Here is a 61833-nt window from a genome sequence, read left to right as displayed (position 1 = left end):
AAATGACCACTGGCATAGAAATAGGAATGAGGTCACCTTGCCGTGGTAGGTTGGCACAGATGTGTTTAAATCAAAGTGTATTTGCCAAGAACCTCAGAGTTATTTATCACATCAAATGCAGTATTAGTTTATATATAACCTTTGTATTTAGTGCTATGAGAGTGATGTTATATTCCGATTTTTTCCTATCCTTATCTCCCCTGACATCAGCCATTGAGGGAGAGTCGGAAGACCACCACACCCATTAGATGGTTGGCCGAACACATCTAACACATATAACCAGCTTTAGGCTAGGACTATGTGACAAAGGATATGTCCCTCAATAATGTGTCCTGTAAGCATAACCGACAAACCACCAAAGTGGTCGATCGGTTGTCACGTGACTGCATTAAAAAATGATGGCAGGAGGGCGACGCCGACGGTTTGGACACTGGTGAGATATTCAGACATTTGACCCAAGTGTGTAATGTGAAGAAAAAGGGGGTCAGTCAGCACATCCCAAAGCGCAAGGGCACGTTGCTATGGCTGAGAACAACACTGTAAGACAAAACATGCAATGCAACAGTTCTCTGCAAACCAAATAAAGTACAAAATTGCATAATAATTGCAAGTGCTATACTTATAAGTTAGAGATGCTTGGCAAATCATTTTGTACAAAATTATTTGAGCCCGTCTGCCGCACGTCAAGGCGATCTCTGTAAGACGGGTTCCTAACACTAAATTCTACCTGTTATGTGCCATGACGGCTACCATATAATTCAGCGAGTGTAGGTTCCACATGCATGCTGGGCCTGCTTTAATTTCTGTCATTTTTGGTGCCAAAATGGCCTCCATTGTATCCAAGGAATGCAGGTACCAACATGCATGCCGGGCCCACTCCACAACACTCCCCGTGCCAAATGGCCACTAAAGAATGCAATGAGAGTCCACAAACTATCTCTCTCCTGGTGCCAAATGGCTTCCAGTGAGTGAGGGAGAGCAGGCTAAGCTATATACTCACACTAATTAAAATCAGCCTATGGGGCAGACGAGCTGGTCAGGAGTGCACGACTAAGGAGGCAGCCACACCTCCACTGTAAAACAAAACATGCAATGCAATTGGCCTGCTCTCCCTCACTCACTGGAAGCCATTTGGCATCAGGAGAGAGATAGTTTGTGGACTCTCATTGCAGTCTTTGGTGGCCATTTGGCACCGGGAGTGTTGTGGAGTGAGCCCGGCATGCATGTTGGTACCTGCATTCCTTGGATATAATGGAGGCCATTTTGGCACCAAAAATGACAGAAAGTGAGGCAGGCCCAGCATGCATGTGGAATCTACACTCCCTGAATTGTATGGTAGCCGTCATGGCTAGAGTTGAGCGAACACCTGGATGTTCGGGTTCGAGAAGTTCGGCCGAACTTCCCGGAAATGTTCGGGTTCGGGATCCGAACCCGACCCGAACTTCGTCCCGAACCCGAACCCCATTGAAGTCAATGAGGACCCGAACTTTTGGGCACTAAAAAGGCTGTAAAACAGCCCAGGAAAGAGCTAGAAGGCTGCAAAAGGCAGCAAAATGTAGGTAAATCCCCTGCAAACAAATGTGGATAGGGAAATGAATTAAAATAAAAATTAAAAAAATAAAAATTAACCAATATCAATTGGACAGAGGTCCCATAGCAGAGAATCTGGCTTCACGTCAGCAGAGAATCAGTCTCTTCATGCCATAGCAAAGAATCTGGCTTCATGTCAGCAGAGAATCAGTCTCTTCATGCCATAGCAGAGAATCTGGCTTCATGTCACCCACCACTGGAACAGGCCACTGTCACATATTTAGGCCCCGGCACCCAGACAGAGGAGAGAGGTCCCGTAACAGAGAATCTGGCCTTATGTCAGCGCAGAATCAGTCTTCATGTCATAGCAGAGAATCAGGCTTCACGTCACCCACCACTGGAACAGGCCACTGTCACATATTTAGGCCCAGGCACCCAGGCAGAGGAGAGAGGTCCCGTAACAGAGAATCTGGCCTTATGTCAGCACAGAATCTGTCTTCATGTCATAGCAGAGAATCAGGCTTCACGTCACCCACCACTGGAACAGGCCACTGTCACATATTTAGGCCCCGGCACCCAGAGAGAGGAGAGAGGTCCCGTAACAGAGAATCTGGCCTTATGTCAGCACAGAATCTGTCTTCATGTCATAGCAGAGAATCAGGCTTCACGTCACCCACCACTGGAACAGGCCACTGTCACATATTTAGGCCCCGGCACCCAGACAGAGGAGAGAGGTCCCGTAACCGAGAATCTGGCCTTATGTCAGCACAGAATCAGTCTTCATGTCATAGCAGAGAATCAGGCTTTACGTCACCCACCACTGGAACAGGCCACTGTCACATATTTAGGCCCAGGCACCCAGGCAGAGAAGAGAGGTCCCGTAACAGAGAATCTGGCTTCATGTCAGCACAGAATCTGTCTTCATGTCATAGCAGAGAATCAGGCTTCACGTCACCCACCACTGGAACAGGCCACTGTCACATATTTAGGCCCCGGCACCCAGACAGAGGAGAGAGGTCCCGTAACAGAGAATCTGGCCTTATGTCAGCGCAGAATCAGTCTTCATGTCATAGCAGAGAATCAGGCTTCACGTCACCCACCACTGGAACAGGCCACTGTCACATATTTAGGCCCAGGCACCCAGGCAGAGGAGAGAGGTCGCGTAACAGAGAATCTGGCTTCATGTCAGCACAGAATAAGTCTTCATGTCATAGCAGAGAATCAGGCTTCACGTCACCCACCACTGGAACAGGCCACTGTCACACATTTAGGCCCCGGCACCCAGACAGAGGAGAGGTTCATTCAACTTTGGGTTGCCCCGCAATATAATGGTAAAATGAAATAAAAAATAGTATTGAATGAGGAAGTGCCCTGGAGTAGAATAATATATTGTTAAGGGGAGGTAGTTAATATCTAATCTGCACAAGGGATGGACAGGTCCTGTGGGATCCATGCCTGGTTCATTTTTATGAACGTCAGCTTGTCCACATTGGCTGTAGACAGGCGGCTGCGTTTGTCTGTAATGACGCCCCCTGCCGTGCTGAATACACGTTCAGCCAAAACGCTGGCCGCTGGGCAGGCCAGCACCTCCAAGGCATAAAAGGCTAGCTCTGGCCACGTGGACAATTTGGAGACCCAGAAGTTGAATGGGGCCGAACCATCAGTCAGTACGTGGAGGGGTGTGCACAGGTACTGTTCCACCATGTTAGTGAAATGTTGCCTCCTGCTAACACGTTCCGTATCAGGTGGTGGTGCAGTTAGCTGTGGCGTGTTGATAAAACTTTTCCACATCTCTGCCATGCTAACCCTGCCCTCAGAGGAGCTGGCCGTGACACAGCTGCGTTGGCGACCTCTTGCTCCTCCTCTGCCTTCGCCTTGGGCTTCCACTGGTTCCCCTGTGACATTTGGGAATGCTCTCAGTAGCGCGTCTACCAACGTGCGCTTGTACTCGCGCATCTTCCTATCACGCTCCAGTGTAGGAAGTAAGGTGGGCACATTGTCTTTGTACCGGGGATCCAGCAGGGTGGCAACCCAGTAGTCCGCACACGTTAAAATGTGGGCAACTCTGCTGTCGTTGCGCAGGCACTGCAGCATGTAGTCGCTCATGTGTGCCAGGCTGCCCAGAGGTAAGGACAAGCTGTCCTCTGTGGGAGGCGTATCGTCATCGTCCTGTGTTTCCCCCCAGCCACGCACCAGTGATGGGCCCGAGCTGCTTTGGGTGCCACCCCGCTGTGAACATGCTTCATCCTCATCCTCCTCCACCTCCTCCTCATCCTCGTCCTCCAGTAGTGGGCCCTGTCTGGCCACATTTGTACCTGGCCTCTGGTGTTGCAAAAAACCTCCCTCTGAGTCACTTCTAAGAGACTGGCCTGAAAGTGCTAAAAATGACCCCTCTTCCTCCTCTTCCTCCTGGGCCACCTCCTCTTCCATCATCGCCCTAAGTGTTTTCTCAAGGAGACATAGAAGTGGTATTGCAGGTCTCGCATGGAGGCCCAGTCTTGGTGGTGATCAGGAAACATAAGTGGTTGTGCGTTAGTGCATTCTATCTCTTCCACCCCTGGGGAAGGGCTAGGTGGATGCCCTTGGGAAACCCTGGCAGCAGAGTCTTCAAACAGCATAAGAGACTGCTGCATAACTTTAGGCTCAGACAGTTTCCCTGATATGCATGGGGGTGATGTGACAGACTGATGGGCTTGGTTTTCATGCGCCATCTGTGCGCTTTCTGCAGAAGACTGGGTGGGAGATAATGTGAACGTGCTGGATCCACTGTCGGCCACCCAATTGACTAATGCCTGTACCTGCTCAGGCCTTACCATCCTTAGAACGGCATTGGGCCCCACCAAATATCGCTGTAAATTCTGCTGGCTACTGGGACCTGAGGTAGTTGGTTCACTAGGACGTGTGGCTGTGGCAGAACGGCCACGTCCTCTCCCAGCACCAGAGGGTCTACTAACACCACCACGACCACGTCCGCGTCCGCGTACGCGTCCCTTATTAGATGTTTTCCTCATTGTTCCCGTTCACCACAATTTTAAGAATGGCAAATTTGGGAATAGTTTTTCAACCCAGAACAAAAAATGTGCTTTTACGGTCACTACAAATAACTTGACCATCTAAAACAGTACAGATTTGGTTGAATAGAAATGTGAGGCCTGTTTTTTTTTGCGCTGTGTGACAGGTATAGGTATAATCACAGAATTAGACTTGTATCTGCACTGTAGTGTGTGTGTTAAATTTTTCTGAATGACACTATCAGCACCTTCAATGTAAGATATCCTTTTTGGGATAGATTTCAAGTAGGCCTCATATAGCAGAAACTAGTTATTTTGAGAATGGCAAATTTGGGAATAGTTTTTCAACCCAGAACAAAAAATGTGCTTTTACGGTCACTACAAATAACTTGACCAACTAAAACAGTACAGATTTGGTTGAATAGAAATGTCAGGTCTATTTTTTAGGCGCTGGGTGACAGGCTCAACTTGCCCCTGATGTAGTATATGGCCAAAAAATAACCAGACTGTTGATGGTTAAATGCACTTCGGTGACACAGGCTCAGCCTGCAGCTGATGTAGGATATAACACAAAATAACCACACTGTTGATGGTTAAATGCACTTGGTGGTAGCTTGTGCTGGCGCACCACAAGCCACAAAATGGCCGCCGATCACCCCAGAAAAAAGTGATCTAAAAACGCTCTGGGCAGCCTCAAAAAAGTGAGCAAGTCGATATTAGCACTTCAATGATCCACAGCTGCAGATCGATCACAGAATGAAGTCTTTTGGAGGAGTTAATCTGCCTAATCTCGCCCTAACGTCGCAGCTGCAACCTCTCCCTACACTTGTATCAGCAGAGTGACGTGCAGCGCTACGTGACCCAAGCTTATATAGAGGCTGGGTCACATGCTGCACTGGCCAATCACAGCCATGCCAATAGTAGGCAAGGCTGTGATGGCCTCTTGGGGCAAGTAGTATGACGCTTGTTGATTGGCTGCTTTGCAGCCTTTCAAAGAGCGCCAAGAAAGCGCCGAACACCGAACCCGAACCCGGACTTTTACGAAAATGTTTGGGTCCGTGTCACGGACACCCCAAAATTCGGTACGAACCCGAACTATACAGTTCGGGTTCGCTCATCCCTAGTCATGGCACATACCAGGTAGAATTTAGTGTTAGGAACCCGTCTTACAGAGATCGCCTTGATGTGCGGCAGACGGGCTCAAATAATTTTGTACAAAATGATTTGCCAAGCATCTCTAACTTATAAGTATAGCACTTGCAATTATTATGCAATTTTGTACTTTATTTGATTTGCAGTGAGCTGTTGCATTGCATGTTTTGTTTTACAGTGTTGTTCTCAGCCATAGCAGCGTGCCCCTGCGCTTTGGGATGTGCTGACTGACCCCCTTTTTCTTTGCAGCTTGTACTGGAGGTGTGGCTGCCCCCTTAGTCGTGCACTCCTGACCAGCTCGTCTGCCCCATTGGCTGATTTTAATTAGTGTGAGTATATAGCTTGGCCTGCTCCCCCTCACTCACTGGAAGCCATTTAACAAGTGTGTAATGTGTTCACAACGTAGATAGGGGATTTGGCTGCTTTCACACTAGCGTTTTTGCTGGATCCTGCAGGGCTTATCAAAAACGCTTCTGTTACTGATCCGGTTGTATTATCTTTAACATTGCAAAGACGGATCCGTCATGAACTCCATTGAAAGTCAAAGAGGACGGATCCGTTTTCTATTGTGTCCGAGAAAACGGATCCGTCCTCATTGACTTGCATTGTGGGTCATGCTGCTGTTTTCTTTCCGTCCTGGATTGCGGAGCATCAGTTTTGCCCTAATGCATTCTGAATGGAAAAGGATCCGCTCAGAATACATCAGTTTGCCTCCGTTCAGTCTCCATTCCGCTTTGGAGGCGGACACCAAAGCGCTGCTTGCAGCGTTTCGGTGCCGTCTGACGAAACTGAGCCAAACGGATCCGTCATGACCCATAATGCAAGTCAATGGGGACGGATCCGTTTGGCTCAGTTTCGTCAGACGGACACCGAAACGCTGCAAGCAGCGCTTTGGTGTCCGCCTCCAAAGCGGAATGGAGATGGAACCGATGCATTCTGAGCGGATCCTTTTCCATTCAGAATGCATTAGGGCAAAACTGATGCTCCGCAATCCAGGACGGAAAGAAAACAGCAGCATGCCGCGGTTTGCTTTCCGTTATGAGAACGGAATGCATTTTGGAGCACTCCGCCCTGTTCAGTTACGTTTTGTCCTCATTGACAATGAATGGAGACCAAACGGAAGCGTTTTTTTTTCCGGTATTGAGACCCTATGACGGATCACAATACAGGAAAATAGTGTGAAATTAAACTTAAGACGCTGCCCTTGAGAACAAAAAGATTGGGCATGTTGCAGTCCAACATGCTTGATCCTGCTTTCCGAGAGGCCCCCATACACATAAGAGTAGTGTTGAGCAAACTTGTGTTGAGAGTCCAGCGTCCAAGGTTCGGGTTCGGATTATCAGAGAATCCCGTTATGGAATCCAGTCCATAACGGGATTCTCCGATAACCCGAACCTTGGATGCCGAACTTAAAGCACAAGTTCACTCCACACTACATAAGAGCTATCCTGTCCTGCTGAAATCTGCAGGCTTGGCTAGCTTTACCGGCTGGCTGCAGCGCCATTAAATGTAATTGTGTCAATTTCATTCCACTGAATAGGGCTCAGCTGTAATACCAGACACTGCCATAGACAAGAGTGGTGCCATTCGTAAAAGTAAAATAAGGCTGAACTTATTGTCCTAATCCTGAACAATTCCTTTAAAGGGAACCTGTCACCGGGATTTTGTGTATAGAGCTGAGGACATGGGTTCCTAGATGGCCGCTAGCACATCCGCAATATCCAGTCCCCATAGCTCTGTGTGCTTTTATTGTGTCAAAAAACCCGATTTGATACATATGCAAATTAACCTGAGATGAGTCCTGCCCTGACTCATCTCACATACAGGACTCCTCTCAGGTTAATTTGCATATGTATTAAATCGGTTTTTTCCCCCACATTAAAAGCACACAGAGCTATGGGGACTGGGTATTGCGGATGTGCTAGCGGCCATCTAGGAACCCATGTCCTCAGCTCTATACACAAAATCCCGGTGACAGGTTCCCTTTAAGTTATAACTGCTGGTGACCTGATAATTCCTAGGTGACCTTTTGGCCAGATGGAGGAGGCAGAGCTCTCAGTTATGAGGACATTCAGGTGGAGTTCCCCTCTAAATAAAAACCAAGCGTTATGACAGCAGATGTGTTGGTTGCTGTATGAAGGTGTGCGCCGCCACCTGTCCTCAGCGCCCGTCCTTGTGTTTCTAGTGGACGGTGTAGAGGATGACTAATAGTCATGATCTTGTTGATGAAGCTGGTGGAACTGGCTCAGCTGAGGCTCACGTGACCCCGCTGCCTGGTATTCTGCCTTGTCACTAGCAGTGAGTCATTGCTGACACATACAATGGAAGGTGTCCACTCCTAGTGCCCGGGGTGGGGGAGGGGGGCTTAAAGGTGAATGCTAACAGAATAGGACATTGTGTGTATGAGTTCGTACAGAATAAAATAAAAAGAGAATCGAAACTACTACTATTATTATTACTACTATAACCACTGCTACTATTATTAATACTGCTACCATTACTACTATGAATATTATTATTACTACTATAATTACTACTGCTATTATTATTATTATTAGTGTTACTGCTATTACTACTATAATTACTACTGCTATTATTATTATTAGTGTTACCGCTATTACTACTATGAATATTATTACTACTACTATTACGGATACTCTTACTACTACCATTACTACTATGAATACTATTACTACTACCATTACTACTACCCTACTACGAATACTATTACTTCTGCATACTTACCAACGTTTAGGTTGGAAAAAATTGGGACATTAAAAAACCTCGGCCCTGGGAACACCCGACTTCACTCTGAAACACCCATTTATGGACGGGGTTATTGTTAGCCCCACCCATTTTTGGCCCAGGACAGCCCAAATTTACCAGGACTGTCTCTGAAAACCAGGGACACTCACTCACTCACTCAAAATTCAGGCCAGTTGGTAACTATGCTACCACTTCCATTAGTACACCCTTTCTTCCCCCAGGGCATACTCTGATGTTGGGGCTCCTGTCTGATGGTAGTTAGGGTGACTGTAATGTTGAGTATTTGTATAGGTGCAAGGCAGGGCGTGTAAGGTGCAGTGGCTGGCATATTGTGCAGGAGTCAGTAACCAGTCCAGTGGTAGCTGAATACATTTCTCTTTACTGTAGAGCAGAATGGGAGTTGTAGTACATCCAACAATAGCAAAAAAAAACACAGTTCCCACAATATACAGTGCGAATCTCCTCAGATGGTTTTATATGGATTTGAGCAAAGATGTAAATTATCAGACTCTTTCCGCTCTCTCTTTCTAAAGTATCTTCCTGCAGAATCTACTGCTGGCAATCTCACTTTTGCAGTTGCGCCTGTAATTCGCAACTGAGGCGTACAGGTTTCAGAGACACGGCCGGCCAAGTTGTGTCCAAGTGTGAAGGGTGTCTTAACAGTATTCCCCTCACTGCAATATAGTCTGAATAGCTTAAGTAGCAGGAGACCTTACTGACTCCAACACTCAACCATGCAGATTCCTGAATCTTCTTGTCCCTTTCTCTCTTTCTTTCTTGAGAATAATGGTGAGGTGTTCCACTCAGTAGATAATCCTCGGAGAAGGTGATTCTCTGTGAGAAGGGAGCACATGGAGTTGCTTCCTCACTCATCTTTGCCGACTCCCAAGTCACTCTAACTAAACTAGGAGAGAATCCAGGATCCACACTGCTGCTTCCTGTAGGTCAGAGTTGGTTAACTCCATCACTTCCATACATTACCATACTTGGTATACAGAGCATAAAGTGACATTAAAAAACATGGCAAGCATTAAACAGCTAACAATTTGCTTTAAAAGTACTCCACAGCTCTGGGGTACTGCACTACTGCTATTGCTAATATTGCTACTACTGCTTGTACTATTACTACTACTTTTCATATTGTGACAAGCTATTCATGGGGATGTGATCAACAACCTGTGTCTCCACGGATGTTGTTAAACTACAACCTCCAGCATGCCAGACCACCTTTGGCTGCACTGTTTTATGTCTAGTGCAGGTCCGAAGGGGGAGGGCAGCATCGGACTGGCCCACAAGAGTACTAGAGGATTCTATTTTGGGCCCATGCTCTGATACCATAGAGGGCCCCAAAGGAAAAGAGAAATAATTGGAGCCATCCACTTGGTCTATTACTTTGAATCAAAACCTATTAGCTTTTATTGATGTTACAGGGTTTGGGCCTCAAGAATAATTTTCTCTGATGGGCCCATGGAACCGTAGTCCGACTTTGGGGGAGGGGCATGACTACTGGACTGAAGTCATGCTCCGCCCCCTCAGGCCCTGCACTAGGCATAACACAGTGTATACATTTTTCATGAAGTGTTCATTTAAGCCTCCTGGGAACTCTCCCAAAATCCTTAAAGGGGAAGTTGTCTGAGACAGTCGACACCTTCAAAGAGCGTATTAGAAAACTGGTTAAATAGCAATTCTTTAAAGTGATCCTCTGGTTCAAGAATCAAAATTCATAGTAACCAGGGAAGGAACAGAACACTTAGCCGGTGACCTTCTTGTTATCTGCAGATCCACCAGTTTCCAGGCTCCTCTTCTGTCATCCAAGATGGCCGCACCGCTTCTCAGACTATACTGTGCATTTGGTAGCCCAAGATACTTCCTGCTGTCCTGGGATTGGCCAGAAATGCTTACATGACCCCTGGGAACGCCCCAAATACACCCAGAAACGCCCACTTATTGGCTGGGTTATCGTAAACCGGGCCTGAATTTGCCGGGACTGTCTCTGAAAATTCGGGACAGTCCCTGAAAATTCGGAACAGATTGGCGACTATACAAGTGCATAGCATGCATGAAGTTTGAGATGTGGTGCCGCCATTTTGTATTTGTATTTATTTTTTACTTATTTTACTCAATTATGTAGCGTTGACATATTCCACAGCGCTTTATCATCATGGTACAAGAGGAGCCCGAGAATCGGCAAATCTGCAGCTGTTCGGCCTCAGTTTTTATGATTTCTTTTTTTTTCTTGAACCGGAGAGTCCCTTTAACATAAACTTATTGGAATTGATGTCTTTCGACATAGGAGCGTTTCGATACCCTTATACAGAGCGGCAGGAACTTCCATGTTCCCTGTGGTTGCCATGCAGATCAGTCAGCAGTTTTATTACGGGTGGCGGTGGTTCAGTGATTCAAACCACTGTCTTGCAAAACTGGGGTTCTGAGAGAAAGAGTTGTTCAATGCCCTGTATAGGTCATCAGTATCTGATCGGTGGGGGTCTGACTCCCGGCACCCCACTGATCAGCTGATTGAAGAAGCCGCGCCATACCTTGCATAGTGGCAGTGCTTGGTATTGTAGCTCCGTCCCGTTCACTTGAATGGGACTGAGCTGCACTGGGACCATGTGACTGATGACTGTGACGTCCTTGGCCTAGGAAGAGTCATGGCACCTACCTCTTCAAACAGCTGATTGGCAGGGCCGTGAGTGGGACCCCCACTAATCAGGTACCGATGACCGATCCTGAGGATAGGTCATCAGTACTAAACGTTTGGAAAACCCCTTTTAATGTCCGACTTACATAATAAGTACATGTAGCATCTCTGTAGTATTATGTCGTTACTACGCTGTTCTTATTAGTATTGTACAGTGTAGAAAAAAAAATTCTTCTGCAACCTGGAAACCATCAGCATGCTGGCTAGCAGCAGGGTGACGGATCTTCCCATAACTTACTGCAACTATTATTAATGCTCAGTTTAGTACTTTAATGCCATGCAAAGGTACTATGGACTTGTCTGCCTCAACCTGGGCATGGCCTTCCCGATCCAAGAGCCCCATAAGCACAAAATGGGGTGTGCCCTATGATACAGTCACCCCTGTTAGCCCCTTAATACCCCCTGAGGTCAAGCTCAGTAACAAATGAATACCCGAGGCTATGGAAATGCAACCGTTTGACAGCAATATGGCATCGCTTGTACGTTGCGGTGTAATCGCAGGATTATACCGCAGTGCATCCTTCGTGGAGACAAAAGACACAGACGACCGTATGAAAACCGCAATAATCCCCACTGTGCTAGTTTTTTTTTTCCATAGGGAAAAATGAAGGTCTTAGATTTTGGTCCACAATCCATTCTGGGCACTGAGAGTACCAACGCAAGCCAGGATTAGAATTTAAAAAAATTCTGTCAACAGATAACCTGCTTATTGATGGTTTCCATACGGGCAGTAGCAGTTTTCTTCTGCCAGCTATGAGAACATTTTGCAATAATAATATCAGATAAAAAAACGTAGAATCTGATTGATAGATAGATAATCGAATAACTGATATTAGATAGATAGATAGTTATATCGGAGCGGCTGCCAGGCTTGGTCTGAGAGAGCGATCTTCACTAGATGGAGGAGTAGGGGTTGTGAGGAGGAAGTTCTTTAAGGAGGGGATTCAAAAATTTTCTGTAGGGCCCAGTCATTTCTAGTCAGTCCACTGGGCGGATAGACAGAGATAGACAGACAGATTTCCTCTGGGTGAGGTCTTGTCTATGGCAGCAGTCTGCGGTGATGTTATTTACACAGGTGCTGAGGAGGCTGATGTCATTTACATGGATATCTGCAGAGAAGGAAATGTCTCACTGCTTTGTCTCCCTGACAACTCCTCACGTGTCACCACAAACATGGCCTGTAGCTGCGTCTGCTCCTCTCCTTCGAGGACACCTGTCCTCATTGTATATCACTGTAAGACAGTCTTCCAAGAACCGGTCCACCCAAAATGTTACACTGGGTGGAATCAGAGATATGGTTACCGGGTATAAATCATCCATGATCCAGATTCTCCTCCACGATGAGGACGAAGTTTAGATCAGAGAATTTCTTAAGATTGGGAATGTATGGGGTTAAAGGGACACTCTTCTAAAAATTAAGAACATGACTGGATCCCGGCAGAAGGAATGACTTTTTATTGACTTCTGATATTGATATGATATTTCTGGTTGTGTCCCCCCCAGATAGATCCACCAATATGGTGGACTCCATATTTCTCCACTAAGTGCTACGCAACCCAAGAGAAAAGCTTTAAAGGGTTCAGCCATTTTGTTGAGCCATAGAGTCTTAAACTCATTTAAATGGACCATACCTTTAACGCCCTCGAGATGGTATAGGATGGGTAGGCTCTCACATTCAAGATGTCACAGGTGCGCTGCAGAAGGGGCTAACTTTTGGCATCTTCTATGGGCCTGCACATACAGTACAGACCAAAGGTTTGGACACACCTTCTCATTCAAAGAGTTTTCTTTATTTTCATGACTATGAAAATTGTAGATTCACACTGAAGGCATCAAAACTATGAATTAACACATGTGGAATTATATACATAACAAACAAGTGTGAAACAACTGAAAATATGTCATATTCTAGGTTCTTCAAAGTAGCCACCTTTTGCTTTGATTACTGCTTTGCACACTCTTGGCATTCTCTTGATGAGCTTCAAGAGGTAGTCCCCTGAAATGGTTTTCACTTCACAGGTGTGCCCTGTCAGGTTTAATAAGTGGGATTTCTTGCCTTATAAATGGAGTTGGGACCATCAGTTGCGTTGAGGAGAAGTCAGGTGGATACACAGCTGATAGTCCTACTGAATATAGACTGTTAGAATTTGTATTATGGCAAGAAAAAAGCAGCTAAGTAAAGAAAAACTTGTGGCCATCATTACTTTAAGAAATGAAGGTCAGTCAGTCAGCCGAAAAATTGGTAAAACTTTGAAAATAAGGGCTATTTGACCATGAAGGAGAGTGATGGGGTGCTGCGCCAGATGACCTGGCCTCCACAGTCACCGGACCTGAACCCAATCGAGATGGTTTGGGGTGAGCTGGACCACAGAGTAAAGGCAAAAGGGCCAACAAGTGCTAAGCATCTCTGGGAACTCCTTCAAGACTGTTGGAAGACCATTTCAGGAGACTACCTCTTGAAGCTCATCAAGAGAATGCCAAGAGTGTGCAAAGCAGTAATTAAAGCAAAAGGTGGCTACTTTGAAGAACCTAGAATATGACATATTTTCAGTTGTTTCACACTTGTTTGTTATGAATATAATTCCACATGTGTTAATTCATAGTTTTGATGCCTTTATAGTCATGAAAATAAAGAAAACTCTTTGAATGAGAAGGTGTGTCCAAACTTTTGGTCTGTACTGTATATACAGGCATTTTGGAAGGAAATTACGGATTTCTTGTCTAACTTGCTGACTCTTCCCGTCCCTATGGATCCTATGATGTGCCTATTCGGTATTATGGCATATTCTGGTATTATACGCATTATACCAGAATATTCTTGAGGGAAGTCCTATTTTTGGCGCAGAAAGCCATTGCGATTAGGTGGATGGGTAATAAAACCCCCACCGTGAGTCAGTGGAGGGTTTTGGTGAATACGATAATTCCGTATGAAAACATAGTATTCAAAAATCGAGGGTGTTCCCCCAAGTTCCTAAAGGTCTGGGGATTGTGGTGCTCCTCTTCACAAACTCTGTATTCGGTTCATAGGTTCACTGACGCTTTAATTACTGCATCCAGATAGACCTTATATTGGTGACACGTTGTTCATGTGTGATCTGCTTTGTGTGATGCTCTTTCTGATTGAGACTGTAAAGATATGGTGCTGTACATGTCTTTTTCAGAATTTTTGGTTCTGTACAGTCGTTCTGTATGATCTGGTACTATATACTTGTTCAATAAAACGAATAAAAAAAAAAGGGACCATACCTACATGACCATGACACAGGAGGTCACTTTTACCAAGTAGTCAACCATAAATCCAGCCTTACATATGTTAGCTTTTGGCCAGATGCTTCTTTGGGTGAAAGCTATCAGCTATTACTCTCCTGAGGAAAGGCCACCAAATGGATGGGGATTCTCTACTGACAATAGGCAAACTGAATGGGGATGAATGATCGTATTTATGATTGTTCTTCTCCCTTTCAGTTTGCATCAACCTGTCTAAAAGGTCTTTTAAAAGAATTCCAATCAACTTGTAATACATCGATCGGTGCTCATTCTAGACTGAAATCAAAGGACCCATGGTGTGAAATGAGATACCAAAAATTAATATTTTTGGGGCGGAGAAGGGAAGAGAAATGGTGGAAAGGTTCAAAATTCAGCTTTCTCCATGTTGACTTTGAGGACATGGGAAAAGAGAACAAGACGACTGTCTACTGTCAAGCTTAAAGCTATTGGATATAACTTGTGTCTCCCATCGAGTTCTTAAAGGGGGTTTCGTGGACCCAGCGGGTCCTGCAAACCCACCTTTAACGTGTTGTGTCATCTCAAGCATTAGTGGCATATCGCTAGTATATGCCACCAATGTCTTATAGGTGCGGGTCCCATGGAGCCCGCAAAATGAAGGAGAATATATCTCGCATGCGCAGCCGCCCTCCATTCATTTCTATGGGAGTTCCAAAAATAGCCTTGGTTATTTTTGGAAGCCCCATAGAAATAAATGGGAAGTGCACCGCACAAGCGCAGCCACCGCTCAATTCACTTCTATGGGGCTGACGGAAATTGCCAAGCCAGAGCTCAACTATTTTCGGCAGTCCTATAACAATGAACGGAGGGCGGCTGCACATGTGCAGTCCATTCTCCTTCACTTTTCTCCTTCACTTTGCGAACTCCATTCTAGAGATAGGTGCGAGTCCCAAAGGTGCTGTGCTTGGTAAGCACGAAGAGGTCAATGGCGCACTCAGGAGTGCCGGTGCCTTCTCAAACAGCTGATCAGCAGGGGTCCCGGTGTCAGACCCCCACTGGTCAGATACTGATGACCTATCCTGAGGATAGCTCATCAGTCGTAAAATCCTGGAAAACCCCTTTAAACATATTACAATCTTTCTTCTACAGGCATATATTTAGTGTAATTAAGGTGGGTTTGCAGGACCCAATGGTTCCCGGAAAACCCCTTTACATTAACAATTCAGGATCAGGGTCTTCTGAAAATATATAGTTAAAGGAACACTCCAGGCAGAACTGATGTATAGTGTCTAGTTACAGGATCTCTGAGGGAGGAAGGCTGGTGGAGCATGACAAAGGGATTCAAAGAACCAAAGAGAATCCTTGTGTCATGCACTGCCGCCTCAAGTCCTCAGCTTTGCCTGGATGTTCCTGTAAGATCTCAAAGGCTGGATCCAAAATTTTAATGTTAGTTTCTGCCTCACGTCAGTGAATCAGCATGTTTAATGTTATTACATCAAGGGTATGATAAACTTGAGTCTCACATCTAATCTATCAGAGATTGTTGATCCAACATGTCTTGCTAAATCACATTATGTTTATTCATGCTTACATACGCATTTACTAAATTTCTAGATCCTTCTTCACGGGGATGGATTCACAAACTCTGTTCAAATGTCCATCTATAGCAAGTTCACTTAAGAAAACTAATTTTAAAAAGTTGGGGGTTGGTTACACCTATAGCGGGAAGGGGAATGAGCATAGGATATATACATCCACACCCATCACAATCAGCATCATCTAGGGAAATCTGCATGGTGCCCCACAGCAAAGATCAAACTGGGCACCTCATTAAAAATGGGTATTGCAACTGAGAACATAAGAACATGAGAGCCTGGTGTTCATTTATCCCTTCTATCTAAAACTCTTTGCCCAATTCCTTACCCCCTTATGTACTAACAGCATAGTTCCAGTGTTGAGGAAGGTCCTACACAGGTTCTCACCACCCAATAGCAATGGCGATGGAACCAACAAGAGCTTGGCCCCATCTCTCAAAAAACTAGCTTCATGGTATTCCACTACCGTAACCAAAGTTTAATGTTTTCTTCTTGTGTTGTCTTGATAATGTCAGGTACTCTTGGTGTCACCAGAGAGTATAACAATATATAATATAAAAGTTTATAAAAAAAAAAAAAAGAGCACTGGCTTCAGAAAAAGATTAGTCTTGAATTTTAGATTTAAGATGAGGTTGACTTCTGACACCAGATGTATATTAATATATCAACGTTCACATTTAGTAGCTCCAAAGATTAGCTTTAGATATTAAGCAGATCATTATTGTAAGTAGATACGACTGACCATTTGGTACCATATGTATCAGTCTTCAGTAGCGGGTGTACTTTGTTATGACCTTTAACATCTCCTGATATACTAAATTTGTGCTGTCTTATTGTCACCAGGCATTATACAAGTATACAATATAGGAACTGAAAAATGAACATTGACACCAGCTGTAAATTAGTTGTGAATTTGACCAGATATAGTTGACATAAGTTCTCACACCAGATGTACACTCACCTAAAGAATTATTAGGAACACCTGTTCTATTTCTCATTAATGCAATTATCTAGTCAACCAATCACATGGCAGTTGCTTCAATGCATTTAGGGGTGTGGTCCTGGTCAAGACAATCTCCTGAACTCCAAACTGAATGTCAGAATGGGAAAGAAAGGTGATTTAAGCAATTTTGAGCGTGGCATGGTTGTTGGTGCCAGACGGGCCGGTCTGAGTATTTCACAATCTGCTCAGTTTCTGGGAATTTCACGCACAACCATTTCTAGGGTTTACAAAGAATAGTGTGAAAAGGGAAAAACATCCAGTATGCGGCAGTCCTGTGGGCAAAAATGCCTTGTGGATGCTAGAGGTCAGAGGAGAATGGGGGACTGATTCAAGCTGATAGAAGAGCAACGTTGACTGAAATAACCACTCGTTACAACCGAGGTATGCAGCAAAGCATTTGTGAAGCCACAACACGCACAACCTTGAGGCGGATGGGCTACAACAGCAGAAGACCCCACCGGGTACCACTCATCTCCACTACAAATAGGAAAAAGAGGCTACAATTTGCACGAGCTCACCAAAATTGGACTGTTGAAGACTGGAAAAATGTTGCCTGGTCTGATGAGTCTCGATTTCTGTTGAGACATTCAAATGGTAGAATTTGGCGTAAACAGAATGAGAACATGTATCCATCCTCTGATGGCTACTTCCAGCAGGATAATGCACCATGTCACAAAGCTCGAATCATTTCAAATTGGTTTCTTGAACATGACAATGAGTTCACTGTACTAAAATGGCCCCCACAGTCACCAGATCTCAACCCAATAGAGCATCTTTGGGATGTGCTGGAACGGGAGCTTCGTGCCCTGGATGTGCATCCCTCAAATCTCCATCAACTGCAAGATGCTATCCTATCAATATGGGCCAACATTTCTAAAGAATGCTATCAGCACCTTGTTGAATCAATGCCACGTAGAATTGAGGCAGTTCTGAAGGCAAAAGGGGGTCCAACACCGTATTAGTATGGTGTTCCTAATAATTCTTTAGGTGAGTGTATATCAGTATATTGAAATTTACACCTAGAAGTTCCATAGCTAGCTTTGGATATTGAGCAGATCATAATTGTGAATAGATATGACTGAACTGCGAATTAGGGTCAACGATGAAATTAATTCCGGATATCAATACAACTTAATTTATATTTGGTACCATTTATATCAGTCGTCAGTAGCTGACGTAGTGTGTTACAACCCTTAACATCTCCTTAGCTATTAACGTTAGACTGTCTTAATGTCACTGTCACGGCTGTATGTGAGCAACAATAGTATACACAGTAAAAGAGCTACTGACCGGACCCAAACTAGGGAGGATAAAGGGTGACCCCTGTCAGACCCTCAAAGCTCTCCCTATGCTGCTAAAGCACATGCCCGGATCCAAATGGCGGAACGAGGCATGCCCACGTGCCTAAGACTGATGACCACTGTAACCCCTACAATAGTGGAAGGGGCACGGCCACCGGTGCCCTACTCAGTATATGGAGGGAACCGTGGCCACCTCAGATCCAGTCAGAAAATAATCAGGTACACAACAATGTCTGTACACTTAGCTGAAGGTGTTGCAGCCGCAGAGAAGACGGATCCAAGGACTGCTGGCAATATCCGGAGTGCTTGCTGCAGCAGAACACAGGTCCAGTGAACTGATAGCTACAAGTGAAGATACTAAAGCAAGAGCTACAACTGAAATGAGAACTATAATCCACGCCCTACAATAGGAGGAGGGGGAATATAAAGAGAGGGAAATGAAACGCATGAGGAACAGCTGGGAGGAAGGAAACCAAAAGTAAACAGAGCAGTGAGAACTCCTCCCAGCTCTAGTAGTGACATCAACACAGGGGTGGAGAAACAGAGCTGTGAGAACGTCCCAAAGCTCTGGTAGTGACAGTACCCCCCCCCCCTCTACGGGTGGACTCCGGACACCCAGGACCCACCTTCTCAGGATGAGCCCTATGAAATGCCCTGATGAGGCGAGTGGCTTTAATGTCCGACACCGGAACCCACATCCTCTCCTCAGGACCATAACCCTTCCAATGAACGAGGTACTGAAGAGAACCGCGGACAATGCGAGAGTCCACAATTCTGGAAACCTCAAACTCCAGATTGCCATCAACCAAAATCGGAGGAGGAGGCAAAGAGGAGGGTACCGTGGGCTGGACATATGGTTTTAAGAGAGATCTGTGAAATACATTATGTATCTTCCAAACCCGTGGAAGATCAAGACGGAAGGCAACAGGATTGATGACTGACAAGATTTTATAAGGCCCAATAAACTTGGGACCCAATTTCCAGGAGGGAACCTTCAGTTTAATATTTCTTGTAGACAACCACACCAGATCACCCACATTCAGGTCCGGACCAGGCACACGTCTCTTATCAGCCACACGCCTATACCTCTCACTTATCTTTTTAAGATTACTCTGAATCTTTTGCCAAATGGTAGACAAAGACGAGGAAAATCTCTCCTCCTCAGGTAAACCAGAAAGAGCCCCTCCCGAGAATGTCCCAAACTGCGGATGGAACCCATATGCACCAAAGAATGGTGACTTATCAGAAGATTCCTGACGACGGTTGTTCAGAGCAAACTCAGCAAGAGGGAGAAATGAACACCAATCCTCCTGGTTCTCTGCCACAAAACAGCGCAGCTATGTCTCCAGATTCTGATTGAGGTGCTCAGTCTGACCATTCGACTGCGGGTGAAAAGCAGAAGAGAAGGACAGCCGAACCCCCAGGCGAGAACAGAAAGCCTTCCAGAACCTGGACACAAACTGCGTGCCTCTATCGGAAACAATATCAGAGGGAATGCCGTGCAATTTAACAATATGGTCGACAAAAGCTTGCGCCAACCTTTTAGCATTGGGTAAACCAGGGAAAGGTACGAAATGAGCCATCTTGCTAAAACGGTCCACCACCACCAGGATCACCGACTTCCCCGAGGAACGAGGAAGATCCGTGATAAAGTCCATGGACAGGTGTGTCCAAGGACGGGAAGGTATGGGTAACGGGAGAAGGGAACCTGAAGGCCGTGAACGAGGGACCTTAGCGCGAGCGCACGTCTCACAAGCAGCCACAAAACCCTCCACCGACTTACGAAGAGCCGGCCACCAAAATCTCCGAGCAATGAGATCTACCGTGGCTCTACTCCCGGGGTGACCAGCAAGAACCGTATCATGATGCTCCTTAAAGAGTTTGTTACGTAGCTCAGGAGGCACGAACAACTTCCCAGAAGGACAACGGGCAGGTGCCTCAGTCTGGGCAGCCTGGACCTCGGCCTCCAAATCGGAATATAGAGCAGAAACAACTACCCCCTCCGCCAAAATGGGACCCGGGTCCTCGGAGTTTCCTCCTCCCGGAAAACAGCGAGAGAGAGCATCAGCCTTCACATTTTTGATCCCAGGTCGGGATGTAATGACAAAATTGAATCTGGAGAAGAACAGAGACCATCTGGCCTGTCTCGGATTCATACGCCTGGCCGACTCCAAGTATGCCAGATTCTTATGGTCGGTAAAAACGGTGATAGGGTGCCTGGCCCCCTCCAACCAATGGCGCCATTCCTCGAAAGCCAACTTGATGGCCAACAACTCCCTATCTCCCACATCATAGTTTCTCTCTGCCGGGGAGAGTTTTTTAGAGAAAAAGGCACAGGGTCGCCATTTGGCAGGAGAAGGGCCCTGGGACAAAACCGCACCCACACCCACCTCGGAAGCATCCACCTCAACAATATAAGGTAAGGAAACATCGGGATGCACCAAGACGGGAGCAGACGCAAAACTCTCTTTAATCTTAGAAAAGGCTGCAAGCGCCTCCTCCGACCAAGAGGAAAAATCCGCCCCCTTTTTTGTCATGTCAGTAAGGGGTTTGACAACAGAGGAATAATTCAAAATGAACTTTCTGTAATAGTTCGCAAAACCCAGAAAGCGCATCAATGCCTTCTGATTCTCAGGAAGCTCCCACTCAAGTACAGCACGGACCTTCTCCGGATCCATGCGAAAACCAGAAGCAGAGAGGAGAAAACCCAGAAATTGAATCTCCGATACCATAAAAAGACATTTCTCCAGCTTGGCGTACAATTTATTTTCCCGCAGAATCTGCAGAACCTGAAAAAGATGATCCTGATGGGTCTGAACATCAGGGGAAAAAATCTAAATATCATCAAGATACACCAATACAAATTTCCCCATTAAATGGTAGAAAATACTATTAACAAAATGCTGAAAGACGGCCGGAGCATTCATCAGGCCGAAAGGCATAACGAGATTCTCGAAATGCCCGTTAGGGGTATTAAAGGCCGTTTTCCATTCATCCCCCTCTCTGACCCTGACCAGGTTGTACGCGCCTCTCAAATCCAATTTGGAAAACACCTTGGCCCCAACAATTTGGTTGAAGAGGTCCGGGATCAGAGGAAGGGGATAGGGATAGCGAATCGTGATACGGTTCAGCTCCCTAAAATCTAGGCAAGGTCTCAGAGAGCCATCTTTTTTTTTAACAAAAAAAAAACCCGCGGGCACAGGTGACTTTGAGGGACGAATATGCCCCTTCTCGAGACTCTCGGAGATATAAGTTCGCATTGCGATTCTTTCCGGTTGTGAGAGATTGTAGAGGCGTGCTTTTGGCAGCTTGGCGCCGGTAATGAGGTTAATGGGACAGTCAAACTCCCGGTGAGGAGGTAGCTCCTGAACACCGCTCTCGGAAAACACGTCCGAGAAATCTGAGAGAAATGATGGCACCGTTTTAGTAGACACCTCTGCAAAAGTCGCTGTGAGACAATTCTCTCAACAAAAGTCACTCCACTCATTTATTTGCCTTCCTTGCCAATCAATAGTGGGGTTATGTCTAGTGAGCCAGGGTAACCCCAAAACTAGAGGAGAAGGCAATCCGTTAAGGACAAAACAAGATATATCCTCCACATGAGTGTCACCTACAGCTAGCCGGATATTGTGAACAATGCCCTTCAGAGATCTCTGTGAGAGTGGAGCAGAGTCAATAGCAAAAACAGGTATATCCTTTTCTAATGTGCAAACCTGAAAACCATGCATGGCTACAAATTGAGTGTCAATAAGATTGACGGCCACTCCACTATCGACAAAAATCTCACAAGAAATGACTTTGCTCTCTAGCGCCACCCTGGCAGACAGGAGAAAACGGGAACTGCAGGAACTTTGCCCAAAGTAGCAGATGAAGCAGAATTTGATGATTTACCTTTTGAGGTTTTTCTCTTATTATCGCTCTTAGTACAGTTCAAGAATCTCCTAGACGGACAAACATTTGCCAAATGACCTATGCCCCCACAACAAAAACACACCATACTCTGAGGACTAAATCCTCTTTTATCAGGGGCAAGTCGACCTAGCTGCATGGGCTCCTCCTCAGAGCGGAGCGAGACAGGATGAAGCCCCTGCACACTGAATGAGTCCGCACCACTGCCCCTAGACTGACAATGGCTGGACAGAGAGGTCTCGTTTCTTTCTCTTAGACGCCTGTCAAGGCAGACTCTAAGGACGTTGGTCTCTCATGGAAAGCAAACGCATCTTTCAATCTCTCTGAGAGACCATGACAGAACTGACTCCGGAGTGCAGCATCATTCCAACCCGAATCAGCTGCCCATCTCCGAAATTCAGAACAATAAAGCTCCGCAGACAGTTTGTTCTGGCATAAAACACGTAAGTTAGATTCGGCCAGAGCAACACGATCCGGGTCATCATAAATCTGCCCCAGGGCCACAAAAAATCTTTCCACGGATCGAAGGGAGGGATCCCCTGATGGCAGCGAAAAAGCCCAAGTCTGAGCGTTACCCCTGAGCAGGGAGATGACAATCCTCACCCTCTGCTCCTCCTTACCAGAGGAGTGGGGACACAAGCAAAAATGGAGTTTGCATGCCTCTCTGAAGCCAACAAAATTCTCACTGCCCCCGGAGAACGTTTCCGGAAGTGAGACCTTTGGCTCGCAACAGATCCGCTACTTCCAAAGAAAGACCCTGCATGCGGTCAACCAGGCCAGATAGCGGATCCATGTCAAAAAAGGACGGTTTTGGTGGATTATAATGTCACGGCTGTATGTGAGCAACAATAGTATACACAGTAAAAGAGCTACTGACCGGACCCAAATTAGGGAGGATAAAGGGTGACCCCTGTCAGACCCTCAAAGCTCTCCCTATGCTGCTAAAGCACATGCCCGGATCCAAATGGCGGAACGAGGCATGCCCACGTGCCTAAGACTGATGACCACTGTAACCCCTACAATAGTGGAAGGGGCACGGCCACCGGTGCCCTCCTCAGTATATGGAGGGAACCGTGGCCACCTCAGATCCAGTCAGAAAATAATCAGGTACACAACAATGTCTGTACACTTAGCTGAAGGTGTTGCAGCCGCAGAGAAGACGGATCCAAGGACAGCTGGCAATATCCGGAGTGCTTGCTGCAGCAGAACACAGGTCCAGTGAACTGATAGCTACAAGTGAAGATACTAAAGCAATAGCTACAACTGAAATGAGAACTATAATCCACGCCCTACAATAGGAGGAGGGGTGATATAAAGAGAGGGAAATTAAACGCATGAGGAACAGCTGGGAGGAAGGAAACCAAAAGTAAACAGAGCAGTAAGAACTCCTCCCAGCTCTAGTAGTGACATCAACACAGGGGTGGAGAAACAGAGCTGTGAGAACGTCCCAAAGCTCTGGTAGTGACAGTCACCAGATGATATAGCAGAATATAATATGGAAGTTAAAAAAAAAAAGGAACACTGACACCAGCTATAGATTAGTCCTGAATGTTTTACTTCAGATGTGGTTGACTTGATGACTTAAGTTCGGACACCAGATGTATATCACTATATTGATGTTTACACCTAGTGGTTCCAGAGCTAGCTTCAGATATTGAGCATATCATTATTGTGAATAAATATGACTGAACTTTGCATTAACACCAACTATGAAATTAATATCGGATATATAGATGCAACTTAATTTATATTTGGTACCATATATATCAGTCTACAGTAGTTGGCGTACTGTGTTACGGCCTTTAACATCTCCTTAGATACTAACTTTAGGTTGTCTTATTGTCACCAGACGATATAGCAACCTATAATATAGGAACTGAAAAATGAATCACACTGAATCAGCTATAGATTAGTGTTGAATTTTTGACTTCTGCTATGCTTGACTTCTGACACCAGATGTATATCAGTATATTGACGTTTACTCCTAGGCTTTCCATAGCTAGCTTTAGATATTGAGCATATCTTTATTGTGAGTAGATATGACTGAATTTAGTATTGGCACCAACTATGAAATTAGCCCTGGATATATTTTATATATTACTATGATCAAGGTATATACATATATATATCAGTCTTTAGTAGCTGGGGTAGTGTGTTAGGACCTCATCTGCTTAGATACTTTACATTTTGTGGATGCAGCCGCCCCTGGACCTGAGTGCTCAAAGGCCTTTGTGGCACATACAAGAATGGTATTATCAATTAGTGGAAAAATAGTTAAGGGTGCTATATATATGGTGTAAGAAGGCCCTTGTGCAGTGGCGTACATAGAGAAGTAAGGGCCCCATAGCAAGGATCAAACCAGGCCCCCCACACAGGACAGAAGGGTTTCTGACTAAACCCTTTTCAATGACCCTTGGGCCATTTTTTCCACTGCCTCATTTGCTAAAAGTTGTTTCTTTAGAGGGTAGAATCCTGACCAAGTTTTCACCTCCAGTAGAAGAGGAGATCATCCCAACTAAGACTGGGCCCCCCAGCAGTCACATGGTCTGCCGCTAAGGTAGTTACACCTCTGCCCTTGTAGCTGCCCTCCTATGTCCTGTCACATTCCCAAGTCCATAAATAGTGCACTGCAGGCATCTACGCCACAATAAAACAGGATTTGGGGGGTACTCTCTCTCCTTATGCAGAGAGCGCCTTAATTGGCAAGAAAGGGATGCAAATGAGCTCTTAACAAGCTCTGCCTCTAATGCCACGAGATGTAAGGCAGCTATTGTATAAGTCAATGTTCAACCATTTAAATAGGCCTTGAGACTTGACTTGGATATTAAATAAGCCAGCAACTCATCTGCAGACAGCTGTTTTGGGGTGATTGCCCCTCATCAGTGCAGAGTAGAGAGTACTGGCTTACTAGGTGAGAGGCCTAAATCAGGATTTCAAGGGGGGGGTACAAGCTCATTTGCATCCCTTTCTTCCCAGAATTCCGGAAGACAGTGTATGGCCTATAAGTCTCCCCACGTAGATTAAGGCGCTCTCTCCCCAAGGAGGGATAGTACACCCCAAATCCTGACTTAGTAATAAAACATATGTAAAGCAGTACATAAAATGTGCTGCGTTTGTGAAAACTACTCTCTAAATGGACACAGTGGAGAGCAGGAGGCTGTCCTATGGTTCAGCCATTGTGTTTATATATTTCTACAAGAGGCCCTATTGACCCTGTCTTGTCTTAAATGCTCCTGTTCCTTTTCATATATTATCGAGGACATCTTGGCTCTCAATTTTGCACACGCCGTGAAATAAAACATTGGGATCCTATGATGCAGAGGCGTAACTTGAAGCTCCTGGGCCCCAGTGCCTAATCTGTATCGGAGCCCCCACTCTACCAAGTGCCATTTATAATATCCTCCTATGTAGTAAAGGAGCCTTTGGGGCCCCCTCAGACCCAGGTGCAACTGCTTCCTCTGCACCCTTAAAGCTATGGGTCTTCTTCATATCATAGTTGCCCCCCTATAAGCGGTTACCCCTACACCATTCCCCCACATCCCCAGACAAGAAAAAAGACTTTGATTATGCAAATTTACCTTTTATTAGCTTCATTTATTTCACTTAAGTGATTACAAACTTATTTTTTTGACAAATATATATTATTTTCCAAATAATACAAAAAAAGATAAATAGATATAAAATTTATTTGGTAATAAATAGCACATAAATAGATACATGTGTTAGAAGATACACACTTTTGGATTACTATGATCAAGGTATTAATTACTACTGGATTTTTTTGCTGATATTTCCCATAAAGCACCTGATTTTAACTCCTGTATTAGCCATCCTGTGAGGTATAAGGCACAACTGTAAAGATCCTAGAGATGGGAGTACTAAAATGCATTGCGGATGGGTGTCATAATACCCGGCAGCAAAAACGAGAAGAGTCACTTGGTATATAGGACTTTGCGGCATTGGATTTCACTCTTAGGCACAGAATGGGTGCCGGTTATGCATGGTATTGACCAATCAGATGTCGCCTGAATTCGAATGAATTCTTACACTTGATTGGCCAATTATGGGTATATCTCATCCAGAGTACAACAACCCAGGCCTTACTTATTAATGGTGGAGGAGGTCCAGCCTGTAGAGACAACACTACAGATCTTGACGTCTATCCAGAGACACGAGTAGGAGCTATGGGCATCATATAAAAAGATCATGGGAAAGAGGACGCTACTTGAACGTCAAGTGTGGTGCCATGTAATGAAGAGTATACACAGCGTAGTGTATCTTACCCATGTAGTAGTGTATCTGTATAATACACAATGATATTGCAATATTATCGTATTGCATTATAACCCTGCAATGCATTGCAGTACTTCCAGAAGAGTACATATTTTGGAGTTCACAGGAGTAAAAAAGTCAGGATTTTTTTCACAATTGGGATACTGGTCCACTCTTGGTCCCGTTCTTCCAAAGTTTAAGTCCAGCCCAAACTATGGTAGACGAGACTAGGGGGCAGTAAACATGCTATACACCTTGTTTTGCTACATGAATTCAGAGCTTAATCCCAATCTACAATACACAGCAAGTAGTAGGGTAGGCCCTTACATAAGAAAATGCACCAGTCATCTCTGGAACCTTACAAGACTCCAGATCTGCTTAGGCCAACAATAGATTTTTTTTGGAAAAGGGGGGTTTCCATATGTGCAAAAAAAGTCTTGTCTATTGAGGCTACTTTGAAGCCTTCACCCCAAACTATGTAAAGCCCTGAGAATCAACGAAAGGCACTTGATTAAAGTTCTTCCTCTGACGGTAGCTGTAACTTCACAGAACGGTCCTGATGCTGGTCTGACAGCAGGGCTGAAATTAAAATTTGTTCTAATGCTTTTCTCTATTTTCCATTCCTCAATCAGAGACGGATAGCCTATGGAAGATAGGCAATCGCTTGTTGGTGGCCACTTGACTTGGCACCTCAAATACTGGAGACTCTGAGCCACTGCTGTAACACTCATTTTCGGTCAAGGAACTGGAAGAAGGTGAGCGAAGGAGTTGATAGTTGGTGAAAGGGTCCTGAACAAGATTCCCGGCTCTGGAGCAACGGCATGAGCAACAACGAGTACCGGACTCCATTGCTTTGAGTGAAGACACATGGCTTCTGGTCTCAGAAGGCACAGGAGAGAAAATTGAATCACTTGGAGGAGGGGATACTGATGCAGCTCTGGTGAACGAAGCAGGATCTGGGAAACCTGGTGGTGGAGGAGAGGCTCTTCTGACAGGTACACCACTGTAGCTGAGGCTCTGGCGTAGAATTTGCTGAGAACCAGGACCTTGCTCAGCTGGGTGGTGAATAAAATTGCAACGGGACCCATATGGGCACTCTCCATACAGGTGGAACTTATGGCAATACTCTGTTTTGTATTTTGGATGGCGGTTTGGCTCTCTTAGCTCGCCTTGCCCATGAGCAAACTGACATTTGGAGCCATATTTACAGGTGCCCGTTTCAGAGAAGGTACGACAGAGTTCTGTCTTGTAGCGAGGTGATGGAGCAGGAAGAGAAGGCAGAGGACTTTTCAGAGGAGGGAACCCCGGTGGTGGTGGAGGTAGTGCTGTTCGAGGCCCTTCGGTAAGGCTGATAGACCGATCTGCTCTGAAAGGAACGCGAGGAGACTCAAAATTCCAACGAGAAATCCATTTTGTTTCATCATAGACTTCAGGGGTACAAGAATGTCTTCTCTTGGGGTTGGCGAAGATGTTGTCATTGGTGCTCTCTACTTCTTCTGACAAGTTCAAGTTGCGGAGGTTCTAGGGGTTTACAGAATGCAAATAATTTAGGATGACAGCAAGGCCCAACCCAACAATTTTCAATGCAGTAAGCCTTAAGCATGCATATTTAACTATGGTAAATCTTGACAACACAACAAGAAAAGCAAGTTCTCTTGTTCCCACAAGACCAGAAGGTGCTTCATGCAGTAAATATGTGTCCTGCATAAATAGGTGTTGCAAACTATATGACTTTATTTGTTTGGGCCATAGACAGCAAAAGAGTAGTCAAATAGTTTCAGCTGCGCTCTCGAACAGGAAGTCTGATTCTCATTCTCTATCATATATACAGGTGAAACGCAAAAAATTAGAATATCGTGCAAAAGTCCATTTATTTCAGTAATGCAAATTGAAAGGAAATGCATTAATGTAGCTTAAAAGTAGAATTTTGTGAAAAGGTTCAATATTCTAGGCTCAAAGTGTCACACTCTAGTCAGCTAACTAACCCATACCCCCTGAGCCAAGGGTACCTCAAAATTGTGAGTTTGGGGTTTCATAAGCTATAAGCCATAATCATCCAAATTATAACAAATAAAGGCTTGAAATATCTCGCTTTGCATGTGATGAGTCTATCTCATGTGTTAGTTTCACCCTTTAAGTTGCATTACTGAAATAAATGAACTTTGCACGATATTCAAATTTTTCGAGTTTCACCTGTATGTATATAAAGTAGAAAGACAAGCAGCAGCTCGCCAGACAAGCAAAGTCGTTTCTGACTTTGAAGGGCCTGGGGCAAAAACACAACGTACTCATGAAACAGAAAAAACTGCAGGAAATTAAAAAACTCAGGGAGATTGAAAGTCATGAGGTATGAAGGACAGAGGGGTAGTAAGGGCTGGTAGGACCGAAGGGTAGTCAAGTACAAGAACAAGGAAACAGAAGGTTAAGAGTTAAGTAGAAGGTATGAGTCACAGCAAGTTATGAGGACTGACTGATAGGGAGGCTTGAGGACTGACAACAGATAAGGTTTTATGTGATAGGAAGGTCCAAGGTCTGGAATCAGGCAATAAAAGTGACAAAGTTCAAAAGACATTGAGGAACCAGACTTATGTGGCAGATATAAGGGTGGGGACAGCACAGTTGAGAAGACAAACTTTGAGATGTGAGGCATGACTGACTGGAATGCAAAGGTCTAAGAGCTCTGAAGGGCTGCCCACCAACATAAGCAATGACACATATGACACAAAGTGACAGGTCCAGCATCAGTGTGACCAAGAGACATGGACAGGACAAAAGACTGAGGTCAGTCCAGTTCAGTTGTCAAGACTGGTTTCAGCTCTTGTCATAAACATGTCCCTGGTTACATGAGTCACAAGATATACTGCAATACAAGTACCTCTGGGTCTTCTACACACTGAGCACAAATTACGCCATCTAGAAACAAAGCTTTATTGTATTCAATGAGTGGAGAACCGTGGGAGCAGATTATCATAAACTTCGGGACATGAATAGTCCAAATTCTATGAAGATATTAGCGTCATCCAAAGCCAAAACCAGAACTTATCCCATCTCACAACCTTATAAACTACCAGAGAACACGTCAGCTATCTTAGCACCTACTCTGAAGGCCTTTTCCACACTCGGCGATTGAGACCTTGATTCCATCACTTCCAGATCCCCCCAAAGACAACCGTCCCTTGACCTTCACGTCACCTCTATATCTGGTCTATCTCTGGGTCCCAATCTATACTTAGCCCCCTTTGTGTCCCTGTGTAAAATCCCACCCCGTCAGTCCCGAACGCAAACATAGCAACAAAGGTACAATACTGTATACAACAAATAAAGGCGCAAAATATTTTTGAAGAAATTGTAACCTTCAGTCATTGTAGAGTTATCTCTACCTACTTCACAGAAAGGACCCTACCCTCCCGGACCCAAAAATTTCTACCCAAGGTCTCACCTGATAGATTGTTTGTATATCCAGCATTGTGGACATAATGATCCAAAAATAAGTGCAAGCTCCTACACCCAGTGATTCCTTCAAGCAGTCAGTGCAGTACTGAGCCTTGAGCCGCCTCCCTTATAAACCTCCCTTGCACCGCCTACTGTTGAGGTCATAAGGGTGAAGTCCAAAGGGGGGGGGGGGAGGCGTTAGCTAATCTCTCTGTCAGGAAAACAAGTCAGCCTCAAGCCAAGATCACATTAGGAGGAGAAGGGAGGGAGAAAAAAAAAAGCAAATAGAAGTGGAGAAGGAATGCGAAGAGGGCAGGAGAGAGAAACTAAGGAGAAAGAAACCAAGAAGAGGAGAAGGAAAGCGAGGCAGGGAACAGAAGAACACAAGGGATTAGGTTTACTGAGAAGTGCCTAAAGTATGAGACAATGCTAGGGGTTATACATCAAGAGTGGTTTCTTATAGGGCACATTTGTTTTGGCAATAAAATCTGGATATTTGTATTGACGGTAAAACCTGCCCTAAAATCTTATGAAATACGGTAAACTAGATAAGGCCCTGCTTGTACAAGTCTGTAAGAATTTGCATCAATTCAAGGATGACCCCTTTAAATGTCGAGAAGTCTACTCTGCAGGTTTGCACAACCTACTGGCATGCACGTAAATATAATGGGTTCCTTTAAATTATAAGCTGCTACGACTTCCTTCTGTGTCAGCAGGTTAGCACTGGCATCATGATGTCGCTTGCGTTCCCCTTTTTTTTTTTAACACATGGGCAGAGCGCATGCACGGCACTTCGCTAGAAATGTAAAGGGATACGGAGGTGTATACAGTAAGAGCAAAAATCAGATCAGTCATATCGTAAAGGATTTATCTCTCACTGGAAAATATGTAGTAACTGAAGCAAAAAATATATATACTGAAAACCTGAAGCTGAAATAATAAAAATGCAGGCACTCTAACTTTACTATTAGGCTCCTTTTCCCCAGTGCCATTATTTTGGAACAATACCTGCCCCTTGGAACTTGCTAGTGGCAAGGGCATGTTCCCCTGGTGCTGGATTCCAAGGAGGGGCACAAGCCAGCTACTTTGCCTTGGCTAGAGCATTAAGATTCAGGGCCAGAGCATCAAACCGAACCTCTGCCCTGGGTGACTACCTCCCCGGCCATTGTAATAACACATGACAGCCACGGTTTATTGCACAGCAGTAGGATGCAGAATGAGGAGAATCGGGGGCCCAAACAGCAGCAGTGGGGGATCTGCCGCATAATCATAATTTTACAAGGGATGGACTGTCCATAGACCCTACAGGGAAATTTACAAGTGGGCTGATGCCCAGAGGGCCACCCAAGTCAGGTACATAAAGGTCTGGTGCTCTCATCTCAGCATTTATTAATGTAGAAGCATTAGGCACTTCTGCACCTGGCCAGCCGATATAGGTCCCTCCTGAATTCAACTGTATAGCCATCGTTCAGGACGGTGATACAGTTGAACACTGTGGTGTGGGTGGCAGTATTTTGTACTGCACTGTGGTATTTGGTTCTGTTGGGGTGTTATTTTGCTCTTCACTACAGTATTGCTGTCCATGCCTACTTCTGTTGTCCCTGCCTACTTGTGTTGCTCCCGCCTTCCGTCAGTTTGGACCCACCTACAACATAGGGCCTCTTTTAGTTTTTTTTCCCAGGGCCACTTTAAGTTTCCAGTCCTCCCCTGTACAAGGGTCATCATTTGGTACCTCCATATTTCAGCCAGAGTGGAGAGCACCAACAAAAAATATCTACTGTATGTCTCTGGAGGACCCAAAAGACTAATTCCAAAGAGCACCATGTAAGTCTCCTTTTGCCCTGTGGTGGTGCTGCAGGGAAATTTAACACATAGTTCCGGGTTCTCTGACAGATCACAGCTGATCGCTGGCTGTCCCAGCAGCTGGACACTCAGTCATCTACTTATTTTCAGGACACCCTTTTAACAATAAGGGAATGTCAAAAGCAGAGAACCCCTTTAAGTACATTGAGTAGTTATTATTTTTGTGTTTTAGGCTGTCCGCCATCCATTCTAGACACCTGGAAACCCCCTTTGAAGGTGTTAAAATGTCAATTCAGCTTTCCTTCTAATACAGAGTGAGAACCACTGACCTTCATTTCCTTATTTTTAAACATTAACCTGAATGGATACGGGAAGTTTCGCTGATAAGATTAGCGCAATTGTCAGCAGCTCCAGGTTCTAGTAATTTCTCTGATGCAGCTGCTGGCAGTGCAGAGTGTATGGTCAGGCCGCCAGCCTGTTTATAAATGAAACATTTCCTTCATATATTTCCCCCGTTCCATGGAATCACTTATTATACTAGGCAGGCATCCCAAAAAGTTTCCGCTGCTTCTTAAAGTCCAGCTCCACTACATGGACTACTGCATACACCGAGAATAATCGGTATTACCAATGCAGAGTTCATGTTTATTCCTCTTTCTTCAGCTCTCACTAAAGTTGTCCATACACATGAGATAGAACTTGACCAAATTGGCCAATTTCACCCATTTTTGACAATCAGCGTCTGAAATGATGATTGTTCACGATGGCCGATGTCTGTCACAGACTTCAGGTTAGAAAACTTTACTCCTGGTCAGCTCAGCAAAAGTGAACGCACTGATTGGCCAGTTTAGTCTGTAATGCTTGTGGTGAGATCATTCTTTTGAATGATCCTACGGACGATTGATGGGATCAAAATCTCATGTGTTTGGGCAGCTTTAGGGTGTTTTGTAGGCTGTAGAAGTTCAGGTTGCCATGTAACCATGCCTGATTATGTTTCTGTATGGGTGACCACCATTTCAGCATTTGTGTGTTACAATAAATTCTCTATGTTACACAGGCTTGTTTTAGACCCTGGTATGTACAACTGATCACAAGAATGGAAGGTCTATAGCTGGAATGGTGGTCAAGCATGTGACCTGGCATGCCATTCAAGGACTTTGTCGGCATAGACTTTGAATTAAGCACAGGACATGTACTTGACCACCAGTCCATTCCAACTTGACCACAGTGAGTAGGATTAGGAGGCTCTTGTAATCAGTGGGGTTCAACCATGGGCCCTCAGTGATGACTCCATGGATAGGTGATATATGTCCATTGTAGGGAAGCTCTAAGCTGAGAAATTTTAAAATTGGTCCAAACCCAGGAAAGCAAAGGGTTTACAAAGGTACTCAACTTATGTGGAATGTTTATAATAGAATTACTGTCATGAATCTTTGTTAAAGAGATGTTGACCTACCAAGACCTATCTCTGGTTAGTAGTCCAAGGCTCCAAACCAATGTATGATTGTTACACCTGCGCCCCCTATGGCTACATCTCCGGACAGGGATAATACACCCATGCCTGTGGAACCTAGGTCCAGACCATCGGAAAGAAGTAGACAAGCTGTGGGATGTGAGGAAGTGAAGCTGCACTGCTGTTTACCAACATGGTTATGTAACATGAGTAGTTCTCCTTTCACATGTGGATTTGACATCATGGTTCTGGAGTTTTCAGGTGGTTGTATGGTGAAATGCAGAAGCAGCATCATAACATTGAGGTTACACGTTAACTGTCCCAGTTCACAGTGACCAGTCATATGGTAAATGATTTCAAGAGATAATAACAGAGGATCGGTTATGGTGGAACATGTTCACTTATTATTGAAGTATAAGCCACAGTGCCCCTAGTACAGAGCCAACCACAGTGCCCCTAGTACAGGGCCAGCCACAGTGCCCATAGTACAGAGCCAACCACGGTGCCCTGGAGCAAACCCAACTACAGTACCCCTAGTACAGAGCCAGGTTCAGTACCCCAGAACAGCGTCAGCTACTGGCCCTAGAACAGATCTAGTCACAGTGGTGCCCCCAGAAGAGGTTAAATTACAGTGCCCCTACTACAGAATTAGTCACAGTGCCTCAGACCAGAACAAACTACACTCCCTGTAGTACAGAGTCAGTCACAGTGCCCCAAATGATTGGCATCCACATTGCCCCATGTATAGAGGTCACCAAATGAGTGCCAGCCATACTACCCCTTGTACTTAGCCAACCACAGTGCCCCTAGTACAGATCCAATCACAGGGCCCTAGAACAAAGTCGACTACTGTATCCCTAGTACAGAACCAGCCATACCACCCCTTTTACAGAGCCAAACACAGCCCCCTGAACATAACTAGTCATGGTGCCCCACAGAACAGCGTTAACCACTGTGTGTAGAAAACAGCTTGTTACAGTGCTCCCAGAACCGCCTACCCACTGTGCCCCTGGTGCAGATCCCGGCACAGTGCCCCATAACTAAGCCAGATGCCATGCCCTAGAACAGAACCAGTGGCAGTGTCTCCAGAGAAGCGCTGGTCTGCACTAGAACTAAATCAATCACTATGTCTCAAAAACGGTATCCACCCAGTGCCCCTAAAAAGTGTTAGCGAACAGAATATTGTCACTTCAGAGCAATGCCAGCTGCAGTGCCCCAGGACAGTACCAGTCACAGTGCCCCAGAAAAGAGCGACCACAGAACTCCTAGAAATAAGCAAATTACCCCCAGAACAGGTACCACATGTACCTTTTACACGCACTCAAGCTCTACTTATTCAGTGGTCATGGGGGTAAGTGTAACGTTCTCTGTCATACCGACGCCATAACTGGCAGCTGAAGACTATTTGATCTGGCAAGTATGCCCCTGACCCAAGGGCGTAGCTAAAAAGCTCATGGGCCCTAGTGCAAGAGTTCAGCTTGGGCCCCCCTTCCCTCAGTGCTTGTTGGAAAGGGACAGGGGAGAACGTAGCCTTCCTGCTGCCTGAGGCAAACATTGAAAGGGCACCCCCTCATGCCAAATTCTTGACCTAACCCCTTCCCTCCAGCCAGAGGTGTAAATTGACCAGCATGCACTTTCTATAATGCCAGTGTCTTATGTGGCACAAGGGTCTTTGGGCCCCTCAGGCTCCTGGGCCCGGTAGCGATGCTACCTATGCACCCCCTATAGCTACGCCCCTGCCCTGACCTTACTTATGGGTGGTGACGGTAATTGTGTTTGGTGGAACGGGTGGGCTAGCCACACCTCTTGTGCTGGTTATCTCAGGAGGTATACAATCTTTGGAATCAACCCCAAGAGAAGACGCACAAGCAAGACCTGCTACCCACAACCCCCTGTGTATGTGGGTCTTTATGCCATCTGCTAGAGACTGGCAAATGTCCAAAAGACACTCATATTCTCAAACACCAATGCTGCCACATCTTCTCTAGCCTATTGGACATGGTAGACCTTCAGTCCTGGGTAGGATCACTACTCTGGGCAGATAAATCAGGCTCCATATAGTGTACAGCTGACGGGAACTACATTATAGGACCGTATGCCCCAGTTATGTATTGAGCTGCAAGCCTAGCACTCTTGTGAAACCTTTATTAATAACATATGCCAGGCGATAGATATTATCAGGGACAGGCTACAACTTACAGACCTAGCAACAGACCCCTATAAACCTAAGCAGTGACGAGAGCTGCTTTTTTGCAGTCGGAAGTCATTTCAGTAGAAGGCCAGGCCCCTTGCAGAGGGAGGACGTTTTCCATGTTTGGCTTGGCAAAGCAACACTGCCGAGTTGTGTAACAGACTCATATGTCTCAATACTTTGATTTCCAGGAAGTTCACGCCCCGCACTGGAGAACTATCCAGAACTTGTAGTACTTTAGAAAGGAATTTGCCTGCCAAGTTCACTTTCTTTATAAAACCCAGGGGGGAGATGTACCAAACTCAAGAATAAAATATTAGCTATAGGAAATAACTGATGTCTTCTGTTACATAAGAGCACAGGACAGCTTTAGCTGGCCGACCGACTGGATATAGCACAGCAATATATGTAAAAGGACGCTGACCTCGAACATGTTACTCCATGTTTATAGATAAGCATATCGTTAAAAGTGTATACTTCTTGAATGCTAGAGTTTTGGTATATTCTGTTCAGCCGTCACACTAAAGCAGTTGTCTCACAGTCTCATCTCACACATTGATGGCCACCTCAAGGACCCGCTCCTATCTCCTGAATGGGACCTCCAAAGTAAAGGAGAGTACACCACATATGTGCACCGTGAGTTCCAAAAGTAGCTAAGTGAGTGTGGGCCCTGTTCTAGAGATAGGAGTGGGTCCCAGAGGTGGGACCCGCACCTATCTGACATTGGTGGTATATTCTAGAAATATGAAAACAATGTCTGAGACAAGCCCTTTAAAACCACCTTTCTTATATTGCATAAGTCCCTCGTGTGCGGCCAAAAGCTGTGACCCATCAGAGCCACAAGAGCTATGAAGGTGTCCTGTGGTGTCTGTCACCAAAACATTAGCTAATGTTCCTTTAAAGGGGTTCTCAGTTTTTATAATATTTTCTTTTTACCTGTCCATAGTACCCCAATCAGTTGTTCTCCGAAACACTGCATCCTGGCAGGATGCTTACATGCAGAACTTCCTATTTTCTTTAGCTTCTTGTAGGGTTTTCTATCCAATCCCAGCATGCTTTTCTCTGTAATGTTTGACAGGGTTTGCTCCTCCTAACTAACATGGAGAGGGGAGGTGTAGGGGGAGTGACCACTGCAAGGGGAACAGTGTGACTGGTGGAGCAAGCCCTATGAAACATTACAGAGCAAAGCATGCTGGGGGAACAGGAAGCTAATGAAAACAGGAAATTCCTCATGTAAACATCCTGCCAGGATGCAGTGAGGTGGAAAACAGGGGAAGGAAAGCACTGACATGCAAAACAGGTCTATAGGACAAAATATGCAGTGTTTGGCATACTCTAGGTAGATAAGGCAGATCCTGCTTCTTAAACATCCACATTAAGAACTGACTGTCCACTTGCTGCCTGATATATCAAACTCCTTGTCACAAGATGTTATTCACTTTATGGATTCCTGATGTATGTCACAGTGGTGGTTTCAGGTACTCACCTACTACTATAAGAAACACAGTACTGTATGGAGATAGAGATCACTCACCAAGATCTGTGGCAGGATGTAGATAGGATTTGGTCTTGACATATATGATGTTCTCCTCAAGAACATGCATGAAGTCCAGGAAGGTGGTGATGCATATTGGAGGCTTGTTTTCAGGGCTGACATGGCATCTCATCAAGCCCAGCCCCTATAACTCTGCAAGATTTTTTTTTGCCGTTGTGGATCATCCGGGGCCATACCATAAAATTGTTAGGACAGTCACTGTATCCAAATCTAATCGGATGACGGAGGATGGATGTTGAATCGACCACCAATAAATCAACAAGAGTAGCTTTATAGCTTGCAGAGGGCCCCATTCATGAAAAAAGGACAGACAGTGCAAGCTTTGGGTTGCCTTGAAGGAAAATATGTAGGTGTTAGGTAATTGACCACACACTTTAGAACAATAGTAACAGAGGCTAAAATAATTGATAGATCCATGAGATTTTCAGTGTTACAACCTGGGCTAGAGTGATCAATGTACCAATAGGTCATCTACTGCTGGACCTTGCATTGATGGGTCACTAGGTCTCTTCAGGACACGTTACTACCTGATCCCCAGGGTAATATATTATTCCATATTAATCAGAATTGGAAAAAATTTGTACCCCATGCAATCACCCTTCAAATTATGGCACTGTCTATATGGCCCCAGAATTCCTTTGTGCAATTTTCCTGTAAAATTGACAACCTTGAGCCCCACAAGGGTCCAACCGAGGAAATCATGTACATACCACTGGTCACCACTACATCATACATTGGAACATTTTTTGGTTTAGCTCAGATATGCTAAGCATGTCCTGAAAGAGTGGCTGCCTTTGGGCTAAAACCAACGCTTATGTAGAATTATGACTTGCAGGTGGAACATTTTTTAGATGCCATCGTAAAATTGTTCAAATCCATCCAAAGGCAAAATCTCCAGTTGCAGGACTATACAGCTGTTCACCAAGGTCCTTTTTCTCCCTGGGGACATGTGCTTTCAGTGAAGATGGTCAGATAAACAGCAGCCAAATTTCCTTGGACTCAATTCTTACTCTGGTAACCCCTTATTGGCCCAATCTTCTCAATCAGTTTAGCATGTCATGGGTCAAAAACTTGAGAGGGCTTTTTCTGTTTTATGTGGGACATACAGATATTCTCCAGGCAGAATTAAATGCCATCCATTAACCACATGGACAACTCCCTACCGGTAATCTAGACATCCAATCCATCTTTTTAGACCGTTACTAGAACAGAATGACTTCAGTGCTAAATGGAGAAGGTATTGGTGGGAAAACCATGTTTGGAGGCATTGTTGTGGTCTTCAGTAGGGTGAACCATAGACATTAGATGAAATTGACTATTAGGCAATAGTCCATGCCTATTTGCTCCACAAGTCAAACCAAGTTAAAAGGGCTGTCCTGATTAGAAGACTCCTTTTCACATACCCTGTTTGGGAATTCTCATTTAAAAGGGGGGGTTCCTCTGTTCAGGATCCTGATCTTTTGACTGGAGTGGATAGCAGTTACAAAGAGAGTCTCTCACTCTGGAGGACCTTCCCTGTCCTGCATTATGCAAACATCTCATTGATTTGAATGTACACCGTGCAATACTTAATTTCTCCTCTGAAGGTGCTGTAGGGAATTTAAATACGCACTAGCAGGTCTCGCCACAGATCACAACTGTAATGCTGGGGAACCAGCAGGAGGACACATTGTTCTCTGTTTATTATCAAATGAGTCTTCTAAAGGCCCTTTTACAGTGTCTGAACATCGAGCAGATTATTGCTAACAAGAGTTCGTGTGAAAGCTCATTAGTGATAATCTGCCAGAGTAAAGGCGCCGCCGATTACCCGATAAACAAGCAAATCGCTTGTTGATCAGGTGTTTAGATTGTTGGTGGGGACACCTAAATTGTCATTTGCTGGCAGCAGATGGTGACGTCTAAACAATGCCCTGCTGCCAGCAAAAAATTATTTTGTATGGAGACAAGTGATTAGTAATCGTTCCTCCCCATACTATGGAGGAGATCGCTGCATGTAAATCTAGCTTTCTCTTCCACCGACAGGCGTTGTTGGGAAGGAACGCTTCCTTCTGGACAATCGTCTGTTTAATTGAGCAGTGTAAAGGGGCCTTAATAAGTATAGATTGCCCAAAGTAGAAAAATTGACCAGTAGGCTGAATATTTTCCATTGTTTTCACTGCAGCCTACTTAAAGGGCATCTGTCAGCAGTTTTGTACCTATGACACTGGCTGACCTGTTGCATGTGCGCTTGGCAGCTAAAGGCATCTGTGTTGGTCCCATGTTCATATGTGCCCGCATTGCTGAGAAAAATGATGTTTTAATACAAGCAAATGAGCCTCTAGGAGCAACGGGAGCGTTGTCATTACGCCTAGAGGCTCTGCTCTCTGTGCAACTGCTGCGCCCTCTGCACTTTGATTGACAGGACCAGGCAGTGAAAACATAATCATGCCTGGCCTTGTTAATTAAAGTGGAGAGAGTGCACCATTTGCTCCTAGAGGCTCATTTGCATATATTAAACTTCATTTTTCTCAGCAATGCGGGCACATATGGACATGGGACAGATGTCTTCAGCTGCCAAGTGCACATGTAACAGGTCAGCCGGTGTCATAGGTACAAATCTACTGATGGATGCCCTTTAATATATTCCACCCACCTGCCTATATTGACATAAACATGTGCTTTTGGGAAACCTAAGAAGTTGGCACATGGAAGACCATGTCGTGTTTAATCTTTAGCCTTTTTTTCGGAATGGAGGTTGGAGCAGAGACAACTAAAATAGGCCTGCATATTGGAGGAACCTACTGATTTCGGCAGGATTGGCCGAGCAGGCATATGCATGGATGGTGAGCAGGATTATTCATGAGTAGAGTTGAGCGGACACCTGGATGTTCGGGTTCGACGAGTTCGGCCGAACTTGAAAAAAAAGTTCGGGTTCGGGACCCAAACTTGACCCCGAACCCCCCAACAATCTGGATCTAGGAGTAGGAGGTTGAGGAGGCGGTGGATGGGTGGATATGGCGGTGTAGGTTAACGTGGCGGTGTAGGTGGAAGCGGCAGTGAAGGAGGAATAGGTAGCCAACACTGATTTGTGTTATTTTCTATTTTTAAATTGGAGTATCCCCCAAAATATTTGGACAAATAAAAAAAAAAGAAAACAAAGAATCATTGCACTTGACTTGAGTACAAGAATGTATGTTTGATGGTGGTATAAATGTCTATTCTGCACAAGGTACAGACAAGTCTTGTGGGATCCAGGCCTGGTTCATTTTAATGAACATGAGCTTGTCCACGTTGGCTGTGGACAGGCGGCTGCATCTGTCTGTAATGACGCCTCCTGCCGTGCTAAATACACGTTCAGAGAGTACACTGGCTGCAGGGCAGGCCAGCACCTCCAAGGCATACAGGGCAAGCTCTGGCCATGTGGACAATTTGGAGACCCAGAACTTGAATGGGGCAGAACCATCAGTCAGTACATGTAGTCGTGTGCACAGGTACTGTTCCACCATGTTGTTCAAATGCTGCCTCCTGCTAACACGCTCCATATCAGCAGTTGGGGTCGGTTGTTGCGGCGAGGTGACAAAGCTTTTCCACATGTCGGCCATGCTAACCCTGCCTTCTGAGGTGCTGGTGCTGATACAGCTGCGTTGGCGACCTCTTCCTCCTCCCCTGCCTTCGCCTTGTGCTTCCACTTGTCCCCCGGCGTCAGTCGGGAATGCTCTCAGGAGCGTGTCTACCAGCGTGCGCCTGTAGTCGCGCATCTTCCGGTCACGCTCCAGTGAGGGAATTAAGGACGGCACATTGTCTTTGTAACGGGGATCCAGCAGGGTGGCCACCCAGTAGTCAGCACACGTTAAAATGTGGGCACTGCAGCATGTAGTTGCTCATGTGTGCCAGGCTGCCCAGAGGTAAGGACAAGTTGTCCTCTGTGGGAGGCGTATCGTCTGCGTCCTCCGTATCCCCCCAGCCACGCACCAGTAATGAGCCCGAGCTGCGTTGGGTGCCACCCCGCTGTGAACATGCTTCATCCCCATCCTCCTCCTCCTCCTCCAGTAGTGGGCACTGGCTGGCCAAATTTGTACCTGGCCTCTGCTGTTGCAAAAATGCTCTTTCTGAGCCCCTGCTAAAAGACTGGCCTGAAAGTGTTAGAGATGACCCCTCTTCCTCCTCCTGGTCCACATCCTCTTCCATCATCGCCCTAAGTGTTTTCTCAAGGAGACATAGAAGTGGTATTGTAACGCTGATAACGGCGTCATCGCCACTGGCCATGTTGGTGGAGTACTCGAAACAGCACAACAGGGCACACAGGTCTCGCATGGAGGCCCAGTCATTGGTGGTGAAGTGGTGCTGTTCCGCAGTGCGACTGACCCGTGCGTGCTGCAGCTGAAACTCCACTATGGCCTGCTGCTGCACGCACAGTCTCTCCAGCATGTGCAAGGTGGAGTTCCACCTGGTGGGCACGTCGCATATGAGGCGGTGAGCGGGAAGGCCGAAGTTACGCTGTAGCGCAGACAGGCGAGCAGTGGCAGGATGTAAACGCCGGAAGCGCGCACTTTATGCAGCAGCTCTGACATGTCGGGGTAGTTGTGAATGAATTTCTGCACCAACAAATTCAGCACATGCACCAGGCAAGGGATGTGCGTCAAACCGGCTAGTCCCAGAGCTGCAACGAGATTTCGCCCATTATCGCACACCACCAGGCCGGGCTTGAGGCTCACTGGCAGCAACCACTCGTCGGTCTGTTGTTCTATACCCCGCCACAACTCCTGCGCGGTGTGGGGCCTGTCCCCCAAACACATCAGTTTCAGAACGGCCTGTTGATGTTTACCCTGGCTGTGCTGAAGTTGGTGGTGAAGGTCTGTCGCTGACCGGATGAAGAGGTGGTAGAAGAGGTGGAGGAAGCCGAGTAGGAAGAGGAGGCAAAGAATGATGCCCTGCGATCCTTGGCGGCGGAAGGACGTGCGCCAAACAGCTCTCCGCCTGGGGCCCAGCCGCCACTACATTTACCCAGTGTGCAGTTAGGGAGATATAGCGTCCCTGGCCGTGCTTACTGGTCCACGTATCTGTGGTTAGGTGGACCTTGCCACAGATGGCGTTGCGCAGTGCAGGGAGGGCACGGCTCTCCTGGAGAAGTAGTGGCGGCTGGGAACGACATACTGTGGGACAGCAAGCGACATGAGCTGTTTGAAGCTGTCCGTCTCCACCAGCCTGAATGACAGCATTTCAAAGGCCAGTAGTTTAGAAATGCTGGCATTCAGGGCCAGGGATTGAGGGTGGCTAGGTGGGAATTTACGCTTTCTCTCAAAGGTTTGTGAGATGGAGAGCTGAACGCTTCCGTGTGACATGGTGGAGATGCTTGGTGACGGAGGTGGTGTTGTTAGTGGCACATCCTCTGTTTGCTGGGCGGCAGGTGCCAACGTTCCTCCAGAGGCGGAGGAAGAGGCCGAGGAAGCAGCAGAAGAGGGAGCAGGAGGGGCCTGAGCCCTTTCTTTGTTTTGAAGGTGCTTACTCCACTGCAGCCCGTGTCTCGCATGTAGATGCCTGGTCATGCAGGTTGTGCTAAGGTTCAGAACGTTAATGCCTCGCTTCAGGCTCTGATGGCACAGCGTGCAAACCACTCGGGTCTTGTCGTCAGCACATTGTGTGAAGTGCCAGGGAACTCCTTGAAGCTGCCTTTGGTGTGCACGGTCCCTGGTGACGGTGGCCAGTAGCAGGCGAACTGTTTTGGCGACGGCTGCTCTGCTTTTGCACCGCTGTTGACTTGGTCTCACCACTGCCTCTTCCTCCGAACTCTGAAAGTCAGTGGCACAACCTTCATTCCATGTGGGGTCTAGGACCTCATCGTCCCCTGCATCGTCTTCCACCCAGTCTTCCTCCCTGAGCTCCTTTTCGGTCTGCACACTGCAGAAAGACGCAGCAGTTGGCACCTGTGTTTCGTCATCATCAGAGACGTGCTGAGGTGGTATTCCCATGTCCTCATCAGGAAACATAAGTGGTCAGTGCATTCTAGGTCTTCCACCCCTGGGGAAGGGCTAGGTGGATGCCCTTGGGAAACCCTGCCAGCAGAGTCTTCAAACAGCATAAGAGACTGCTGCATGACTTGAGGCTCAGACAGGTTCCCCGATATACACAGGGGTGATGTGACAGACTGATGGGCATGGGTTTCAGGCGCCACCTGTGCGCTTTCTTCAGAAGACTGGGTGGGAGATAATGTGAACGTGCTGGATCCACTGTCGGACACCCAATTGACTAGCGCCTGTACTTGCTCAGGCCTTACCATCCTTAGAAAGGCATTAGGCCCGACCAAATATCGCTGTAGATTCTGGCGGCTACTGGGACCTGAGGTAGTAGGTTCAGTAGGACGTGTAGCTGTGGCAGAACGGCCACGTCCTCTCCCTGCACCAGAGGCTCCACCAACACCACTACCACGACCGCGTCCCTTATTAGATGTTTGCCTCATAGTTAGCGTTCACAAAGCAAAGTAAAAAAAGTGGTTAAGTTTGTTGAAAATAATTAACCGCCAATAAAAACCCTGATGTAGGGTATTGCACATAAAAAAAAAATTCAAACTCTATATGACAGCGGTATTTGTGGCCTAAGTTTCACAGTCACTTATGCACGTCTAATCCCAGATGTGCAGTATATCAGAGGATTTTTTCACCCCAGTAACCAAAAAGCCGTATTTCTGGCCTAAATGTGACAGTCCCTTATGCACGTCTTATCCCAGATTTTGCAGAATATTAGAGGGTTTTTTCACCCAAGTAACTAAAAAGCCGTATTTCTGGCCTAAATGTGACAGTCACTTATGCATGTCTAATCCCAGATGTGCAGCATATTAGAGGGTTTTTTCACCCCGGTAACCAAAAAGCTGTATTTCTGGCCTAAATGTGAATGTCACTTATGCACGTCTAATCCCAGATGTGCAGTATATTAGAGGGTTTTTTCACCCCAGTAACCAAAAATCCGTATTTCTGGCCTAAATGTGACACTCACTTATGCACGTCTAATCCCAGATGTGCAGTATATATAAGAGGGTTTTTTCACCGCAGTAACCAAAAGCCATATTTCTGGCCTAAATGTGAATGTCACTTATGCATGTCTAATCCCAGATGTGCAGCATATTAGAGGGTTTTTTCACCCCAGTAACCAAAAAGATGTATTTCTGGCCTAGATGTGACAGTCACTTATACACGTCTAATCCCAGATGTGCAGTATATTAGAGGGTTTTTTCACCCCAGTAACCAAAAAGCCGTATTTCTGGCCTAAATGTGACAGTCACTTATGCACGTCTAATCCCAGATGTGCAGTATATTAGAGGGTTTTTTCACCCCAGTAACCAAAAAGTCGTATTTCTGGCCTAAATGTGACAGTCACTTATGCACGTCTAATCCCAGATGTGCAGTATATTAGAGTTTTTTTTCACCCCAGTAACCAAAAAGCCGTATTTCTGGCCTAAAAGTGACAGTCACTTATGCACGTCTAATCCCAGATGTGCAGTATATTAGAGTTTTTTTTTACCCCAGTAACCAAAAAGATGTATTTCTGGCCTAAATGTGACAGTCACTTATGCACGTCTTATCCCAGATTTTGCAGTATATTAGAGGGTTTTTTCACTTCAGTAAGCAAAAAGATGTATTTCTGGACTTGCAGACATGCAGATAGCCTATGCTGGTGCACTATCGTTGCATAAAATGGCTGCCGATTATGTATTGATATTGACAAACTGAAGTAAAAAAAGTTTTTTTTCAGCAGTAGTTGGCTCAGGGCAGGCTTAAAAAAATTGTGCACTGCACCCACAAAACACATTTGCTGTAGATCGATTGATAAGATTTCTCCCTGATCTCTCCCTCACAGCAGCTGCAGCCTCTCCCTACACTAATCCGAGCAGAGTGACGGGCGGTGCTACGTGACTCCAGCTTAAATAGAGGCTGGGTCACATACTGCAGTTGGCCAATCACAGCCATGCCAATAGTAGGCATGGCTGTGATGGCCTTTTGGGGAAAGTAGTATGACGCTTGTGTTACGGCGGACAGGATACAAGTTACACAGAATATCAACAAACAAGTGTCTAGGCAAGAAGCTGGGGATAAAGGTCACCTTCTGACAAATCCCTACCAGCTCTCCCTAGACTTCTATGCCCACATTCAGACCCTGAAGGTGGGAATAAACATGTCCTCGTGCCTAGGCTGAAGATTCCCTAAAATCCCTAAGATGGTGAAAGGGGGAAAGAGGCAGCCTGCTCCCTCAGACCCAGAGGGGGCATGCGTCTCTCTAACAGCCTAGACAGACAACCACAAGAAAACAAAACCAACTTATCTTTTACTGAGCAGGAACAGCAAATCCTTCCTTCCTTCCTCTGAGCCAGACAGAAGCTATAACCCGCACAGGACACTGGGAGTGGGCGTAATTTAAACTCAAACCAACGACCCAACCCAGTGCACCTGAAGGGAGGCGGATATAGCTCAACTCCAAAACAATAACAAAAGGCTACACACGTGCTGCTAACCTGGCAGACCTCCGCACATAGCCTGAGCAGGGCATGACAGCTTGTTGATTTGCTGCTGTGCAGCCTTTCAAAAAGCACCGAACACCGAACCCGAACTTTTACGTAAATGTTCGGGTTCGGGTCCGGGTGCCGAAAAACCTAAAGTTCGGTACGAACCCGAACTTTACAGTTCGGGTTCGCTCAAATCTATTCATGAGTAAAGAAAAAGACCCTCGATTGAATTCTGAAGGCTCGGCGCATTCGGTACAGAACATCCCTTTATGTTTATCCCTGTGTGAGATAACAGAATATCCACTCATTGGTCTAATATGCAGATTTAACCACAGCGTTGTAAGTGGAATTCACGGAAACAGCATTTTTCAGTTGAGAAACGAACATCTGAGATTTCACAACACTGATAGTGAAATTCTGTCGACCATCACGTTTCAAAAGTTATGCAGATTTACCAGGGTCTAGTGATTCACCTTTAAAGAAACTTTCATGTGATGTAAAACATCTATGTGTATAAACTAGCGAAAAAGGTCTGACGTCTTAAATAACTGTTCTTCGTTATATTTGCCAATTATTCTTGCCTACATTTATAAGGAAAAGCAGGATAAAAACGTCAATCTGCACCCTTTATCATCATATCATTTCCAGATACAACCTTCTGTGCTGATTTCTTTCTTAATATTTGTTTGTAGGGGTCAGAGCTCTTTGTTTTTTTTTTACTGATACAGTGCTCCAAATTCCACGCATAGTCTTAAAATTACAGTATAAAATCCTGGCCACCCACAGCCACCACTAGGGGGAGCTTAGAAGCTAACTGCTTATACTTTGTATACAGAACTCAATGCCAAAACAGCGTGCAGTATACCACCTATATAAACACCTTTTTACATTTAGAGGATTTCCGTTCATAGACTCCAAATTCCAGGTAAAATCGTTTAAAGGGCAAGATAAACAGTGTGGAGGTCCTTATAACGTCTATCCTCAGTACTGGCTTGATTAACTACTGTATATGGATCCATACCTACTGGAATAATTTTTACCCATTATATACCACTAGCATATTTCATAAGTATGTAGAATGCATTTAGCCACTTATATATCAATATGCACTGTAGCACCTAATGTAATTTTCACGTCCCAAAAACTGTTATGGCAGATTTCAGGAGGAGTCAGGTATGGGATGGAAAAAATTTACCATCTTCAAGGCAATCCTCTGGGTAGATATGAAATCAGAAGTCCACGGCTCCAACCATACAGTAATAATCCTGTGTGTACTAAAATATTGAGGCAAATCCCAGACTGATTGTCTCTGAACAACGTCTCATGAAGTTATAGGTTGTCATTAAAATCTGATGTTCTAAGGGTTGCCCCAAAATCTGTCTTGCTGATGGGTTGATGGTTTCTCCTGGGTCTTCACACCAGTGAGGTGCTATGAAGGTAAAATGTGGAGGAGGCAAGTGCATCTTTGAACTGAGAAGATACCTGTGGCTGAGTAATTAGACCTCAAGTAGGTGTTCCTGAGAGTTTTTGTGGGCATCTCTAGAATCTAGGTGAACAGTAGCAGGCTTAAAAATTTCCAAAAAATTTCCCAATAACTGTTCCTTCTAATTATTTTGTGCAATTCAGGAGGCTGTTTATTTCCTTTTTATGGAGAGCCAGAAGGCCTAGACTAGCATTCTCTTTACTCTCACAGAAAAAGGCACAAGGAGGTACCCCTGCCAGACCTGATACTATACTATACTATAAATCCATTCAGTTGGCTAGATGGACACTTCTGGCTAACACTGATCTTCACACACCATATCTGGACATAGAAAGACACCTAATGGGCCCCTATTTGTTGAATTGCCTTTGGCTAAAATCTCCCTCCTCACGGATCAGCATAATTAAGAGCGACATGACAAGACTGATGATGAAGGTATGTCATCTCTCGGATACACTTCCTCAATCACTGGGCCGTATTTCCTGATTGGCCCCAATGAGTGTTCTTCCCTCAGTTTTTGACCATTCATTGGTCCCTACTACAAATTGGTGGAACACCCTAAAATCATTCAGAATTCATGATATACTGAAAGCAGATCACCCAATCACCCTGCCAGAGTTGCTTAGACAAAAGAACCTTAATTCTCCTACACTGATCCAATCTCTGGACTTCACACGAGCTTGCCAAAAATTCAGAAAATCCCTCTCTTCATCTTTGCCAGATCCCACTTGGCTAGAGAATCTCACTTTGCTACCAACACCTCCTAGAAAACTGATTTCCTTGATATATCATAATTTGCTTCTGGCTTCAGCTTCACCTATTATATTGGGAAAAGGAATTGGGAAGAGTTTTTTTCTAAAAAAGAAACCGATAACAGGTGAAACTCGAAAAATTAGAATAACTTGCAAAAGTCCATTTATTTCAGTAATGCAAATTAAAAGGAATTGCATTAATGCAGCTTAAAATGAGAATATTGTGAAAAGGTTCAATATTCTAGGCTCAAAGTGTCACACTATAGTCAGCTAATTAACCCATACCCCCTGAGCAAGGGGACCTCAAAATTGTGACTTTGGGGTTTCATAAGCTGTAAGCCATAATCATCCAAATTATAACAAATAAAGGCCTGAAATATATCGCTTTGCCTGTAATGAGTCCATCTCATATGTTAGGTTCAGCTTTTAAGTTGCATTACTGAAATAATTGAACTTTGCTCGATATTCAAATTTTTCAAGTTTCACCTGTATATCCTCTCACATGCTAGTGGTTTCTCTAGGTGTATTAGGTTACAAGAAAACTCTTTTAAAACTATCACCAGATGGTATAAAACCCCTGACTTCCTATACACTACAGGACTCTCACCCTCTGACAAATGCTGGAGATGTGGACAGGATAGGGGTACCATGTATCATATTCGCTGGTCCTGTCCTTCGATCACCCAATTCTGGACAGAAGTCGAAAGAGAAATAAATACAATATGCTCTCTTTCTATAGCACTCACGGCGGAGTTAGTCCTTCTATGGTTGCCTCGAACCACGTTTACCCCTTCCAAACACAACCTTGCCACACATATGCTATCAGCAGCTAAACTTCTCATTCCGACAGAGTGGAGGGATACATCCCCACCATCTATTGCTTCATGGAAGGCGAAAATTCAGCAAATTAACAGGATGGAAGAATTGGCAGGTTGGGAAGCAAAGACTAGACAACAATATTTAAGGGTATGGCGACCCTAGATTGACTCTCAGGCCTCGAGTGCTGGGACAGAGGCTTAAGATAATAATTAGACAAGGACCACTTATTTTACTTCACCACAGGTACCATCTCATATACGGATAAACATCACTTAAGCAGGACATGGACAATCTTCTCCACCTGTGAGAACTTTTTGTTTCAGTGATTTTTCATATGTATACCATGATTTAGCATTCGCAACTATAAGCATTAGTTTGCATATGTCCCTAATCCCATGTATACTATCTGTGTCTCGGGATTGATAATAATCTGAGATGTTATCTTGTTGTATACCTTGTTTTTCAATAAAAAGAGAATACATAAAAAAAGAAAAAAATTCCAAAAAATGGGGACTTACTGTAGATGTTGGCTGGTAGAGTGCTTACAAATTGCAATTTATGGCGATAGGAATAATGGCGCAGCATATTTGTCAACTGACTTTACAGGTACTACTAATTTCCAGAGACAAATTTGGTCTGTCCTGGGCTGAAAATGGGCAGGTCTTACAGAAGCCCCACCTGTAAGTGGGTGGTCCATGTAGTTTGGGGCATTCCTGGACGGGCTTACATGCCCCGAATTTACCTGCTATAGTGTTTAAATTATGGCACAGTGCTCCCCAAAACAGTAGAAAACAGAGCAGCCCTTCTGTTCTTTATGATAGAGTAGAGCACTCATATAAATCCTGCGGTGCTAGTGAGCCACATGGGTTTTGATAGCGACCCCTGGCCATCAGTTGAGTATCACTGTTCTATCAAAAAACAAAAGCGAGTCTCTGACTCTGGAGGACCTGTCCTGTCCTCCATTATGCAAACATCTCATTGATTTGAATGTACACTGTGTAATACTTGATTTCTCCTCTGGAGGTGCTGTAGGAAAATTAAATAGGTACCACCAGGTCTCACCACAGATCAGAACTGATTGCTAGGAGTTTTAGAAGGAGAACACATTGCCTTCTAAGAAGAATTGATTGTCCAAAGTCTGGAAAATCTCTTTAAAGCCCACCTGTCAGCAGATTTGTCCCTATGACACCGGCTGACCTGTTGCATGTGCTCTTGGCAGCTGAAGACATCCGTGTTGGTCCCATGTTCTCATGTGTCCGCATTTCTGAGAAAAATTATGTTTTACTATATGCAAATGAGCCTCTAGGAGCAACGGGGGCGTTACCATTACACCTAGAGTCTCTGCTCTCTCTGAAACTGCGGTGCCCTCTCCAGTTTGATTGACAGGGCCAGGTGTGATGATGTTTTTAGAATCCGAGCCGCTTTCTTTATTGGAGCTGGGGCCAGAGCAGAGCAGCAGGGTCCTGGCAGACCCTGATCAGCTCTAATAGTGTGCCATGCCCCCATGGGAGGCTGCTTTCTACTGTGACTTGAGCTGCTGTGGATGCCCCAGTTACAGTGAAAATAGTGCAAAAATAAAATAAAAAATGTCAGTGTCCCCCACAGATGTTTTTATTAACTCTTGGGGGACATATTATTTGCCAAAAAAAAAGTAAAAACAATATGATAAAAAATGAAAAAATAAAATAAAATAGCCTACGCCAACCGAAACTGTCGCCATTGTCACCCTGTCCATGCAAAACTATACATATTATATATCAAACAGAAAATAGGAAACCCATTGCAATCATTTATTTTTGTGTCAGTTTGTATATTAAAAAAAAAAAATTGCAATTTTTCCCAAATAAACATAAAAAAAGAAAAACACATTAATTCACATTAAGTCCTAGATGTCATATAAAAAATTGCAAAAATTATTTTGGTAGCCCAACAAATAAAAAAGTTAGGGCTGCTAAACCACCACGTGAGCTAAATCCCGAAAAAGTGCTGGGTCATTCAGGCCTTTTCAGGCCCAGTCATGAAAGGGTTAATATTTAGTCTTTTTTTTTTTCCAGAAAGGGGGTTGGTGTAGAGACAAATACCGTAATCATGTATATTGGAGGAACCTACTGACTTAGACGGTATCTGCTGGGCGGGCTTATGTATGGTGAGCGGGATTATGCAAGACTACAGAAAGTTACAAGTCCTTCAATGAAATCCTCAAGGCCTGGAACTTTTGGAACAAAACATCCCTTTATGTTCCTTTGATCCTTTCGTAAAATAACAGAATAGCCACTCAATGGTCTAGTATGCAGATTTCAAGGAAATGTGTCACCAAAAATGTTAGCTGCCAGTAAAAAACAGATGGCAACACATTTTTTTGCTAATCTGTTTTTATTTTATGATTGCGTATTTTTTTAATTCTATTTCCTGAACATGATTATAGGGACGGCCATCTTGCTGTTCTTAACAGCATTTAGAAAGCATTAAGAAAATTGCTTTACGGCAGCCCCACGGGCCATAGACACAATGGTCAGGAGGGGACCCCATTGACTTCTCTGGGAGAGTTTTCTGGGCATGCTCTGTGACCTGTGCAGAGGTGGATCCTGTGTTATCTATACACAGAGGTGATATCTGTCATTCTAATCCTGCCTGTGATCTGTACACAGACCAAAAACTGGCGCCTATGATTAGTGGCCAGTGCGAAAAAACTGTAGGGTTTGATGGTTTTTGTTTAAATGCTGATATTGAGATGGAAAATCAAAAAGAACATAATCAAAAATTCTTTAAAAATAAAAACGTTATTTAAATAATAGGTCATTTTCTGATAATACATTGCCTCTAACAAAGAGCTGTGAGTAGAATTCATGAAAAACAGCCACGGTTCTGTTGAGAAATGGACGTCTAGGATTTCACAAGCCTAGTAGTAATATTAACTTGTCCTTCACGTTTTAAGAGTTAGGCCTATTGCACACGAAGGTATGGCTTTTTCAGTATTTTGCGGTCCGCAAAAAACGGATCCGCAAAAGAATACAGATGACGTCCGTGTGCATTCCGTTTTTTTGCGGAACGGAACAGCTGGCCCCTGATAGAACAGTACTATCCTTGTCCGTAATGCGGACAATAATAGGACATGTTCTATCTTTAAACGGAACTGAAATACGGAAACGGAAGGCATATGGAGTACCTTCCGTTTTTTTTGTGTGGATCTGTTGAAAAGAATAGTATCGTATATGGACTGTATACGGAACGCAAAAAACGGAAAAAAAATATGAGGCCTTATGCAGATCTACGAGGGTCCAGTGATTCACCTTTACATACCATGTAAAATGTCTTTGTGGATAAACCATCACAAAGCTCTGACGTCTTGAATGACTGTTCTTCATTATATTCGGGAATAATTTTTTCTACATTTTTAAGGAAAGGCAGTACAGAAACGTCAATCTGCGCCATTTATCATCATGTCATTTCCTGATACCGCCTTTTGTGCTTGTTTCTTTCTTAATACATGTTTTAGGGGTCAGTGCTCTCTGTTGTTTTTTTTTAGTGATACAGATTTCCACATCCCCTGCATAGTCTTAAAATTACAGTATAAAATCCTGCTTGCCCACAGCCACCACTAGGGGGAGCCTAGAAGCTAACTGCATATACTTCTTATATAGAACTCAATGGCAAAACTGTATGCAGTATACCTATATACACAATATACAATTTACATTTTGGGGATCAGAACATCTTAGAACGTCTATCTTCAGTACTGGCTTAATTATCTATATGGATCCTACCTACTGGAATAATTTTTACCCATTATATACCACTAGCATGTTTTAATGTATGCAGAATGTATTCAGCCACTTATATCTCAATAACCACTGCAGCATATAACGTCATTTTCATGTCTCAAAACCTGCTATGGCAGATCTCAGGAGAAGTCAGGTATGGAAGTAAAAGAATGTACCATCTTCAAGGCAATCCTCTGAGTAGATACAAAATCATAAGTCCAATGCTGCAGCAATACAGTAAGGCCTCTTTCACACGGGCGTTGCGGGAAAATGTGCGGGTGCGTTACGGGAACACCCGCGATTTTTCCGCGCGAGTGCAAAACATTGTAATGCGTTTTGCACTCGCGTGAGAAAAATCGCGCATGTTTGGTACCCAAACCCGAACTTCTTCACAGAAGTTCGGGCTTGGGATCGCTGTTCTGTAGATTGTATTATTTCCCCTTATAACATAGTTATAAGGGAAAATAATAGCATTCTGAATACAGAATGCATAGTACAATAGGGCTGGAGGGGTTAAAAAAAATAAAATAATAATTTAACTCACCTTAGTCCACTTGATCACGATGCCCGGCATCTCCTTCTGTCTCCCTTACTGAACAGGACCTGTGGTGAGCATTCATTACAGGTCAAGGACCTGTGGTGACGTCACTCCGGTCATCACATGATCCATCACCATGGTAAAAGATCATGTGATGACCGGAGTGACGTCACAGCCACGTCAGTGTTTTACTATGCATTCTGTATTCAGAATGCTATTATTTTCCCTTATAGCCATGTTATAAGGGAAAATAATAATGATCGGGTCTCCATCCCGATTGTCTCCTAGCAACCGTGCGTGAAAATCGCACCGCATCCGCACTTGCTTGCGGATGCTTGCGATTTTCACGCAACCCCATTCACTTCTATGGGGCCTGCGTTGCGTGAAAAACGCAGAATATGGAGCATGCTGCGATTTTCATGCAACGCACAAGTGATGAGTGAAAATCACTGCTCGTGTGCACAGCCCCATAGAAATGAATGGGTCGGTATTCAGTGCGGGTGCAATGCGTTCAACTCACGCATCGCATCCGCGCGGAATACTCGCCCGTGTGAAAGGGGCCTAATGGTCATGTGTGTACTAAAATATGGGGGCAAATCCCAGACTCATTGTCTCTGACCAACGTGTCATGGAGTTATAAGTCTTGCTGATGGGTTGAGATGGGTTCTCTTGGGCCTTCACACCATTGAGGTGCTATGAAGGTAAGATGTGAAGAAAGCAAGTTCATAGTTGAACTGAGAAGATACCTGTGGCTGACTCCATGAACTGACACAGTAACAGGTGGGCACCTACGTAATGCAGGTATTACTAGTGTTTGGATCAAGGAATACTACGGTAGCTGGTCACTTCACCTAAGGGCAAGAGTGGCTTGTTGTCTACCTGATTACACGATGTAGAGATGGCTATTTATGTGTCAACACCTGTTATGAGGGACCAATTTCTTGTCCTCCTAGATTTGTTATTAACCATTTTCATCTTGGGGGATCCAGGAGATTCCTTGCAACCTAGCTTGAGAAACCCTGATCTAAGCTAAAGCTGGCAATGTATTTTAGATTTGGCCTGACAGATATCTCTCCAAACCGATCCATACACATGCACGCGCGCGGTGCTCGGGCTCAGACATGTCCTCATAGTAGGACATGTTGGCTAATCTCTCAATTTTAACACCAGTTTTGAGGGCTTAGTAAGATCGCAGAGTGCACCTGTCTTTGTTATTAGATTGTTCTACTAAAGTGAAGCACCTTCTTGTGTCTAGGGATAACTTGTAAAAAAAACTAAATTGAGGCAGCACTCCAACTTGATGTGGTGATAAAAGTGGAATCTATTCCAATTGCATGAACACCAGATGCAACGTTTTGGCTTTAGTAGCCTTCCTCAATGCTGCCTCAGTTTTTCTTTTTTTGGAGGCTAATTTTGGGGTGAGTTGGACCAAACCCCACTGTGGCGAGCCCTCGAACCGCTGTTTTCTTCTATTATATATAGAGCGCTGTTCCCCCCTTATTTTGTATAGGGGTAACTTGTGACTCAGCCTTCACATTTAACCCTCATAACTACATTCCCACCACCTACTACTGTCTCCAACTCAAACATTGTTTTGTCTATAAAATGAGGTTCTGATAGCAGCAGATTGTGCTGACATGGTACCTTGTGGAAAAGAAAATCTATGAGGCTTTGTGCAATCCAGCTCTTTGTCAGCAACTCAGATTTATTTTTGCAGTTGTAAGGGTTTGTGGTGAGATCTGTGGTGACTCGGTCCTTCCCCAACCAAGTTACAATAACACTATTCTAAATGATGAACTGTTAGATGGAAACTATCTTGACATCCAGACACATATAAACACTTTATAGATGTATGACCAAGACCAAAGATGGATAAGAAGCTTCTCCATTTATTTATTTTTTTGTATGGAATCCATAGCCATGGCTACTTTAGAATTAGAAGACTCCTCTGCTCAATGGTGAAGGAATCTACTACCATGTACTTGTTTGGGGTATTTGTTGTGTTCCCAATTGTTCTTGGATACTCACCATTATTATGTTCTGGCAAGTGTAAGAGGTCCCTTGTCCAACCAACTACCTTGAAGATCATCTTCATATGAACTTGTCTTTGTTGTAGTCCCTATTGACTGTACTTGCCTTCCTCATTGAGAAGCTTATTTCTAAAGCCCCTATAACAGGCAAGACATTCTAAAAAGGTACAAACTCCTTGGTTAAAAAAAAAAAAAAATGATAATGAAAAATCTGGTATATCTGTAATTCTGGGTCACTCATCTTTAAGTACCCAAATGGTGGTCACCCAGAAAGGAAGTCATGTGGCTGCTAGGAAACTAGAGCTTATATTTCATGTCAGTGTGCTTCCAGAATCTGATTTTACAAATGCAATAACCAATATGATCAAAAATCTCCTGGACCTATGCAGATCTACACTGCCCGTCCAAAAAAAAAGTCACCACCAAAAATATTTTATTTGACCGCCTTTAGCTTTGATTACGGCACACATTCACTGTGGCATTGTTTCGATAAGCTTCTGCAATGTCACAAAATTTATTTCCATGCAGTGTTCCATACAATTTTTCACCAAGATCTTGCATTGATGATGGTAGAGTCTGACTGCTGCGCAAAGCCTTCTCCAGCACAACCCCATTGAGAATCTTTGGGATAAGGTCTGGCCTCTGTGGTGGCCAATCAATGTGTGAAAATGATGTCTCATGCTCCCTGAAACACTCTTTCACAATTTGAGCCAGATGAATCCTGGCAGTGTCATCTTGCAATATGCCCGTGCCATCAGGGAAGAAAAAATCAATTGATGGAATAACCTGGTCATTCAGTATGTTCAGGTAGTCAGCTGACCTCATTCTTGGAGCACATACTGTTGCTGAACTTAGACCTGACCAACTGCAGAAACCCCAGATCATAGCACTGCCCCCACAGGCTTGTACAGTAGGCACTAGGCATGATGGGTGCATCACTTCATCTGCCTCTCTTCTTACCCTGATGCGCCCATCACTCTGGAACAGGGTAAATCTGGACTCATCAGACCACATGACCTTCTTCCTTTGCTCCAGAGTCCAATCTTTATGCTCCCTAGCAAATTGAAGCCTTTTTTTCTGGTTTGCCTCACTGATTAGTGGCTTTCTTACAGCTACACAGCTGTTCAGTCCCAATCCCTTGAGTTCCCTTCGCATTGTACATGTGGAAATGCTCTTACTTTCACTATTAAACATATCCCTGAGTTCTACTGTTGTTTTTTTCAATTTGATTTCACCAAACGTTTAAGTGATCGCCGATCACGATTATTCAGGATTTTTTTCCTGCCACATTTCTTCCTCGAGTACGATGGGTCCCCACTATCCTTTCAGTTTTTAATAATGCGTTGGACAGTTCTTAACCCAATTTTAGTAGTTTCTGCAATCTCCTTAGATGTTTTCTCTGCTTGATGCATGCCAATGATTTGACCCTTCTCAAACAGACTAACATCTTTTCCATGACCACGAGATGTGTCTTTCGACATGGTTGTTTAAGAAATGAGAAGCAACTCATTGCACCAGTTGGGGTTAAATAACTTATTGCCAGCTGAAAGATAATCGCCCATGCAGTAATTATCCAATAGGAGGCTCATAACTATTTGCTTAGTTAAATCCAGGTGGCGACTTTTTTTTTTTGGACAGGCAGTGTATGTGCTACTTAATCATGGAGGAAACCTTGCCTGATGACTAAGAATTCAGATGTCAATGAAAGCCAGACTCTATGTTCTACTGATTCAGGCAAGATGTGGGACACTTTCTTGTGCCTAGGGGTGCCATTTGGCTCAGCTCCCACATCTGAATCCTAAATCTCACCACCACCTGCCATCCTCAACTATAAAATGAGGTCCGCCTAGACCAGTAATCGGTGCTGACATGAAACAAAAGAAAGCCTATTCATGATGAAGCTTTGTACATTACCGGGTCAGCAATCCTGGTATATTTTTGCAGTTGTAAGGTTTTGTGGTGTGATGTGTGGTGACTCAAAACCTGACCAGGGGCAACATCTGTATGGAGTCTGCACGTTCTTCATGTAGTTGGTGGGCTTCCTCCGTGTTCTTTTTCCATAAATTAAAACGCAAAATGATAGGTCTCTGTAGATAAACCAATCTATGTACACTATAGAATATTTTGGACCTATAAGCCAATAAACATACTGTTAGTAGGTACGTTAGGCACTGTAAATTATAGACTGTAGACCTTCTTTATCAAGAGTGTCTAACACTGTGGTGGTCAGCTTGACATATTGTAAGTGTCTCAAAGGATCAAACATCACATTCTACCACGTCTGGGTCCAAGGATGGGCTCATATATTTGTGCCTGGCATTTTCTCCATATAAAACACTTAGTAAATACAAGTTCAGACTCAGCAGAATACAAAATACAGGAGGGCACATATAAAGCTAATATCTACTGTAGAAACATGTACATAAATCCGACCTCCCAACCGGCCTGTTTTTTATGGGATTTTCCATGGATGATTATGTTGGTGATTATGTAAATGTGCCCAAAATTGGGAGCTTCTGACAGATTTTGTGGGTGTTCCTAGGAAAACTGGTGACAGGGTCTCAAACACCTCACAAAAATAGCACAGCTCTAGCAGCCCAGACCTGCTGGCATTCCCCCGGTTCTTTTGTGGTGGGCCCCACCACCGGAGTCGCCTGTGTCTTCCCCCTACTAGACCACAGCCTGCTTGTTGCCAGCAAGGCCTCTACCTTCTGCCCATAGGGTGCATGCTCCTCCCAACTCTTAAAGGACCAGTGCGCACCCTAATTTACACCAGCCAATGGCTGTCACTTTTGGGTACATGAAGAGGACCTTTCATCGGTTCAAACATTGTAAGATAATTATCAGGCTACATAGAGCGGGGCGCCCAGGGATCTCACTACACTTACTATTATCCCTGGGCGCCGCTCCGTTCGCCCGCTGTGTCCTCCGGTATCTTCACTGAATTGGTTCTACTAGGCGGAGTCTGCCCTGTTTCTCCCTGGGCGTTCCTTCTCCCAGAATGTAGTGCTGTCCAATCGCAGCGCAGAGCTCACAGCCTGGGAGAAAAAAAAACTCCCAGGCTGTGAGCTCTGCGCTGCGATTGGACAGCGCTACATTCTGGGAGAAGGAAAGCCCAGGGAGAAACAGGGCAGACTCCGCCTAGTAGAACCAATTCAGTGAAGATACCGGAGGACACAGCGGGCGAACGGAGCGGCGCCCAGGGATAATAGTAAGTGCAGTGAGATCCCTGGGCGCCACTCTATGTAGCCTGATAATTATCTTACAATGTTTGGACCGATGAAAGGTCCTCTTTAAGGCACCTTCCCCTATGGGAGGGTGTCTGAGCAATCATTTTCCTAGTTTTCTAGTGTCCTGCGAAGATGTGGTGTTTCTGTTGTCTGCCTGTGTACCGACTTACTGCCCATTTACTGGATTCTGACCCTCCACTGCCTGACCTGACCCATGCCTGACCTCTGTATTGGCCCTACGATGCCTGCTCTGACCTCAGACTGTCTAATCAGATTGTTCGTACTCCTGTCTTTATTCTATCCTTGACTATGGCCTTGCCTGATTCCTTGGTGCTCAGCACCAGAGTCTCTGACCCCTTTAGGTTATCTGTCAATCACACAGATCCTATTCCAGGAGGTAGTGGCCTGGTGGTTCCCCTGCAGCAAAGTCCAGATAACACGCAAAGCCAAATCTGTTGGTTTACACACTGGTTCCACACCCACTGCCATAATAGTACCTCCAAATCATCTATTTTTTCATGGGATTTTTAAAGGAATTAGATTTTAAAAAGCGGGGTTTATGCAAAGTTATCCTCAAGTAGGTGTTTCTGAGAGGGTTTGTGGGCAGGTTTATGTCACACAATTAGGGCTTTAGATGTTGGTGGGTATAATTAAGGCCTCCTGCACACGACCGTATGGCTTTTTCAGTATTTTGCAGTCCGCAAAAAATACGGATGACATCCATGTGCATTCCGTTTTTTTTGCAGAACGGAAAATCTGGCCCCTAATAGAACAGTACTATCCTTGTCCGTTATGCGGACAATAATAGGACATGTTCTATCTTTGAACGGAAATACGGAAACGGAAGGCATACGGATTACCTTCCGTTTTTTTTATTTTGCGGATCCATTGAAATGAAATGTTCCGTATACGGAAGGCAAAAAACGGAACGTAAACAAAAATAAAACGTTTGTGTGCAAGAGGCCTAATATTTACAAATCACAATGTATGGAGATAGGAATAATAGCACAGCATAGTCGCCAACTGTCTTGATTTTTCAGGTATTAATTTTCAGTGATAGTCCCGGCATTTTTAGACCTGTCCTGAAAATGGGAAGGTCTTATGGAAACCCCACCCATAAATGGATGGTCTTTGTAGTTTGGGGCACTACTGAGTGAGGCTTACATGCCCCAAATTTACCAACTACAGTGTTGGTAAGTACGGCACAGTGCCCCCAAAACAGTAGACAACAGTGTAGCCCCTTCTGTTCTTCATGATAGGGCAGAGCACTCATAGAAATCTGCTTTCCTGTGTGGTCCACGTGAGCCACATAGGTTTTGATAGTGGCCCCTGTTCTAACAAAAAAAACTGGCAACTTTCATTTTTCCAAAGCTATTTAAAGGGGTTGTCCTCTCTGGGCAATCCATACTCATCAAAAGGGTCTCTTGACCAGCCAATCACAAGGTGACCCTCTTCTGGGGCTCCCGGCTATCAGCTGATATCTGTGAGATATCCTGTACAATGAATGAAACAATAAGTGTTCAATTTCCCTGCAGCGCCACCACAGGAGAATCTAAGTATTACACAGTGTCCATTCTGTATAGTGCAGGACAGGACAGGTCCTCCAATCTCTTTGCTCTCCAGTTTGGCCAAGGGATGAAGATCCTGAGCAGTGGAACTCCTTCTCTGTTCTCAGGTGATATGAACATGCCCTTTAAGAAACAAAAACTGAGCTCTGTTTGCTCTGAGAAAAAAAGACCAGTTTTTCTTTTAGACATTCTTGACAAATGAGGCCACTGTGTCGAAATAAAAGTATACCAATACATGCGTATATCTTCAGACACGTATTTGCACAATACATCACGCCCTGCATTGTGATACCTTACTCGGTTATGGCATTTCAGTTTCAGAAACTGAAAACTATTCAGAAAACTATTTTTCAGGGTCACGGAAACATCACATACTTCATACGTTTTGTAATCTGACACAAATAAGACACACGTGTGCCAAAAAGCAAAAAAGTATGAGGGCCAGATGGGATCAGTTTCTCTGAGCTCGTCTAGCATGACTGTGGAAACGGCAATCGCTTCTACTTTTAGCTTCTTTTTCGTGGCAGATTTTCCAACCTTCTCCTGTTTTTTTTTTTTTTTAGCAAGGGAAACTGAACGCATTCCGACCCAGATCCCCATGGAGAAGCTGGGCCTGCGGGTTTGGCATCTCATAATTAGCTGAAGGAATCTGGCCTCGGCATAGAACCCTGTGATCGGTACTTTTATGGATTGAGCAAATGCTGGAAAGGCCCTGGATGCCTGACGGCAGCGGCTATGGCTGGCATCACAGAGGGCTGTGGACGGGAGAGTTAGATAATGAGGTTCTGCTCGCTCATTATATCTTCGGGTGACTCAGCCGCTGACCTATTTCTCATTCCCAAACAGAAGAGTGAAACTGCAGGTTTCCATTCGCCTGGATGCAGCATGGTGGCCTCAAGGGAAACAGAATGTCAAGATTGATACCTGGCCCTAAAGAATGGGCAAGGGGTTTTGTTCTAGTTGGCAATGTTTTAACCCCTTAATGACCAGGCCTGTGTCCTAACGAGGTTGCCTGAACCCCAAGCCAAAACTCATTAAGGGCCAGAAGAAACCCTCTCACCTCTTCACTGCCTCTTGGTTCCAGCCCTGAAGGTCCCCTCCATGGTCCATGTGTAGAGTTGTCACAATACCAGAATTTTGAGTTCGATTGTGATACCAAGAAAAGTATTGCAGTAGTCGATACCACTCCAAAACACACAAAAAATGCCGACACATTAACCCCATGTTGAATGTATATTTTTTTTTTTGTGAAAAGTGTCTCGGTGCTTGCTTGATGGGGTCACTTACTAATAATGTGAGGCACATGGAAGTTTAAATTGATAAAGCCTTGTGCCTTACGTTAATGGTAACCCCATCAAGTACCTCCTCACATAATGGACAACATGGGGTTAATGCGTGAGGTACATAATGCAGTTAGTTACTGTTAACGGGAGGGACATGGTTTTATCAATTCGGACCTCCATGTGCCTCACATTAAGGCTTCATGCACATGAACATATTTTGTTTCCGTGTCCGTTCCGTTTTTTTAGCGGATAGTATGCGGACCCATTCATTTCAATGGGTCCGCAAAAAATGTGGACAACATACCATGTGGTATGCTGTCCGCATCCGTATGTCCGTTCCGTAGCCCTGCAAAAAAAAAATAGCTCATGTCCTATTCTTGTCCGTTTTGCGGATAAGGATAGGCTTTGTTACACTGGATCCGCAAAAAAACTGATGCAATACAGATGCCAAACAGACGTCATCCGTATTTTTTGCGGATCCAGACTGCAAAACACATACGGTCATGTGAATGTAGCCTGAAGGCTTTTTTTTCAATTTGGCCTCTATTGAACCGTTTTTCGCCACGTAAACCAGTCCCTCTGGTTTGTTTCCATCCTGTATGTAGCGCTTTCTGTTGCTGTATCCAACCAAACCCATGATGCACTTCTTCTTCCTCTGCCCCAGCTCCAGAACCGCCCCTAACAACGTCCAGCTAGTTTATAACTCCTCCCACCCAGCTAGTGACACAGCCACTCTCCTATCACTGCCCCACCCATGGACATGACATCACAGGAAGTAGGAAAGAGCCGCATGGACATGGTCATGTGACCACAGCAAAGTAAAATTTTTAATGTTATATTCTTTTTTAATATTTTTATTTAATGTTTTTTTAAGTCTAACTAGGCGACCCAGTCACTGGTATCGTACACTGCAATACTACCGTACTGCTGGGTATAATGCCTGTTAGGCCTTGGCTCTGGCCTTGTTAGGTCCCCACCTGCCAAAAACAACCCTGTA

General features: G+C 44.8%; 1 protein-coding gene across 1 annotated transcript; it reads right to left on the bottom strand.

Moving 5' to 3' along the window:
* Window positions 1-25752: 25752 nt before the first annotated feature.
* ZFP36 (ZFP36 ring finger protein) lies at window positions 25753-30037 on the bottom strand. Its single transcript, XM_040406494.1, has 2 exons — window positions 29905-30037; window positions 25753-27986 (listed from the first exon to the last, which is right to left on the bottom strand). The coding sequence occupies exons 1-2, from the start codon at window positions 29938-29940 to the stop codon at window positions 27090-27092; spliced, it is 933 nt and encodes a 310-aa protein (XP_040262428.1). The 5' UTR covers window positions 29941-30037; the 3' UTR covers window positions 25753-27089.
* Between the last annotated feature and the right edge of the window lie 31796 nt (window positions 30038-61833).

This window comes from Bufo bufo, chromosome 8 (genome assembly GCF_905171765.1).
Source record: "Bufo bufo chromosome 8, aBufBuf1.1, whole genome shotgun sequence".
Classification (NCBI taxonomy): Eukaryota; Metazoa; Chordata; class Amphibia; order Anura; family Bufonidae; genus Bufo; species Bufo bufo.
Note: the sequence above shows the minus strand (reverse complement) of the source record. Positions and strands in the feature narration are given on the sequence as shown.

Coding starts and splice junctions, on each gene's coding strand:
- ZFP36 (XM_040406494.1), bottom strand. CDS start 29,940: ATGTCCACAATGCTGGATATACAAACAATCTATCAG. Junction 27,987..29,904: donor ATATACAAACAATCTATCAG/GTGAGACCTTGG, acceptor GTAAACCCCTAG/AACCTCCGCAACTTGAACTT.